At 33.8% G+C, this 72,089-nt stretch overlaps 3 protein-coding genes across 7 annotated transcripts; all 3 read right to left on the reverse strand.

Annotated features, from left to right (window-relative positions):
- Positions 1-3,972: 3,972 nt before the first annotated feature.
- On the reverse strand, positions 3,973-5,276 carry LOC128209821 (uncharacterized). The gene is made up of 2 exons (XM_052914054.1): positions 5,137-5,276; positions 3,973-4,970 (listed from the first exon to the last, which is right to left on the reverse strand). The coding sequence occupies exons 1-2, from the start codon at positions 5,260-5,262 to the stop codon at positions 4,071-4,073; spliced, it is 1,026 nt and encodes a 341-aa protein (XP_052770014.1). The 5' UTR covers positions 5,263-5,276; the 3' UTR covers positions 3,973-4,070.
- Positions 5,277-5,656: 380 nt separating this feature from the next.
- Positions 5,657-12,956, reverse strand: LOC128208669 (uncharacterized). The gene is made up of 6 exons (XM_052912217.1): positions 12,811-12,956; positions 11,795-11,877; positions 10,870-11,439; positions 9,743-9,901; positions 6,435-6,594; positions 5,657-6,198 (listed from the first exon to the last, which is right to left on the reverse strand). The coding sequence occupies exons 3-6, from the start codon at positions 11,407-11,409 to the stop codon at positions 5,657-5,659; spliced, it is 1,401 nt and encodes a 466-aa protein (XP_052768177.1). The 5' UTR covers positions 11,410-11,439; positions 11,795-11,877; positions 12,811-12,956.
- Positions 12,957-52,520: 39,564 nt separating this feature from the next.
- LOC128207635 (uncharacterized) lies at positions 52,521-62,993 on the reverse strand. Of its 5 annotated transcripts, none has more exons than XM_052910674.1 (7): positions 62,959-62,993; positions 62,239-62,388; positions 58,604-58,844; positions 56,493-57,038; positions 56,181-56,338; positions 54,950-55,866; positions 52,521-54,657 (listed from the first exon to the last, which is right to left on the reverse strand). In XM_052910674.1, the coding sequence occupies exons 3-6, from the start codon at positions 58,836-58,838 to the stop codon at positions 54,964-54,966; spliced, it is 1,842 nt and encodes a 613-aa protein (XP_052766634.1). In that variant the 5' UTR covers positions 58,839-58,844; positions 62,239-62,388; positions 62,959-62,993; the 3' UTR covers positions 52,521-54,657; positions 54,950-54,963. The 5 variants fall into 5 exon arrangements, with proteins under 5 accessions (XP_052766634.1, XP_052766633.1, XP_052766635.1 ...); XM_052910673.1 differs by lacking the exon at positions 62,959-62,993 and adding an exon at positions 62,679-62,908; XM_052910675.1 differs by lacking the exon at positions 62,959-62,993 and adding an exon at positions 62,523-62,540.
- Between the last annotated feature and the right edge of the window lie 9,096 nt (positions 62,994-72,089).

Consider the following 72,089-nt stretch of genomic DNA (forward strand, 5'->3'; position numbering starts at 1 on the left):
TGAAGTGTTTAAGTGCCTCACCAAATCACTTCATTCAATTATATTTAGATTTGTTTTTCTCTGCGGGGAAAATTTGAACTTAATATCAAGATCAATATATATTTAATTAATAGAACCGCAGTGTCATAGATTATTATTTTTTATCCGAGACTTATACACTTTTATTTATTAAACCTCTTGACTAAAATAGATACCAATATCAAATGGTGGCGTGTAATCAGATCGTATACCCTTTCATACTCAACCTTAACTGGGACAATTATATATATCTAGAATTAAGAATATAGGTTTTAATGGTTTCAATATATAAAACGCGCTTTAGAAATGTTATAAAGAGAGTCATTGAATAGAATAAATTTAACAAGGATTAATTTCGTTCTCATATTGATTACTGACATGGGTTGGTTTCAATATTAAACATTGAACATGTTTAACAGACCAACACAACTCTTTATCAATCTGCAATGACATTTAAGCGTTTTTATATTACTAATCTACATGATTCGAACAAAGAACAATATACATAATCAAACAAACAAACCGTAAACTGTAAACTAAATTAGAACAAACACTAAAAAACTGAACTTTATGTTCAATTTTGAATAATCATGTCCTTTTTTATACCATCATCGTCAAGAGATATAATCTTATTTTCGTGGTCAGTTATAGCAATGGAGTCCAAAGAATTGCATTAACTACTTGACCGAAGCGTTTGATCTAATGGCAACAATATTTTCGAAACGTCAATCTCTTTCTGCTGATTCGTTAAATTTAATTATGTGTAACCTTGTACTAAACCGCGCCGTCGTTGAGTGTTTCGTAAATCAAGTCATCTGCAGTTAGTGCAGTTTGTGAAATCGTTCCTTTCTCTTAAAACGCGAAGGACATAACTCTTGAATAGTGGAAGATAAAATTCGCTATTGAGTTGTTTCCCTTTGCTCGAATATATAATTATTTCCGTTACATAGAAAATGATAACGAGACTCACACAACTTATAGCTATCAGTAAATGAATGATCTTAAAAACAAGCGAGTGCCGCAACATCGCCTGACACAACCCCTATATGCTGGAGCGATGCCCGGTTTTCTTGGTCCTCGTCCATTCGGCACGACGGTTTAACTTGTTTGACATATTGCAAGTAAGTTTTCGATTATATTGCTTATCTTAAGTGATAGATCGCTTACCGGGTTAACTGTTTTTGAAACAATCGTGTTGCTACCGAAGTCAATTTCATATCAAAATAGGGAGCAAATGTCTTGTGGTATTTCAGCTTCCCCTTGTTGCGACTGAAATAAAAATGTGCTTTTATTTAATATTCGTATTTTCCTGCATATCAATTTTACATTCAACACGTTTAAAACACAAAAAGGGTTGTGCACGGTAGATTTGAACACCCGGTCGTAGCGTTACTCATCTAGTTAAGCTTGATTTCACGTTGGAGTCTGCTTCTTGTATCAAACATTCGAATATATGAGAGTCCACGAATCAATTTCTCGGACGGAAGACAAAACCTGTACTTCTTTGGTTCGGTGCGGACTTTTACCATTGAACTCGTGTCTCACTGACTGTCCCAATGCGGCAATCACATTATTAAATGATAATGGTATTTTGATGCGTGGTATTTGTATCTTTGTGACTCTCGTTTACATGCGATAGGGCTTTTATCTTGTGTCCCAGGAAAGGGTTTAAATTTTACTTTGCACTTCTTAGCTTTGCCCCAGTAGTTTTTTCATGTTATATATTCATTTGATAACGTTCTGATTTTTTATTCTGCTTAAATGATATCGAATACGGTAAGAAAAAGTCGTAAGGGGATGCCAAACGCTCATCTGTTTTTTTATATCACGAAGGGACGTAACTAAAAAGCTATTGAAGTCAGAGCTTTGTTTACGACGACGAGGTCGTTCCCAAACACACCAAGGGTAGAGGCAAACAGACGGTTCTCCAGTCTGGGATCGAACTCACGGCTCTTTGTGTAAGAAGATGACTTGATTTCATTGGCAACTCTCAACCCCTGATCATTGATGTAATAGCCCGGTTATATGCATTTGAAAAAGCATGAGAACCACAGTGACAAACAATGCAGCTAAAAACTTACTGTGATCTTGATCAGAAGCCAAAGCTAGACATCCAAGACAAACATACAAACAAGACAACAAACACTGTTGTCGTGAATAATAAAATACTAGGAGAGCAATAAACATTAAGTAACTTTTTAATTAATTGCAATATTACTTCATGGGCCATTGAAACTTTCATGTAGATATCAACATAATTGATGTTGTTGTTTTTTATTCAAAATAGAGCATAGAGCTAAAGGTAATGATCCATTACAAAATATATTATTTCATATGATTGATTTTAAATCGAATCATGTACATGTACTACGTAACCTATTGTCATACAAAAAGAGATCAGATTAGCATAATTCAGTAGATCTTTAGCAACAACAACAAAAACACGTTTGAACACTAGCATACCATTTTTACATTTATGATAAAATACTGCAATGTCAGCGCTCATATTCACTTACGGTTAGATTCGGACTCAGAAATAATTTAATTCAAGAAACTGTCATTAAAATCGTATTTTTTGCCAGACAAGAAACACCAAAAAAACAGAAATGATAACATAAGTAATATGTAACATATACAGCAATTGTAATCATCAATAAAAATAATATATATAGTTACTTTACAATAAAATCAAGATTTGTATCTATGACTCTTTCGTATCAAATGATTTGAACACATACAGTCTAACTGATCATAAGATCAATATTACAATATAGTTAGAGAAAATACATTTTAGGGCGATCAAGAAAAAATGTTTAATGTCGTAAAGAATATTAGAATAATGGTTAATGGAAACAGAAAAATGGAATATCATGTTATTTTCATTAAAGCCGATTTTACTCGTTTGTCATCAAAATTACAGTGTATGAGTGTAAGTTATTTCGGTTTACGATTCATATACGACTACCTTAATAATACAGTTATTTTAAGATGGTACAATGGTAGACATTTAATGATATAATGACATGCATTGCTTTAAGATTGCAGACAAACCTAGTAGCATCAAACTTACAACTACGAACGAATATACACTAACTAATTAAACAGTTTAATCAATAGCATTAAATAAATAAACAATACTTATTTATCAATACGAAAGCATTTGGGTTCATAATTATTACAGAGCTAAATCACTGTGACCTAGTAATCGCAATAAATACAAAAAGTTTAATAATGTCATATATTTCTTTATAATTGAGAAAATCCAGTTATTTAGATAAGTAGATCCATTAATTTAACCATGCTAGATATTCTTATCTTGCCAACGGGCGAAGATAAAATGCCCGTATGGAACTCCTTTTTATGGTCACAACATTGTAATTACCTCCCTTGTTAAAGACTGTCGTCAGTAGCATCAAGAAAATCTTGTCTTATGGTAATATTTAGAACGCTAATTAATTATTTCTCGCTTCAAATGTCACCATAAAACAGTTTTCAAGCACCATTCAAGAAGTAATGCTTCATTCTCCTTAGAACTATTTAAAAATACCGATTTGACTATTAACATTAACTGGATCATTGCGCGCATATCCATGACAACCACGTGCTATCGCATATCCATACGCAATTATTTTCACTAAGCACAAAGAGTTTCAGCAAAAAATACATTTTTACTTAATTTTGTTTAACTGAGGTGGGAGAAAAAGCATCTACCATAGCCGCTTGTGTAAGATAGGTTCATCCCGACCCACGAGCAGGGTGTTTTGCGGAAACTCGGTAAACCTCGTTTCCGCAAAACACACTACGCTCGGGTCGGAATGAACCTATCTTACATTCTCGGCCATGGAAAATACTTATAATCTTTTATCTGAAGTTAACAGCAATATGCAGTAAACATTAATAATAAATGTAAAATGAATAGTTGGTTGAACTAAATTATTCATCAAAATATGAACAACAGCAAGAGGAAGTTAGCATTCATCATTAAGTTTGCATCAACCATCAATTAACAAATGTTTAAACCATGTGTTACATTTCAAACTCTCGTCCAGATTTCATGGATTGTTTTCGCGATCTTCCGAATCTTCTCCAAAAAGAGAAAATGTTGCTTTATGATGTTCAGATAGAACAGCAAAGCCAAGGTGTAGAGGTGTTGCAATGTACTTCCGGCCTTCGGCTTTCTCAAAGGTCTCTCCCATAAACGTTCCGACTGCTTGAAGAGTTTGAGGTGATTCACTTCTATGTTTCTCTTTGAGGATCATGGCACCGCTATTACCTGGCTGCCAATTCCCCGAAGTATCGTTTATATATATGTGATTACTTCCACCTTCATGTAACAATCCGAGTTCTTGAATTTGCCCGATGCCTGGTTGAGACTCGGCGCCCCAAAAGTGTACTCTTTCGTACAAACTGTTAGCCAACTCTGTTTCTGTCAAGGGGACTGCGTAAAGTCGTTTCTCTTTTTCATCTCTGAACTTCTTATCACAATGACATTCTTTGCATGGATGTATTTTGGCAATGGCAACGTCCGCCTTAAGATCTCCCTTTGGCTTAGGACAGATATCTCCAACAGTTTCATTTTGCATCTTTAACGCTGTTGAGAATGTTTTTGATTTAGAGTCAGGATCCTCGGCTACGTGGTTTGAAAGGATTGCAACAAGTACGTTCGAATTGGAAACACTCATCTTTGCAAATCCGCTAAGTGTACCTATTCTGTCTTTAACATGAACTTTATCGCCACTTTTATACTTGTAATCGGCGTATTTGGTGACTGTTACAAATGCTATCCGATATTGTTTCTCAGAAAGCTTACAATCATTCAAAATGTTCTTTATTTTCCGCACATGAAGTTCTTTTTCTTCTTCTCTTCCCGTCTCAATTAAATTTATAATCATGTGGTCTGTTCTCGGTACACAATCAAACACAAACGGCAGTTCCTGAAATTTCTTCATTGCCTGAAAATTAGGATACACTAAATATTCAAATGTCAAGAACAATAAATTAAAATTTAAAACTGCACAATGAATCATGCAATATAACTATTAGATTATACTGTGCTTTCAGTTACTAAAAAAATTGTCAAGCGTATGTTTATGCCCAAAATGTACTTTGTACACATACTGGAGTAAAGTTAGATATGAGAATCCTTGTGCTGTCTTTATCATCAAGATCTCGCCCATACTTTTCCAGCCACGAGGGTATTTCTATCTTGAATCTTCTAAACAACGTCAATGCTTCTTTTATCATTTCTTGTTCTCTCCTATCTGGAAATTTAGTTTGTACAAATATATGCGAAATTACAAAAACACAATGGATTGTAATACTGTGTTAAATTTGAAAAGCAAGTTATAATAAGCATAAACCTTGTAACTTGATTTTGAGAAGCTACAGAATTTAATTTAAAAAAGGTATTTTCAATTTTAAAAGTCACAGCACTTTTATATATTGCATCGTACGATGCGAAAACAACAACAACAACAACAACTCAGTTTGTAGGTGAAGTGTTACGTGGACATGTATGTTAATAAACAATAGTTTAAACTGCCCTGCCAAATAAAACTAACAACACTATGTGTTTATATGTATGTAAAGTTCAGTGTACAAATGTCCACAATTGGGCTCAGTAATGTAAATATTATAATTAACTATCATAAAGTCGAATGTGAACGATACCTGTGACGTCTTTTTGCTCAAAATACAGATTCAGGTTTGCCTCGTAAATCTTAAAAATGAATCTTTCAAAAAGCTCGTCAACATCAGCTCTAAGAGTACTGATATTTGAACATCTTCGCAAAAAGCCCCAGCTCGTTTGATCTGTGCATGGTTCATCCAATGGATTCCTATCACTAACTACTGCAACGCATACATTTTTCCTTTTTCTTTCGTGGCCAGTGATCCGAGTGCATAAACTTTCAAGGTGTTCTTGATCAGACGACGAAACAATAAAAAAGACAAGCGAACCAACAGTACGTACGTCTGAAACAGCCTTTTGTTCTATACGACAGGAATTATCAAGCAATGTCTCGAGATATTCCCTTTTGGATGCAAAGAACGTAAATTTTCCATTGTAAACCTGTTCCGCGCAAGACCATTTTGCGAGTGCCATTTGAACTCTCCTCATGCAATATTCATATGCTTGCTGGTCTTCTGTGTGACATGTACAATGAAAAAGCAATTGTTCGCCTGAAAAATATCCTTTGGTGTTATTGATCTTCTAATAAATACAATAGTAGAATTAATTATAATGAAAGTCACTGCAAATAAAATCCATCCAGAAAGAAATGAGGTAACAGCACGTAAATTTGCATAAAAAAGAAAAAAAACGTTTTTAAAATAATTCGTCGATGTTGCTTTGCTCAAAAATGGATTTTTCTTTCAGACTAAATATACAAACTTAGGATCTAAATGTAACAGCTTACTTTCCCATTGCGTTTCTAAATTAATCGTAGCAGAGCTGGATCTTGACCTTAAGGAAGGATACCTTTTGAACCTTCCTACTTCTGATGTGAGTTTGCTTTGAGGCTGTACAATAAGTGAATATTCAATTCCACAGTTACAATTCAGCTTTCCTTTCTGAATCTGAAGATAATAAAATAACATGATTTATAACATATCATTATCGTTTAAACCACTACAAAAATAATTCGCAATATACTGAAACACACTACCGCACCGTTAATGATTAAACAAAATATTATCATTTTCAATACAAGTCAGGCAACAACCAGCGATCGACAGGTAATGTATACGCATTGGCTTAACTTTCTAAAACATGAATTTACCAATAATTCGAATATAAAGGAAGTTTCACTGAGTAATTTTCCATAGATGTAATAAACAGTTTAACCAATGTCAAATGCCTTTTGTAAACCAAACGAATGAAAAACTCCAAATGTCCATATCCAAAATTCAGCCATTGAATGAAGTATTTATTTGTTTACTTCAGGTTGTTGCCTGGCCATTTAATCCAAAAATATTATTATTCATTCGTTGTATGTTGAGAATGATTTATTAAACAGAAATATTATGCAAACATTTTGTTAGGGTTAGGGTAATCCTATCGTAAACTAATGATCAATGCCAATAAGAAACACAAATGGCAAATGCTAATAAGACACACACAATAATTTGGTTGATTTTCGTATCAATTAATTACATTTTTGACAAAAAATAATATTCAATTGAATGCTGTTTTTTCTTGTATTAACAATTTTAGGTATGTTAAGGAGTTTAGCAATTTAGAATTCAATCAGAGTTAAACATCTTAAAACGCCATCAAATTATTACGATACCTGTGTGAATTAAGTCCAAAGTCGTCTAATAAAGTTATTTACGCTTACAAGAACAGAAATTCGTCAACATGTATGCGTAAACACGATTCATTTGGACTCATGCAACATAAATTTATCGTCGATCTATGACGTTTACCACGCGCATGCGCGGTAATGTTGTTGTTGTTTTGTTTGCAAAGTTTTGGTGGCAGCATATGTGTAGAAAATTAAACAAAGGATGTAAATAGAGTGCACGGCTTTGGACTTCCAATTTATAGGTATCGTGATAGTTTTATGGTGTTTTTAAGGCACATGTGATGATTGAATGACGCTGTTGCGCTTTTTTTATCATTACAGTCTAAATATCTTGGGTGATATTTGCGGTAGCTCCATGTTTGCTTAAGATGGTGTACGCCTTTCAGCATTAACCGGGGCCAAACTGGAATTAAACTTCGGTTTATGCGTACACTTAAAGAGTCAAATAATTATCAAAGTTAAGCCTACGTGTATTGGGTTTTGAGGAGATTTGACATAGTTATGACTTCTGGAATATGGCCTGTTGCTAATTTTATAGAATAGATAATATAAAAAATGAAGTTCTAACTAATTAGTATTAGTTATAGTGACAACATGAATTCTTATAAACCTATTTACAATTTTAACTTATTTGTAGTTGATAATTGGGGTGGGCGGTGGATCGTGGCATAGCCACTCACCCTGCTCGCGTGGTAATATGCAGTGAAATGTTTTTTCAAGTAATATGGATTTGAATCAAAAAAGTTGTTTTAGTTCATATCAATACTAATTGTTTGCAGATTTTATATATATATTTAGCTATTTACAGATAACAACGGAATTTTGTCGTGAACGGTGTTGATATCATAAACAATTAACGATAGTCGATACTATTACATGAATGTGTCATATTACAGAATGCTTAAATTATTATTGAATAAAGCTTATGTATAATAGTTATTAATATAGATATTGCTGGTGATGCTGTACACCGAGAAAGCTGCATTAGATACTTAGGTGCCTTTCTTGACGAAACCTTATCCTTTAAGGAACACGCGAAGCGTAAATGCCGCACTGCAGTGTTGAACTTTTTCAGGGTGAAGTGTATACGAAAATATTTAACCAGAGCTGCAACCGAAATCCTTTTACTTTCACTTGTTATCTCTCATTTGGACTACTGTAACCTTATATTGTATGGTATTTCTGAGATAGAGTTAACCAAAATGCAGCGCATCCAAAATATGTGCGCAAAATTAATTCTTAACCGAGGCAATTATGACGGGGCCAAGCAAGCTCTCTTTGATCTGCACTGGCTGCCAATAAAGGCTAGAATCAACTTCAAGATATTGACAGTTATGTTCAACTGTGGCACTGGTAGGGCTCCTGCTTATTTGACTGAGTTATTGTCTGAGAGTGTAAGTCGTAGACGAGGATTAAGATCAGCTAGTGACCCTGGTATCAAGTATGATGTACCATTTAACAAGAGAACAAGGTTTAACGATAGAAGTTTTTGCACAATCGGACCAAAACTATGGAATAGTCTGCCACTGTATATCAAGCAGTCAGTGTCTATAGATGTGTTCAAGAAAAACCTCAAAACTCACTATTTTACACAGTTTATGACTTGTTTTAAAACCGACTCCGATAAGAAATGTCTGATATTATATTTGATTTTTTAGAGTCTTAGAGTTTGTTTATTTTTCATTTTTTTTCGGTTGCTTTGACCAATTATGTTTTTAATTCATGTACATATATTACTACTTTAGTCAATTGCATCTAATGAATGTTGCAAGTTTTAATATCTTATTGTTTAACTGCTTTATATTGTCTTATATCAAAATATGTTCAAATATTATGTTGGATATATAGAGTATGGATGTATTGTACAACGCCATTGAATATTATGTATAAAAATAGGCGTTTAATCAAATAAACACGTTTAACGTTTAATGTTTAATGTTTAGTTATGGAAAAGAAGGAAGATAAAGGAGTAGACCTCAGAGATAAAATTTGACATTTAAACAATTGTGTTTTTGGCCTGGTAACCAACTTATGTAATCATGTTTTCTTATCATTAAAAATATGTTAATACCGTAAAATAACAATAGACGTTTTCAGACAAAACAACATCAGCAATAAATTATTATTGCAACATTAAAGCCAATTTAGAATTAACAATTAGATAGTTTATAGGCGACAACAGCTTGTTGGGCGGAAACTAGTATTGAAGTATGAATACACTATCTACTAATAGCTCCTTTCTCCTCTCAATAGTTCGTGTTCGAATCATAATGAGGCTACTGCCAATTCTTCAAGAGCCCAGATACTTGTTTTCGATATGGAAGTCATAGATTTTTACCAACTTCGAACTTTGATTAAAGTACAAGTGCACATGAAGCATTTACAACAAGTCGAAGCATGGCATGCAGAGTCATACATACCATTTCGAGCCGTCTCAATGCGTCAATGGCCAAAGGGTCGTCAACTAGATACTTTCCATCCTTCAAAAGCCTGCGCAGACATCTGAACAAACAATGTAACTGCCTTTTGCTTATTTTAACGGCTACGGAATGTTGAACTTCACGCACAATCGTAATCGTCTGTTGAATAAACAGTGATAATTGGATATTAAGATATTTTCATTTGATAGATATTATAAAACAATGAAATAATTTGAAGATTCATACCTTAACTGAGACTGCTGACATATTAAAACGCTTTTCATTAGATATTTTGTGTGTCAGATCGAAGTAGATAACCGCCAATGAGCTTGCGCTCATAGTTTCTACATTGAGGAGAGTTAAAATTTTACAATACGGTGTAATGTTTCAGGCAACTATCAGACTTATCTTTCCAACTGTTATCAACAATAGTTTGATTTTGGCGGAATATATGAATTTGCTATTTAATATTTGTTTTGGACATTTTAAAAGATCGCAAAATCTACATTTAATGGAAATAATTTAGCCTTAAATAATTTAAAATGTATATAAGTTCTTCTTACCAGTACTTAGGGTACATTTAAAATCTATCAGGACAATTTATATTTTATTGATCAATGAGTGAGGTGCATTTTAACTAAAAGATGCACTATACTCCCTAATTAGAATTACAAAAATTAATAGGTTTGTTTTAATATACCAGAAAGGATGAAAAAATATCAAGAACAATAATTTTTATGAAAGAAACAGTGATTAATTTGAAAGAAATGTGCAGAAAACACGGTATTGCTACCTTATGTGACTAAAGTAGATCACAGTAAACATTTAAGCATTCACCAATTATTTATAAAAATGCGTTTTCAGCTATTAAATACACGATAACAATCTTGTTAGCAGTAATTAGTATTTTCCATAAATGCATAATTGAGTAAGTTGATAAGGTTTATCACTCAAAATTTGTATTCATTGATTTTGAATAAGAGTGTCACTTTTATGGCCAAACCGTCTATACGATTTATATCAGAGGCATTTTCAATATCGCACACATTTAATGGACAGAAATATAAATATAACAGCATTCTTACAGCAAACAAAGATACCCTGAAACATCTACGTGAAAGGATTACCTGACTCAGGATGTTGTTACTTCTAGTGACGTCGAATGAGAAATAGTCTTGACAATGTTTGCAGTTCCTAAGGATATGAAGAAGACTTAAGCAATCGGTGCCATCTGCCCTTTGAGTATTTTTATCTTTCCATGGCGGAATGAAACATTTTGCAATCGCAATTGCATTTGAGGACCATAATTTTGGATCGGTCGTTAGCCAGTTGGGTTTTCCTGATCGGTGACTTTTTACAATCTGAGTTTTGAAATACTCAATGGAGTTGCTACAATTTTGGCATGCTCTCCTTTGGCGTTCCGATGTATTATAGTCTCTACATAGAGTTTCATAACATAAAGTCTTTGTTGGACATTGACCTAAGTTCTGTGTCTCGCACGATACACACGGAGAACCTTTGTGTTCTGCTTCATTTAGCCACAGTAACCGTAATGTCTCGAATTTCCTTTTTACAATGTTGCAAATTGGTTCGTTTATAGTTTGCAGTGCAAGAAGCGCCTGTAGCGACCTTTGGTTTTCACGAAACTTCCTTCCAGGTCTCAGCATTTTCAGTAACAGATTAATGAAAATGGATTCCTGTAAACAAAATTTCTTAATTATGAGTTGTTCGATAAAAAGTAGCAATGTTGTCATAGCCTCGGTGCCTTCATCGTTTACTTCTTAGCAATCTTTCTTTTTCATAAGAATAAGAATACAAATTTTACATTGAATGTATTTGGAAAAGATATAATATAATATGATATGCAAATGAAGGGCCATGTTGGCCGTCTGTATTTGTTCTCGACTGGTGCAGTCCTTTTTATCTTTGTATGCTCAAAATAGCACATGCACTTTGCGCACTGCTGATATTGAAATAGGTTGGGGTAGGGGGAGGGAGGGTAAAATTGTGTGTAAGACGAGAAACATATTAAACGTATAAATAGAAACTTACCTAGATTATGTTGGAAATTCATGAAGTATAAAGCAGTGTTTACCAATCTAAACCTCGTATAAAACCACCTTCTTTCTTTTTGCCTATTGAATTAAATGTAATATAATTAGAGCAGTTGTTAACCACTTACAGTAATTGTATTATCAAAACAGAACAGAACATACAGTTTATTCGACTTATACTAGAGTACATCGTCGTACATATCTTGCCTGATGAGCGTGACATATCAAATAACAAAATACTTGTCATAAAAACTACGCAGTAAACATTTGTTATTATACATATGACACCTCAGGCAAACGGTTTAAAAAGCATCGATTGCATACTTGAGCTGATTCTACATTCAATGCTTTATGATTGTGCTGATTTGAATCAGGTGCAGGTATGTATTCAGGTATTGAAAAGCCAGCGATCCAAATTAAGATAAAACTATGTGCACAGCTTTTCAGATATGATGTATTTTTCCATTTATGTAAGCAAGTTACTCATCAATGGTGGCACATTAGTAGTAGTAGTAGTAGTAGTAGTAGTAGTAGTAGTAGTAGTAGTAGTAGTAGTAGTAGTAGTAGTAGTAGTAGTAGTAGTAGTAGTAGTAGTGGTGGTAGTGGTAGTGGTAGTGGTAGTGGTAGTAGTAGTAGTAGAAGTAGTAGTCAGCAGCAGCAGCAGTAGTAGTAGTAGTAGTAGTAATATCATCATTATAACGCTTATCGTTCAAACAATCAATCTTGATTTTTTTATTCATTTGTTTATTTATGTATTTGCAGCAATACACCAATCAATTCATTGGTATATATTTTCACTCAATTTTTTCATCTGACTACTGACAAAATAATAGATCTTCTGATTACATTATTGATTGATTGAGCGATTGTTTGCGCTTTTTAGAGATACAAATATGCCGACTGATTTATTTGATTGTTTTTACAAATCATATATTCAAATAGAAATATATATAAGTCTTTAGTTTAACTATTGGTAGTCAACTTTTGAATTATTCAACAAGGAAGTATACATACCTGAATAATAGCAGAGTGTTAAACTATATATCCCACACTCCAAAATGATAGCTTACAGTGTCACTGAGAGATAATAATGTAAAATAAAATCACGTATGAACCTTATAAGCAGAGTTTTGACTAGAGTTATTGGACAGGGTAGAAAAGTTCGATAAACCAGTGACAGCTTTACAAACATATGAAAGAGGATTGCTTTTAAAGTTATTAATACTGTGCGTGTGGTTATTAGGGTTATTGATTGACGATTGATTAGCGATACGGTCGGGCACTTCAGATATCTAAATATACCAAGGTCTCAACGATTGCGGGATTAATGTTCAGATGTTTTTAAAGTAGTCCTGATGTCGAGTGTAGCTAAGTGATGCCACTGTTAAAATAGGCTTGAATAATAACTAACAACTCTAGTTCGTATTCTGTATTATAGTGTACAGGTAAAGACACAGCCTGCCGATAGACAATACCAGCCATATGTACAATAAAATATATAAAAAATACAATGTAAAAACACAAAAGTCAAATTCTTGCTAAATGTGCTGGTGTGAGCTCTGCACTGTCAACACATCACACGTAAAAAGGATGTTGTGATCAAATGCAACAATTGTCACTTTGAACGTCAGTGTACACAAAGACTTCAAAGGACAGTTAACAGGTTCAATACAAAGAATTTAAACGTAAAACAATCGAATCATATATGGACGAATGGGCAAAGAAAAAAAAACAATCGGATATGAGCCACTAATAAATACACTGAATATTTTTTTAAATTATTAAAATAATATTTATATAGATGGCCAACTATATGTTTAAGATTCTCGAATGACATCAAAACGTCCATAACAGAAACGGTCAAATCCCACCCGGTTACACAAAGACATGTACGTTTAATTTCAGTTAAAAATCAAGCTCACTATATACCGGTGAATATTTCTTGATGTGACGACAGCCGAAATAAATCCTACACAGATGGTATATACCAGAAAACGTTCATGGATATTTTAGACACTTAATAAATTCAAATGGTTCTCAATAAAAGTCATGGAAACACTGACACAAATTTCTTTAAACGTGGGCTGTTAATGATAGATACACACTTTGAAGTTAAAATCCATACAACACTTCGTAACCCAAGGAAATCAACTTTTTCACTCTTGAACATCATCATCTAGCAAGTCTTTCAGAATATAAAGAATGCCTGCATCCTTATATGCAAGGCACAAAATAGTGATTATAGATTTGTTCAGATGCAGCAATGCGAAACTATTTTAAAAAATAGTTCATACTCTTTTCTTAACTTAAATAGATTGGCAACAGTCTTGTGGTCTGGAGCAAATATCAACATGTCTTCACTGTCTGTCGTCACTAAAATGTTAACGAGCACTCCTTTCAGTTTTTTGATGTAATCATCTCTTCCGGTTGTGGATGTTTAGTAAAACAAAGAGCTTGAGCTCCATTCTGCTTAAACCCAAAATCATGGGTATTTCTTCAATATGGTGTAAATCTCTTTCTACCACATCATCTCCATTTTCAGATGTGTTATCATCGTCATATTCACTTTGAACTTGTAATATGAACGAGTCCTAAAGAGTATCTTTTCAATATATATTAGTATCATCCGCCGGTAAATCTATTATACTTATATCTAACTACATTGACTGAATGGATACTTTCTGGAAACAAGTCATCTCTTATATAACTCTGAATAATTCAGCGGCTATTGGAAGAACTTAGTTTTATTTATATTGCAATAAAATGTACTTTCAAATGGTATGTTTTATAATTTATGATTCTAATACCGTAATAATATATAGTTCGTCTTTTGCATCCACATGAGTAATTGTTTCTGCTCGCAGTCAGGATGGTACCAATGTACAACAATATCCAAATCCATCGTCAATGGCATTGTGCACTATTTCCTATTGCGATTGTCTCAAGGGTCAGGGTCAGCTCGCGCATTCAGCAGTACAAGAGTATGCATCATATGCATCAAACACAGTCTCGTATGCATACAAGATCATGCTTTTGTCTTGCGACACTTTTATACGAAAGCGGGTACTTTTGCAGATAAGTGTTAAAATGTAGGTTGTTGTTGTTTTACCATGAACAAGCCCCTATAGCTCTTCTTTAGCTGTGTTCATGCTCAACGTTATACCACGAAAACTTTTTCACATAAAATTATTTGCACTTGACTGACAATTCATGGTAAGTTCTTGTGTATTGAGACGCTGAATGACTCCCAAGTACATCTTGAGTGTGAATATAAAAATACCATCATACTGACTATAAAGTCTGGCATATTTTAGACAAGTCTATCTAGAATCAATGTTTTAATGTAAATATCATGAATATAAACTTACTGAGTGAAACTGCATTTTTTCTTGAATAGCGAGTGAAAGAGGAACAATAACCATCCAGTGAATATGACAAAGTGTTATATTCGAATCATAGTGGTTTGTTCATTCATATGAGTTACCCTCTACAAACTTTAGGATTTGTGTTTGGTTTTTCATATATTAATATATGTTACCAATAGTTTCCATTGTATGGTATGCAAGTCGATCTTGGTATTTAGAGGTCCGCAAAATTCAAGCACACATCCTTGCATTATTTCGTTTTACATTGCGAAGTCTGTCTCATCATCATTGTGCTTTTGCATTAGTCTAGCTTTGTTGTTTTGCTTTTTAAATTATTTCTTCATGCATTTCAGTGATCTCACAATAACCAGAACTTTTATATCTCAATATGCAAGATATTCTATTCTGTTCATGTGGTGCTGCCCCTACACCGAGCCATGCCTGTTCATGCGTTTTCCAACCAGATTAACACCAGATTGTTCCATCTTCAACATCATTTACATCCCTTTAATCACTTTCCTGGATATCCATAATATTATTTTCCGATATGCTTACCTCTGATGCGATGAGTGTATATGTACAGTCTGGCGATGAGTGTACATGTACAGTCTGGCACACCCTATAGTGTTGAACTGCTTGACTGCGCTGGAATAATAAAAATCATTATATTTGTGTGTATTATTTTTAGGATTTATAGCCCACAACCAACGCAGTTGTTTACTCCATTCCGGTGCGCTGACAGTATAAATAAAGTACCTTCCTTTAAATGATTGAGCGGCTTCGTCCCAATATTGCACTATGAGTGTGTACACAGTAAATTTGGGAAAAGTGTTTGTAGGATTCCAAGACGTATATTCATGGTTATTTTTACAGAAGGCGTATATTCATTTCTTAAAGCAAAAATGCTTTGCCGTTTGTTTGGTTGCAGTATTTGAATTGATTAAACCTGCGGACTAAAAAAATACCAAAAATAGCGTGTGGCTGTATTCAGTTCGTATACCTTTTGTTACTCAACCTTGCAATTTGAAAATGGATTGTCTTTTTAACTTTTAACTTAAACATGGCGTGCAAGAGTATATTAAGTATAAACAAAAATTGTTAAACGTGCAATATAATATGAGATAAAACCTGATGACAGCAACGATAAATATCCTTTTCAGTTGTATATTCTTCAAAGACGGCAGCAAGGTAATTGATGTCGGCAAATGTAAACATTCAATTACGTCTTGTGTGTTATCGATCCTACTGATAAAACATATTTAAATAAGATTTGTTTTGTCACATTGATCACTTCCGATGGTTGGTTTACGCTAAGATAAAAAATCGCATGTTTACTGAATGATTCAACTCTACATCATTTGTTAATTACACATGTTTGTATTTAAATTGCGTTTAACCGAGATAAATCTACAAAAAAAAAACTCTTAAGGCAAACACTACAAAACTGATAAATAACGTTCATCTTTATTCCTGGGGTTAGCCCATCCACTTTGATATTCATCATCGTCAAATGTTAAAAAAAATTGTTTCGATTTGTTATATCATGTGTGTCAGTAAAATGCCGTTTTCTACTTGAGCGATGCCTGTCCCAAAGTCTTGGCTCTAAGGGAAGCAATACTCTAGAAACGAACGTCTTCCTGCTCTCCGGTAGGGACAGAACTCTTGAATGGTGCAAAAAGATTTTTTTTCCTTTCTATAAATACAAATGTTCGTTGTTCATTTAAAATACATGTTAACATCATACCACGCAGAAATATGCGCTAAGAACATTTATGATTCACGTATGCGGTGAGGAGATGAGGTGCTTCAAATGTCGTGACTATTGTTACATTTGTAGCAAAAGAATTTGTAACATTTGTTTGAACATCATATATTTTCCAACGACTGTGACGAAAGATATGATAAATTATATTAAGTCATTCTCGTTGGCACGATGTCGCGCGGGAGTGTGGTCTTGTGTTGTGGGGAAAACCGGAGTTCCGGGAGGAACCCACTCGTCCGGAAAACCAAACTCACATGCGCCGAGGCCGGGAATCGAACCCGGTTTGCCTTGATAAGAAGCGAGTGTGCTAACCACTGCGCAAATCGGACAATCTACATTTGTAACAAGACAGTTACGTTTTCACGTAGAATTACTTTGTCACGAGAGGTGTTGCATTTGACATTTGATTTTTACATTTCCATAAGGTAAAAGACATGGGTTCATTCACAGACGCTAACGGACATTCACAGACGCCTTACTTCTTTACTTTCAACGTTCTCAAAAAGGAAAGTGTGTGATCGAGTACTCTTAAACCAGCCCTTCGTTCAGTAAACATGTGTGCAGCGAACGTTTTCCGTTTGGTTCCCCGCTTGCATTGTATGCGCTGCGTTGCAACAGGGATACAAAACAAAAGATTTGCTTGCTTTTTGTAAACACTCGCCTTACTGAACACGCTGCAGTTTTAACCCCAGTGAACACTTGTTTCGCTGTCTGTTCCAAGGTAGTTGCCCCAACAATGTATTGACAAACACATTTGGATGGATGTGTAGCCTGTCTATATATGTCAACATTTGACGAAAAATATATTTAAGATACACAGTTAATACAACAATGGAATTGATAAAATGTATTTAGCTTGATCGTTTATCAGTATATAGCTAGACTATTTCAACTAGAAAATAATAGTTGATGCATTTCATTCCATCAAAATTGTTCCATGGGAAATAATTATGATTGAAAAAGTGCCCTATTTTGTGTGAAGTAACCACCGGATATACCAGGAACAGACAGCTGCTTGCTGATTTGGTAACAATCCACAGAACAACACGGCTTAAAGAAGTGTTTTATTTAAATGTTATTCTGCAAAGTAGGCATATTTTTGAAATAACAGATAATTTAACTAGCATTGAATATGAAGAAGAGTTTTTTTTTCCAAATATCCGCGTTACCGTATTGCAGAATTTGATGATGATGTGCCAACCAGTCAATCAAGTTTATGACGTCCCACTGTTTCAGTTAGTGATGTCAAATTTCTCCAGAATTTAGATACCACATAATAGAAAAAGAAGTAATAAATCTTTAAATTTATAGTTGAATGTATTAATTTAATACGAAATCGACAGTTGGCACTTTATGAAACAATTTAGTGAAATAAAGCATTTTTTCTTACATGAAGCCATTACAAAATGTAGTATAAACAATACATGTTTCGTGCCGTTTTATATAGGATTAGTTATTCACATATTATTTGTTTAGCAACACTTGTCAAATTGACCCTATCCGGCAGAACTACCGATGAGTTATGAACAGCTATTTCAGGATGAATGACGAAAAATTATTTTAATCACATTTTGTAAAAAATAAAAGATAACTACGATTGAACAGTTGTCAAAATCCAACTCGTCAGGTTTTAATATAGACTAAGTGATTATGCTGTATTTTATGACTGATATATTAATAAACTTATAACACTTTTGTCAGTATAAAGCTTGCAAATTCGGATAATTAATTTTAGATATTTATAAATCAGAAAACATTTTGTTGTGACCTTATAGCGGTTATGTTCAGATTCTCTTATTTTTATTTTTAAGAGACATTTATAATTTTAAAAATTGTTTAATGCTTTGTACACAAAAAGTTTCTACCTAAAAATTGGTGTTGTTACGCGTGAAATCGGTTTCTCTATTATAAAGAGCATATAACAAGTATTTTGCAGTATATTGTGTGTATCATAAAATGTATATATGCCCTATACTCTTCATAAAAGTATGTAAATAGTATAACCATAATATTATTAATTACATTGTTTACGATGGATACCAGTTTCATACCAGACATTTTAAAAGAGTAAAAGAAACCATTAACATTATGTAGGGACGTATATCATTTGTTTTATTCTGGACATAAATCAAAATGATATTGCAGCGTTATTTTAAGAGCGATAAACTGAAAGCGAAAAAGTCGATGGCGAAAAAACGACACAAATTAAATATTTGTGACGGATATACAATACCGCGTATTCGCCTTTTTGTCAAGGAGGGGAATAAAATACGTCGCATAGCCTCTCTGACATGTTTAACTTCGCTTATTGCGGCATAGAATTGGTAAAAATGAATGTATACCCCCTTTTACTTTACCCTCGAGTAAGAAGGTATTTGCGCCCGTGGAATCCCCAAAATAATTATTCTTTAGCAAAACTCTCATTTTCTGTAAAATATGTACTCCCCATATAAAATAATGACTCTCAACGAGTCGATAAAATAGTATCTCCGTTCGTTCAGAAGTAGTAGTGTAGCTTGATCAACTTGACAAAATCAATGCATGACTAATTTCTAACTGTTCTAACATTTGCTTAAACTCGTAATGTAAAAGCTTTAATGCAACACGTAACAAAAGATTTGGATTTCATAATGTTTTAAGTTTGAATCTATAGATGTATAAGGTATCTTTTTATTCATATCATAGCTCACTATATTAAAACAAATAAGCAAATTTTAAATGTAGTTCTCAGTGTACAAAATTGCATAATAATTATTCATTGTTTCAAAACAACATGTTGTTTTTGTCATGTATATATTGATTTGGGGAAAGAGAGAGAGGGATGGGGAAAATGCTAGGGGACGGGAGACAGGGAGATGAAAGGGGGAATGAAAGGGGGAGAGAGAGACATTGGACGGAAAGGAAGAGAGAGAGAGAGAGAGAGAGAGAGAGAGAGAGAGAGAGAGAGAGAGAGAGAGAGAGAGCCAAAGAGAAAGAGGGAGAGAGACAGAAAAGGACGGAATGATAGAGGGAGACATATAGAGTGGAAAGGAAGAAGGAGCAGGAGAGAGAGTAATTGAGAAGGAGATAGAGTGAAAGGGGAAGGAAGGGTCGGAGGGACGGACGGAGAGAGAACTATATAATGTGCATTGAGACTGTATACATTGGTACTCAACTATCAAATGTTCTATATTTGTTAATCAACTTTATCTTGAATATACTGCAAATTTCGCTACTTTATTGTTCGACTTATACATTCTGGTTTATGTTTTGCATTTAAGCACATATAAATCAATCACACAGCAACTACGTAATGAATTGCATTGAAACTTTTTGCAATCGAGTAGGATAACTCTTTCTTGCATATAACGCAAATTATTGCCCTATATATTTATATATATATAAGTTTTTGCATGTAAGCAGGCATAAGTCAATATTTCAGCAACTTATTGATGTATTGCAATGGAACTTTGAACAAGGCTTCTCCACCATCCATCATACTTAATTGATTAAGATAGATTACTATAGCATGCATAAAATGCAAATTATGGCTGTTAAATACTTTACTTAATATGTATCCTGGTTTAAGTTTTACATGTAATCGTATTTCACAATGTGTTGCTAACACTGCCACTGCTACTGCTACTACTGCTACTGCTACTGCAACTTATGTTGCAGGTCTAAACTCAAATATCGCAGTTTAGGATTTAGACTTATGACTGTGTTTTGTTTATCTGTTGTATTTCTTCAATAAAACATGCTATTTTCACAAAAATTGGCCTCTGGACACAGGAACAAATCTGAACAAACGCCCTAAAACCTATGACATATCAACGCACCTGCAAGACTTTTGTATATTCGATTCAAGCATTACAATTCCTCAATTTTTAGCACCGAGGTTGAAATACATGATGTTGTTTTATAAGACATGCCTCTGTTGTGCAATTTAACGAATTTGGCTTATGCATATATTCTTTGTGAAACAGATTTAAAAATGCAACTAGAATTGATCATTTTCCTCAGTGGTAGCAGTAAACTATTACATATTGGTACATAGACCGCCTTTTTATGTGAGCAACACATTTTAGACACATAATTTAGGCTAGTAAAACACATCGTCGTCTTAATATGAACTGGAATCTCTACAAGTACGATACATCCCGTAACTATTTTAGCGCCATGTTGTATGGCGCAGGGATCAGCATTGCAATTAAAGCGACCGTCGCCGATGAATAAAATACTGAATAAAATAAAATCATAGCCTTATGTACCTTAGAGATACGAAGATATAGGTATTCTTTGGATGTGCAAGTTATTTACACTTATAGCAGCAAGTGATTGATATATTTAGCACAAATTTGGTTGTAACACTCGTTACGTCCCCTTTTATCCAGCATAATTATTTCAAGATTCTTAATTTGAAGATCTTAATACTCATTTCTACAACAGTTATATGATAAGCAAAGCAATTTAGAGGATACAATAACAAGCGAACTCAATTTCGTTTCAAATATTTATTGGATGGGAATCTGTCAACTACATTGACTAAGAAGATAATTAATATGTACTCTAATTAAAATAAATCAAACAAAATGAAAAATAAGTAAACATAAAAACATCCGTCTCAAATTTCGTATGCTTTGCAATTTTTGAAGAAGACGATTCCTCGTGTTTAATTTTAGGTCTGGTCGACCAAACAGTTAAACTTTAATCAACTGGGAAGAAAGAAAGCTGGAATTATCTTAAGAATAAAATGTAAAGAAAATTGACGGCGACGGACTTCACAATAACTCAAATTGGACATTTCGTACTATATAAGCTCAACATTTGTAGAACAATTATGATATGATACAAAATTAGGCACTATATTTCATAAAATATGTATACTCGTATAAAACATGTATATCAATGACACGTACAATAAGTATTTTGTAAACATATATCAATAAACAAATAATAAATACACTCGAAAGGGTTTTTGTATCGAAAAGCAAATTTATTTTTGTTGTTTTTCGGTCGATTTGAAGTTATATTGTGAGTATCTTGTAGTTTGAAATCGTTTTACAATATAAATATTTTTGAATCACAAAACCTTTAGGTAGTCTCAATAGCTCACACTGGACATTTCGTGCCATATGAGGTCAACACATGTTGAACGTATATTAACAAGACACATAATATAAAACAAATATCACTATAATGTATAAAATGTATATAAGTAACTAAATTATCACTGTTACTTGCAGTAAATGTTTTGTAAGCATATCAAAGACATAAGCATACGCGTAAGTTAAAAAACAAAAGAAATTGGGGTATCGAAAAGCATTTTTGTCATTGTTCTTTCGTGACTTTGAAGTAACATTACTCAAATGCTTATAAGTAATAATGTTTTTATGTGTTAATTATAAATTGTTTTACGATATAAATATATGTAAACCTCAAAGCCTTTAGATAGCCACAACACTGTTGTACTTCGGTGGATTTGAAGTTATACGGTGTTTATCTAAAAGTTTGAAATCGTTTTACAATATATATGAATCATAAAACCTTTAGGTAGACACAATAGCTCACACTGGACACTCCGTGCTTTATGAGCTCAACCCATGTACAACAAACTGTATCCAACGTCAAATGAAAAGGCACATACTGTTAAAAGAGAATATGGCACTATAATGTAAAAAAAACGCATATATGAAACTAGTTTATCACTGTTACTTGCAGTCACTGTGTTGTAAACACATCATAAACAAATACACAAGTGTAAGTAAAAACAAAATACGAAAAATATGAGCTCAACACATATTCAACGAACTGTATTTAACGTAAACATTGTATTCATTAAATATAAATATCACATGATTATGCAACAGAATATGGCACTTAATTGTATGAATTATCTAAATATAACATGCACATGTACTCAATATTATGTAAACTCATCACAATAATAAATAAAAAAAATACACACACTATAAAAAATACAAGTCATGGCAACGGCATGTAATTATATTTATACTTTTCATCCGAGTTTTTGAAGAGGAATTTTTGATATCGGTATCAGTAATAATATGCTTATCTTTTAGATTGAAACATTTAACAATATGAACATTTTTAAACACTGGACACTTCGTACTATATCAGCTAAACACCTGTACAACAAGCTGTATCTAACGTCAAATAAAAAAAGCGCATAATGTAAAAACGGAAAGTAGCACTTTAATGTATAAAATGTATGTATGCAACTAGCATATCACTGACACTTGCAGTACATGTTTGGTAAACATATTATTAAAAATGACACAAGTGTAATAAAAAACAAAACATATTGTGGTATCGACAAGCATTTGTTTGTATTTTTCTTCCGTGACTTTGAAGTATCAGTACTCTTATCCGTATAATTAATAATGTTTTTTATGTTGTAATTTTAAATAATTTTACGATATGAATATATTTAAACCATAATGCATTTAGGTAGTCACAGCACTTCATACTTGATCAACTTGTCACATGTACACCAAACTGTATCTAACGTTTAAGATAAAAAGCACATAATGTATAACAGAAAAAAGCACTCTAATGTATAAAATGTATGTATGAAACTAGAAAATCACTGACACATGCAGTAAATGTTTTGTAAAAATACCATAAACAAATACACAAGTGTGATTGAAAACGAAACATATTTTGGCATCGACAAGCATTTGTTTTCATTGTCTTTTTCATTGAAAACGTTAAACAGTATGAATATGTATTACTTACATAACCAGATATTTATGATATGTACGACTTCATTTCTTTAAGTACAGAAGAAAACGAAATGGCATTTTCATGATTATGTTAAACATCTTAGAGAATTAGACATCAAACCCACGGAGGTAAGTCAGTATTATTTATAGCACATGAACTATACATTGCATATATAACATTGAATACGAAACACGTACGTCAGCTTATCAGTGCTACTGTCTGCATCAAGTGTAACCGGCAAACTTGTTTGCCAATTTACGCGAAGTTACTCAGAAGATTAAGAAAAAAGTATTGAGCGGCGGTGGTAAGTTAGAAGGTCAATATTAAATTTAATAATATACTCAGATAATAGTCATTTGAAAACGCTTCATTCGTTAAGAATTTATCGTCATAGTATTCTATTACTAAACATAACATGTAAAAAATGTATTAAGTTGACAGTAATAGTTTCTTAAATATATAAGTTAAAGGAATTTGAAATCATGAAATAAATTAGAATGTTCAATTACGAACATATTTGTTTCTTGAACCTATTTATAACTATTTATATATATATATATATATATATATATATATATATATATATATATATATATATATATATATATATATATATATATATATATATATATATATATATATATATATATATATATATATAATGGATAGAATATGATTGTAGCCCACGAGTACTATCCAGGAAAATAGAAAACTGATCTAAACATATTTGACACAAAAAAACAATCGCAAAGAAAATAACTTAAAGTGACACTCTTATTCAAAATCAATACCAACACATGTATAACAAACAACAATTTTGACTGATAAACCATTAACTTAACAATGCATTTATGGAAAATATTAATTTCGGATAAGAAGATGGTAACCGCCGAGTATTCAATAGCCAAAAGCGCAAACATATTCAATGATTCGTGAGTGCTTAAAGATTTTCTGTGATCTACAATAGTCTCATAAGGTAGAAATACCTAGTTTTATGCGCATTTCTTTCAAATTAAACTCGGTATCCTTCATAAGAACTATTGTTTTTGACATTTATTTATCTTTTTTTGGAATATTAAAACAATATTATTAAATGTGGAAAATCGTATTTGGGAATAAGAGTGCATCTTTAATAGAAAAAGAGTCAGACAATTGAAATGGGCGCTGATTCAATGCCCGAATTGGCCAGTTCCGAGAAAGTACTATTAGCCTGCCATAAGCCAATGATTACCCCGGAACCGGGTATATTGGTTGCAGATTAGGTTTTGGAATATGCTACCAGTAATAACCTGATGTGGTTTGCCAGTACTGTACCGGTACAATGTCACAGTGATAACACCGCTACCGGAAACGTACCTACGGTAATGGCATAATGATGTAAACGGCATTTGGCTGGAAGAGGGCCATTGTCGTTAAGCTGACTGGGTTACCTTCTCGCAGTCACAATGCTGTTCTTGTTTAATGAAACACTGCAACGATAAAAATATATAGGCATATTCCTATGAATGTTTAACTGATGCGTAATGTTTACTTCATGTTCACTTTCGTCTTGAGTCAAGACTCAATACTGCAAAACTTGATTTTACCTATAGAACTTCTATTTGTCAAGCAAATATATTGAAAATTGGTGTGTATGTCACAATCATAAACGCTGATTTTGTAAAAGACCACAAAGCAATTTTACCATATTTAGAAATCCACTTCACTAAGTTTAAGTGTAAGACATTAGTGTATGCGGACATTAACAATGAACAGAACTATTCACACCATTCCATTTAAAGATGTACTCTTACTCCAAAATACGATTTGAGTGTAGCTCTAACCTTTTAGTCCAAACATTTACATGGACATCGATTGTGAGTCTTCTTCACTACTTTCATCACTGTAAAGTGAAAATGTTGCGTCATAATCCTCCGAGAGATGACCAAAGCCACTCTGTAATGGGAACACAACATATTTTGCGCCATCGTCTTCGATGCTTTCTCCAATATATAATCCCAGTGCAATCAAATTTTGATCTTTTTCTTTCCGGTATCGTTCAGAAAGCACCATTGCGCCACTATCGCCCTTTTTCCAGTTAGTTTCGCTAGAAGCATGTGGTTCTTTTGCAATGTAAATGAGACTTGTGGCGTCTGGTCGTGAAATGCCGTATTCTTTTACTTGCGCCGTTCCTGGTCTAGACTTTGCACCCCAAATATGAACTCGTTCAAAACGTCGCTTTTTCTGTTCACCGGAGTCGGTTTGCAAAGGTACCGCGTTTAAGCGTTCGTTATCCTCATTTTTGAACTTCTTGTCACAGTGTTGTGATATTTCCTTTGATACGTCTGCAATAGATATATCAGAATAACGATCAAGATTTGAAGGCCGAGGCCAAATGTCCCCAACATTTTCTTTTTGTATCTTCAATGTTGAATCAAAATGTCTTGAAAGTGTATCCTCTGCAACGTGTCGAGCTAAAATTGCAACCATCTTCTCCGTTTGAAGCTGCGTCATCTTAGCGAATCCGCTCAGCGTACCAGTTCTGTTCTCTACTGATAGCTCGTTACCACTTTCATATTTGTACTTTGTGCATTTGTTGAAAGTAATAGTCTTGATTTTGAATAAGTCTGCCTTTATTTTGCATTCCTTTTTTACCGCATCAACTTGTTGAGTAGTTTCCTTTTTTGTTGAAGCTTTCAAAACTTTAACAGCGATTTGTTTTCCTTCCGGAACAATGTCAAACACAAACGGCATTTGTTCAAGCTTACGAAATACCTAGGTAAATATGTAAACAAACATTTATGTAAAACGAAGATCTAAAATGTATGACTAGATCGATTGTTATTTAGGTTCTATGCACTAACAGCAAATCATAAGATTGATTATTAAAACATTAATCATATAGAATATCATTAAACCAGAATCCTTATCATTATATATGTGTTATAAAAAGTAAAATCGTAATGGAGACTGACTCTATGAATCGGGATTGCAGAACATTGATAGTTTTGTAATTGGATTAATGTAGAGTAAAAGGAAAAATAATTTGCTTAACATTTAGATAACTCGAAATTAATAAGCCTGATAATATATTATTATTATTATTATTATTACAGGTTCCAATTCCTTGAGAATATATTCATCCTCGCAAATATCGATGACAGATTCTGCCCGGCGCTCAAGCCATTCCGGGAGAGGTACTTCAAACTTGGCGTGCAAGGCTGCCGCTTCCCCCAGGACTTCATCATTTTCCTTGTCTTGGTCTTTAAAAAATCGATTTCAATTTACAAAACAGACTATCAGCGTGATCTAAAATTTATAACTTCTACTTCAATGCGACACCTGTTTTAACTTGTTCACTCAAGAAGTTAAGTTTTGGGTATGATTTGAATTTCTAAAACTAGCAGCTACTTTTGTATTGCTCTCGTCCTATTCCTTTCCACATGAGCCAACTTAAATCCAGAGGTACATCTTTTCTCTTAGTTTTTACGCAATACATCATTCCAAACTCAAGGTACTGAACAAACACTATGTTTCTATTTATGCATCTGTTTATGACTTGCTATAAACCAATTTTTATTACAATGATGTATACTAAACAACTAAGGTTATTGAACAGGGACCGTTTGTGTAACAGTGACCTTGATCTTGATCCCACTTTATCCAAAAAGGTATTTGTTATGTACTTCTGCACATTGCCGTGACACACAGCAATATTAAAACGTATCGAGCATAAACCTATCTTTATGTTTTTTATTGCGAGCGACGTTGACATTAGATCCACTGATACAAAATGCGTTCATGATGTTCCTTCAGCATTTTATCCGAAACTGTCATTAATATCAATATGACTTGCTGTAAATGTTTTCCTTAGACATTATACATAACAAGTGAACGTGTTTACAGGTTTCTATCAATGAGGATTTTTCTTAACTAGATATATCTTCTGACTTATTATATGTACCATATTTCCTATAACGCTTTAAATCAATGTGTTTTATAAATGTTTCAGCATAACTTGGTATGAGCTTGCACGTTCATTACAAACGATACATTCCTTTTTTTCATTTGTATGTTTAAATAATCTGTACATGTTAAATAAATTCAAATTAAATCCAAAACACGTTAAAACGGTAGTATCACCTTATAGAAGCTACATCGTTCATGTTTAAAGTAATGTTAAATAGAAAACTAAAATTGAATTCACTTTTGCTTATGCAGAGTATAATGTAAATACCCTAGCCAGCAAACGAATAAAAAGAAAGAGATAAACTTACCTAAGCAATGTTTCTCTCTTGTTGACATAGAATCAAAATGTACTTTCAATACATTCTCATAGAACCTGAAAATATGTCTTTCCAACAGGTCATCAACGCAACATGCTATCTGATCTGTTTGTGAACATTGCTGCAAAAGACCCCATGTTGTTTCGACAACAATGGGTTTTTCTATATAACCATTTTCGTTCACAATTAAAACGCAAACCAATTTCTTTTCTTTTAGATCAGGTTCAAGGCTGGCACAAAACTCCTCAATCTTTCCGCACTCAGAGCTTGAAACGATTATTACAACTGGAGAATCACGACATCTGTGCTTTTGTATGTTCGAAAGGTTCATGCGTTCCATATGTTGTGCTGATTTAAACAATTCTTCCAAATAAAGGGCCTGGGTCGCATAAATTCCTATCTTGCCTTGGTATATTAAAAGTTTGTTTTTATCATGAGCATTGCATTTCGAAATGGCCGTTTGGACTCTTCTTGTGCAATATCTATAAGCTTGTTGATCTTGTGTCTCTATCCAACCACAGACGTATAATTCTTGTTCTGAAAATAGACACATTCTGGAAGATATATATAGTCGGTTTGCAAGAATCATTGTTCAATTTAACCACAGAATTGTACGAAACAAAATGTATATTACTATTAAATGATTGTATATGTATGACTTTCTATTTAAACAGAAGCTAGAATCAAGTTGATTATTTTGTTACTTCCGCAAAATTCGGACTTTTTCGCCTATTTGCTTTAAGCTCTCAAACATGCGACAAGGTTCGTTTTATCCGACCGGGCATCAATTTATTTGGTCCTTGATTTATCCAAGAATGGAATGCTTTTGATATCGGCATGTATGCTATCTATTTTGAGTTTGAAAATGGCTGTGTCAGGTCAAATGTCAAACGTTGAAATGCACTTATTTCTTTCAGCGATTCGCAAAGAACAGTATTCAATAATGTATATTTTCTGAAAAATACATACTTGGAAAAATATATATATAATTTGCTGTATGAATTATTTTACGTGTTACATACCGATACGTTTAGTCGTATTTTCGACTGCTGCACTTTTGGCCCTAGTGCGATATACATCTCCAGATTCTGCCGCTTGTGTCTTTGAATTAAAAGCATGCTTATTGGTGTCAATAACTAATTCGTCATTGTTGGTCTTACTTTCGACTGCTGGAGCACTTTTGGACCTTTTTCTGCCCTTTTCATCATCAACATCTACAATTTCTGTTTGCCGTTCGTAAAAAGCACATTTTTGGATTAAAAGTGCTTCAATTTCAATCTGAAAGTTTCAAAAGAAAATAACTGTTAGATTTGAGGCTTGAAATTCAGAAAATCATTTATATTTCCAAAAATGTCGGAAATAATTTGTAAAGATAAGACTCAAAATACGTAATAAAATCATTCATAGCATGAGGGTAAACTGATATAATGAAAAAATCAAGTATAAAAATAGCTATGTGCATCTAGTTGGGATCGAACTAAATGCCTCTCGATCTGCAGTCGGACACATATAAAATCTATGACCAGAAAAGACTAGTGCCGCTATATGCATATCGAATATATCGTTACTCTTTCCCTTTCCATTTTGAAATTTGTCCTCGAAAAGTTTGTTATGTTCTTAAATCACATATGATAGCTCAAAAATATTTTTGTGAATTCCTTAAAGGCAGGTAACTCTTTTGCGCAATCATATACATCTGTAAATATTTTCACATGCTCAGCAACTTATTTCATATGACATAGGATTACTAGTATATTATTATAGTATCTAACAATAGTGAATGACTGCAGTAAAATGTTAAAAATCTGTATAACTGATACTAATATAAGTTTGTTCTCAGGTAAAAACATTGATTTAAACAGTACAACCTCGACCAAAATGACTTGAACTATTCAAATAATGTATATACTCCGAAAGAGTGCCTATCTTCACAATTCTGCATATTTGAACAACTTAAACAAACTAAACCAATGAATTGAATTTGTGTACTATATAACATTTAAAAGTGTCTGGATTATCGGGCGTTTTCGAGTTTTATTTCAATATGTGTGACATGAATGTACACTGGATGGAATCGTTTGTAGCTACCAAGAACAAAACATAATGTTGAACTCAGTACGTTTTGTAACATTAAACTTTATTACCCAGAGATTTTGTGGACGTTTCGTACCAATGATACCAATGTATTTTGGACATTTCGCACAAAGATAACATGTTTTTCATTAGCATATACAATGGAACATTTCCTTAGCATTGAAAATAGTTTCCATACCATGAACATATTTCAATCTGCCACTCTAGGCAACATCTTGCCGAAAGTCCTTAAGTAGTACTTACAGTACATTCATTAATTGGCAATAGTTATTGTAATTATTGACGAATTTGTGCTTGCAATGTCAACGGTTTGATCGATGCGGTGGGCACAACATTTTATAATCCATGTGTTCTCTAGGCAAAATCTTGCCGAAATTCCTTTGTAGTACTTACAGTACATTCATTAAATGTGCAATAGTTATTGTAAAAATTGACGAATTTGTGCTAACAAGGTCAACGGTTTTATCGATGCGGTGGTCACAACATTTTATAATCCATGTGTTCTAACTGCCTTGTTTACTGTTCATTTTAGATCGTCGCAAATCAGGTTAGAAATATTGACTTTCTATGAAGACGATTTATATCACGTCGTGCTGGTCATTAAGCATGTGAGAGTACACGAGCATATATGAATACTAATTTATGTATTTGATAAAAATAAATATTGCCAAAACACGAAAAAAAATGACCAATTCAAATTCAGGTGAATTTAACATTACAAAGTAAAACTCACACGATATAAAAAAAAAAACATAAATAATAAATACGAATCAAGCATTAGCTAACACAAACAGCGATTACAATTGACAGTTTTGTGATCACGTGCTCATCTTGTCACCCTGAAAAGTGAGATAAGAGTGCCCTAATTGGCTATTGGAGAATCCTTGACACAGAGACAGGTACCAGAGTACTTCCAGAACCCAGACAAAGCAGACCGAAACTTATCCAAGACAAATCCAGTCAACATGGATGGTAAGTTTGGCTCTGTCGGTTTTAATACCCATTGTACCTAACATTAAATACAATAACAGAAGTGTAGAAAATGTTCACCAAGTGTGGAACTGTTTTGCGTACAGCGTATCGGAGTGATGCATACGGCTCCAAGATTAATAGGCGCCTGAGTGAAGACTAAGGGAGGCGATTTTGAAAATAATCACCTTCCGAAAACTAAGAATACTTAAAATGCTTTCTTTCAAATAAATTTACTAATCGTTTAAATGACCTTTATATAATTTTACAACCGAGATAATAACAGTATAAATGCACATAACACATGTCCGTCAGTATTTGAAAATAATTTCTAAGAGAACTAAAATCATGTGGATCTCAAATTTCTGTGATATTAATTTATTTACATTTCTGACACTTATGTCACTTATGCCAATTTTCGAAAGAAGTGGTGTTAGTTTTCCAAGTGCGGTGCTCTTTGTATCATACTTTGAGTGCACTTATGTATGTTTAACTTTCTTCAATTATTTCTGTTCGGGTATTATTATTTTATAAGTTTCCACCGTTTTATGCAGTGGTGAGCGTTAGTGTCCGTGGATAGTTCTAAGGGCTATAGTGTTTTCATTAATTAAGATCGTTTTTAGTACCATTAATTATGTGAAAAACTACCGAAACAAGCTCGGTAGCAAAAAGTTAAAACATAACAGATACAAGTTGTTGCCGCCTCATACATAGATTATATATTGTTCGTAGCGTTTTCGATTAATTTCCTTTTGATATCTCGAAGAAATTTGGACAACAAATGTGTGTTATTGTTGTCTAATTATAGTTTTCGTATGTTTTATCTCCTTGTTGATACAATGATGCATTCATTATGAGACTATATAAAGACATATTTCATGTCAGCGAGTTATGTCAAATGCATCACTGCTGACGAAAAAAAAATCGCAGATTTTTATATTTAAGTTCAAAAATTGATGTTTTATGCATTTTTCTTAAACCGTTAGCCATAAAATATTAATTTTCGAACGTGAATATGAACATCTGCGATCTCATCCTTTGTCAGCAATATTTTATCATTGGTTTGCAGATATTTACGCAAAAATTTGCTCTTTCCAAGACAAATAATAAAAAAGTTGTAAAAACGTATATCTGTGAGAGTGCAGCTTTAATAGTTTTCAAGTTATTGATGAATGTTGGGGCCAGTGTCAGGTATGCATATATATGGAAGGGTATTGAACAACAATTACATCTTGCTTTCTGACTTGTACATCTTGCCTTGTTACTTTTAAATCTCACGTAATTGGATCCTTTATTTGTTATTTGGGCAACTGTTATGCTAGCTTCGTGCAAGTCCCTTCTTTTATTTTGGTTGGTGTAAAGTGACATTCAACGTTTGTCTATGCATAAATGTGCATGCGTATGTTTTCTGAATTTCTTGTCAGTAATTTATTAATTTATTCATTAATGTCAGTTAAATATTCTTATTTTAGCTATCTTTTTACTCTAGTTACCTTTATAGTTTACTTCCTGACTAAATTTCTTCCATTACTGTGTTTTCCAATACTCAACATGCATGACGAATGTCAGCAAGCATCATGACGAATACTGCATGACCGAATATAGCAAACATGATGCAATACGTCATAACACGAGTGTTAATAGTATCACACCAGGTGGCTCTGCGCTAATACTGTCGATTATTTCCGTTTTCAAAAAAAAAAAAATTATATACCGGACAGTGACCGGCTGCTTGATACAATGTTCAGGAGTTACGTCCGGGAGTTTCCGTGCGGTTCCGTTTAACTTTCCGAGCTTGCACCCTCTGGTGTCAGAAGACGGGGCTGTGTTACATATTGCTTTCTGGCATGTTTCAAAGTGCTTGCTTACATATGCTCTTCAGTCATAAGGAGCATGTGATGTTTCTTAGTGATTTGTATACTACTAACAAAGCACCGTGCAACTTAAGTTAACAGATATCAAACATTCGGTATTTATGTTGAGAACAAACTGAATAGAATATGACATAAATCAACATGACCAGTAAAACAATGTACAAGTCAGAAAGCAAGATGTAAATGTCAGAAAGCGAAACGACCTGGAAAAATCCTTCATTTACAAAATAAGTTCATGTTTAGTTAAAAGTAAGAGTGTGTAATATGTTCGTAATTAACAGAAAACACACTTATAAAACATGGATCTAAAAGGGAAAACTCCTATTAACTGGAAAACTCCTGGCAGTTCTGGGTTTGACCTTATTAGAATAAGATTGCATAATAATTCTTAAAATAAGGTAATACAGGGGAGGTAACTCAAATATACAGTACATAATTGATTTAATGCGATTTTCTCTCTTCTGTTCTGCTCTAGCAGTGAAATTAGCTAAATGGTGAGTGAGTGAGTGAGTGAGTGAGTGAGTGAGTGAGTGAGTGAGTGAGTGAGTGAGTGAGTGAGTGAGTGAGTGAGTGAGTGAGTGAGTGAGTGAGTGAGTGAGTGAGTGAGTGAGTGAGTGAGTGAGTGAGTGAGTGAGTGAGTGAGTGAGTGAGTGAGTGAGTGAGTGAGTGAGTGAGTGAGTGAGTGAGTGAGTGAGTGAGTGAGTGAGTGAGTGAGTGAGTGAGTGAGTGAGTGAGTGAGTGAGTGAGTGAGTGAGTGAGTGAGTGAGTGAGTGAGTGAGTGAGTGAGTGAGTGAGTGAGTGAGTGAGTGAGTGAGTGAGTGAGTGAGTGAGTGAGTGAGTGAGTGAGTGAGTGAGTGAGTGAGTGAGTGAGTGAGTGAGTGAGTGAGTGAGTGAGTGAGTGAGTGAGTGAGTGAGTGAGTGAGTGAGTGAGTGAGTGAGTGAGTGAGTGAGTGAGTGAGTGAGTGAGTGAGTGAGTGAGTGAGTGAGTGAGTGAGTGAGTGAGTGAGTGAGTGAGTGAGTGAGTGAGTGAGTGAGTGAGTGAGTGAGTGAGTGAGTGAGTGAGTGAGTGAGTGAGTGAGTGAGTGAGTGAGTGAGTGAGTGAGTGAGTGAGTGAGTGAGTGAGTGAGTGAGTGAGTTTTGCAGGATTGCGGGCGAGCGAGTATCCAAAAGAAGGTGTCGGATGAGTCAACTATTGATTCACTTCCGGGAGATATTGAGGTCGGAGGGCTTTGAGTGAAGGTGTCGAGAGGAAACAACAATTCAGTCACGAGGTGTCGTTCATCTACAGGACATTACACCACAATAAATACTGGAAGCTTGCCAACGCAACAACGTTAGCAGTTAGAAAGGAAGGGGTCCATCGTCCTTATTGACAACCTTACAAATTATTAAACACCACAAACAAACAAGATATTTTCGGTATATTGTACTTAACCGTACCTTATACCGTCAAAGGGCTTATATGCAAAAGCATACATTACACCACCAAAGGGCTTATACGCAAAAGCATATATTATGCCACCAAAGGCCTTAGATTCAAAAGCATACATTATTTCACCAGAGGGTTTATTTACAAAAGTATACATTATACTACCAAAGGGCTTAAAGGCATACTATATGCCACCAAAGGGCTTATATGCAAAAGCATGCACATTCCACCAAAGGGCTTATATGCAAAAGCATACATTATAAAACCACAAGGCATATAAACAAAGGTATACACTATACCACCAAATGGCATATATACAAAGGTATACATTATACCACCAAAGGGCATATATACAAAGGTATACACTATACCACCAAAGGGCTTATATACAAAGGTATACATTATACCACCAAAGGGCATATATACAAAGGTATACATTATACCACCAAAGGGCATATATACAAAGGTATACACTATACCACCAAATGGCATATATACAAAGGTTTACACTATACCACCAAAGGGCTTATATACAAAGGTATACACTAAACCACCTAAGGGCTTATATACAAAGGTATACACTATACCACCAAAGGGCTTATATACAAAGGTATACATTATACCACTAAAGGGCTTATATACAAAGGTATATACTATACCACCAAAGGGCTTATATACAAAGGTATACACTATACCACCAAAGGGCTTATGTACAAAAGTATACATTATACCACCAAAGGGCATATATACAAAGGTATACATTATACCACCAAATGGCATATATACAAATGTATACATTATACCACCAAATGGCATATATACAAAGGTATACATTATACCACCAAATGGCATATATACAAAGGTATACACTATACCACCAAATGGCATATATACAAAGGTATACACTATACCACCAAATGGCATATATACAAAGGTATACACTATACCACCAAAGGGCATATATACAAAGGTATACACTATACCACCAAATCGCATATATACAAAGGTATACACTATACCACCAAATGGCATATATACAAAGGTATACACTATACCACCAAAGGGCTAATATACAAAGGTATACACTATACCACCAAATGGCATATATACAAAGGTATACATTATACCACCAGAGGGCTTAAAACTATACATTATGCAATAAAAGGGCTTATATATATAAGTATACAGTATACCACCAAAGGGCTAATATGCAAAAGCATACAGTATACCACAAAAGGTCTTATATTCAAAAGTTATAACATTTTACGGAAATAGATGTTGATCAATGATAAAGCTTTGTCTTTAAAACTTTAAAGATTTGTGTCCACCATCATGAATAAATATAATAATAATTATAAACTATTGTTTATAAACTTATTCTAGATAACATAATTATGATGCAAAGAATGTTTTTTGTATGAATGTTTAAAGATATAATCAGATATGTTATTATGTGCAAATAATAGTTATATAATAACTTCCTAGGTGAAACAACTAACTCAATTACCCGGTTCATATTCAGTTATCCGTCTTTCCTCCAAATAGATATGTTCTCATCGCACGAGCTTATGTTTATGATAATTATCAACCACTCTTTATGAGTACTCATAACTGAGTTTAGTGCAGATATCGAGTTTAATGATATGGCTGTTTTTGCAATAGAGTACATGCATTCATATCTAGTTATTAACTCATCTTCTATCTTGATGCATATTTTGTATGACATATATAAACTATTATTTATCTGAATGCTGGATGAGTTAAAAGGCTTTTTGTAAATTAAACGTGAATATTAAGACAAATAAAAATAATATATATTTATAACAAAAATTTAAAATTGAACTTTTCAAAAAAGAACATGTAGCAAAAATTAAAGTTAAGATTTATAAAGGTGATTTGATGGAAAAAATGGAAACATAACATAAGCAGAATATAGATCATAAATATATTTTACTTAAGTAATTAAAGAACCAGAAAGCTTCTTTTTATTCTAGCATTGCCGAGAAACTTTTTTGGCTTCTATTGTTAAAAGACTGAATTTATGAAAAAATATATGTGTGTTTCTTCTTGCCATTTTTTCTGCCCGCCTTATAGGTAGGTTACATAACGGACGCTAAACGTAGAATTATTTTGTTATGGTCTAAATATTGTGAACAATCAAAAGGTTATTAATTGATTTTGTTGTTATGCACCAGTCAATTGTAACCAAGGCCCGTCAGGTCCGGGGGTATACCTGGGATAGCCGGGAAAGAGGGCCGTGTTTTTACATTCCAGGTGGTCCGGTAGTGCCAGGTGACTAAAGTGGTTTTGCCTTTGCGCCAAATTTAGGGGAGAATAGGCCTTATCTAGAGTCCCTGGGATGCGGGGCATTTGGCGGTGATTTTACAATCAGTTCGTCCACGCAGGGCGGGGATTTAACCCGGGCTTGGCAGGACTGAAAGTTCCCGCTATTTCACGGACATGGTTACAATTGACTGGTGCATTACAAGATCCAGTATCAGAGTGTATTTCTACAAATGTCAATACGAAAATTATCAAAACGAATTTGCTAAAATTGAAAAAAAAACTCACAAAGGCTACAATTCATCAAGTTTAGAATACGTAAGTTATTCGGGCGAACAAAAAGTCCGACGTTAAAATTTGTTTTGTTCGATTTTAAGTGTATGTCATATCCTCTGCATGTGTGGCTATAGGTAAAAACATTTACGCGGTAACATTTGGCTTCACTTTTTTACTTGTGTGCTTCACATTTGTTTGTCCGTTTGATACTTGCGCCATGAACCAAGATCATAGTGTTGTTTTAAAATCACCCCGTTTGTTTCCCTTTACACTGTAATAAAAGTATTGCTTTCTAGTTCAATAGACATTTGGTTCTGTATTTTACGTTGATATTATAAATGGAAATGATATTCTTCACCACAGAAAATGGATATATACGGAATATGGGTAGCATTATTCGGACAGAGTATTTTTTGATCACATCATATCGAAGAAGAAATTTTATTCAAAAGAAATACACAGCACAACACATATTTAAAATAGGCCAATATAAACCGTGGTCAAATAAGTGAAATACAATGGCTGATATATACATATATGACGGAAAAAGATTTATAATTAGATTCTTAAATATCACAATGCTAACAGCTATATCTCTAAAATGCAATATAATTTTCTAAATAAAACTGTTATGAATTCTTTTTCTACTGTATATCTATGACCGATATAACTAACGCCTGTACAAACACATTCGCTTAAGAAAACATGAACCATGATCAAATTTATATGATAAAACTGTTTGTAAGCTAAATTATCTTTGAGTAACAGATTAAATAAATAAACAAACCATTCAACAACAACTTTGTCTTAATTCAATGTATCAGTCTGATAATAATAATATTACGTTTATAACTATATTCACACACGCGCACACGCACGCACACACACACACGCACAGACATATGTAACATTTCATTTGTCACTTGATTGTAAATAAACCTGTTTAAGATACTGGTAACATTATTTGGTCGAATTTTTAAATCAACAGGAACATTATGTATTCTATCATAATCCGTTCGAGGGGTAGGTTTATTTTAATGTCTTTGTGGGAAGATTAACACAATGTTCTTACTTTGACTTATCGATAACAAACTCAGATTGCAGTATTTCATTTCAGGAGTAGTCATAGGAAAAAAATATGTTCACAAGTGTCATGAAAACCGAATCTGCAAAAAATACAGGCGAAAACAATATCCCGCATAAAATTCAGAATCAAATTAATTACCCTATATTTTCATATATGATTTAGTTTCATTCAACATCATTTAAAGGTGACAGCAAAGAAAAAATAATTTCATAGGATAACTTATTCTCTTATTTATAAATGTATGTGGGTAAGTTGTCAATATTTAAAGAAAACTGACTATTACCTTTTTATCAATCTGCAATGACATTTTTTAAGCGTAAGAATATAGAAACTTCTGTCAATCTGTATAGCGTTTGAAAATGAATGGTTTGTGAATTAAAAAAACTTGCTCATCATGCCGGCTCTCCATGCTCTATTTTGGTTGTTTGTATTTCACCGCATTGTTTCTACTCATACTCTACATTTTATCGAGTTGTATCGAATACTCTATTTGTTTTAGAAACGGAACTTGTGTTGTTTAATGCTTAATACAAAGTTTCAACAATATATGGTGTTGGTTTATTCAATCAGTATAACTGTTGCTTTAAACTCGTTTCCATTGTTTAATTCTAAGTACTCATTTTTTGCAAATGTATTACGTTCAAACTGTGCCGGGAAATAATGTGCAAACATTTCAGCTTTCACCAGGTTATGTTTTCTCGATCTTTTTTAAGACGAAGATCAGCGTTGTTGTCCGCGGATGGGTTTCCTTAGTTATATAGGGATAACATTCATACCGTTTTCAGTACATCAACCGATACCAGCCGATACCACCTCATAAAGTTCAATTTTAATTACTTCGGTGTGTTTCTTAAATGATCACTGGCTATTTATTCTAAATATACGAGTCATACGTGTTAAAATGAACAAGGCTTGTAAGTCGTACGAAGCATGGTAGGGCGTAGAAATGGACCGAAGATCGCCGATTGTCGATTATTCGACAGGCATTCGTAACTCGGCGATCGGCGACCACATCGTTCCATAATCGAAAAATCGAAAAAAAAAATGGGCTTGAATCTAGTAAATTTCCAACTTTATAAAGCGTAGTAACTTAGAGCTAATCAAGCAACCGCTACTTTTGAGTTTAAACAACACTTTTCTTATGTTTTTTCTTTGCGTTCAAATAGCTTTATGATGGAAGACAGAGATCCCAATTTCAAAATATTTGATTACCCTTGCAATCGGCCAACCAGATGCTGGAAAAGTGCAAATTATCCAGCAAAATGGTTAGGATCATGCAAGCCCAGATTCATATGAAACTAGGCTTGATCGACCCTAGCTGTGCTCACATATTGAAATGAACGTCAAAATCAATCGATGTGAAAACAGAAAATATTTAAAGAATAAAAATATTTGCCATCAAATTCCGAAAATACGTGAGAAAATGTTTGCTATTATAATTTCCAATTACTCGTTTTTTTAATAGGTAATGCAATCCAAAAGCAATTTCTGATGTCTATTTTTTTGTTTCAATTTAATTTTCAAAACTGGTTCAAGTCATTGACAAATAACAAAACATATAGCGTAGCTGCAGTTACTCACAAAACGCCCGTGCGTACAGTTCGCCGCACAAGTCAGAAAAAATCTGGAACTAAATATGCAATAAAAACTGAAGGTTAGGGGGGGTGAAGCGTTCGCGGGCCGCCTATTTTGAATATGTGAGACAATAAAATCTATGAAAATCCTATTTTTCAGTAAGAGCTTCGTTTACCGCTTAGCTGAAGGAACGCATTTTTTTTATCGATGCAGTATACACAATTTTACAACCCTAGTGAGTAGTTTCCCTTATTGTCCAGTCGTGAATGAATCGTCGATAGATACTGAATATATCTGAACAAAGTCGGCAAGCTTTAAAATGTTAAACGCCAACTTTGAACTACACCATCTTCACATCTTCAAAGATAATCTTCAAACAGTTGACGATGCTGATAATCTAAACATCTTAACAGCAAAATGGGAACATTTCTATAAGTTTTCCTTCCAAATGAGGTACATTTTATTTAGGTTATTTGTGAAGCATAATTAAATGTGTAGTGTCCGTAGCATTTGATATTAGAGGACGATAAAGCACACATTTATGATAGAGGTTCATATTCATATTAATGATATATTTTGCTTTTAAAGATGTGCTGCTAGCTATTTATTTCATATATCAGAAGAAATATATTCTCTACAGATATTTACAAGACCCATTTCTCAATATTGTCGAATATCCTGGGGGTAAAACGTTAATGGCTGACTGCAGCTTGTGTTTATACTTATGAATACGACAGAAACAGTCCTTGACTTTTTTTGGAGTATACCTTCTGTAACTTTGCATTACAATGTAAAGGATCTTTTTATATACCCCCTCCCAAATTAAGTTCGTCGTCACTCGTATCATAATGAGTGGTCAAAAGTTAAGTAATGTGTATTACTTATTTGAAATTGCAACCACCCCTTCCACAACCCCTGTAAAAACTGCATTATTTTGAAAAAAATATGAACCTTTTGCAAGCCAAAAAATTTTAATGCAATCAATGAGATTGTTGTAAAAATTGTAGAATATTCGCGGGAATGTTCAGGAAAATGCAAGCCAACTACTTTTCAACCTATCCATGGCTGCGGTACTCATTGTCAAATGACGGCATATTCTGTGCTCCCTGCAGTATATTTGCTGACGTATAGATAATCGGAGTCGAGTACTCGTGAATGATGTATTCAAAGATCGGAGCAATGTTACAAAGGTATGAATGTCATTTGTCACATGTATCACGTTTCATCAAACATTTAAATAATAACGTTGAAATTAGTCGAACGCACTCTAAACGCGAAAGCTATACATGTAATTATGTTCATGGCACAAAACGAGCATTAAATACATATGCTGCTTCTCACCAAAATGGTTGTGGGTTAGAGTCATTGGTACTTTCTCTTGAAAATATTATAAATTATCAGTTTTCGTTAAATCGAGCAAAACCAAATGCCATTTTAAGGCAAGTATTCCCGTGCTATTTTCCATTTTCAAACAATTGCCTTTGTACAAATGACGGTGTGTGAGTCTTTGTGTGTATGTGTAATACCCACACAGTCAATGTTATTAAAGCGCGAGTTTGACATCTAAAATACTTTTAATCGATAGATTCAAATATCGCACATTATTTACTTCATATAATAATTCATTGTTAACAAGACAGTTTGGCTTGAAATTAGATTGGTTTACTTCATTTATCAGGTTGTTGGAAATCATGGCAAGTCTGACGCACAACGAAAAAGCTGCGAGGCATCTGACATTTTTGTAGCCATAATGCAGGGTGACTTTAATTTCAAAACTTTTTTTCCTTCATTGTCTATATGGTCAGCAACTCTCTTCTATTTCTATATCGTCAGGTAACTCGTCAGCACTTTAGCACGTTTGTTATTCCCACGTGGGCTATCACGTGGCGTTTTAAGCAGGGAAACTGTGTGATAATTGAGATCAATGAGACCATTGTTGCTTTCTAGGTCATTCCAGGTTTAAAAATGAGAATACATTTGTAATTCCTACGCGAGGATGGGTCTATATATCCAGGCTACCAGGTTACTGCTTATGTAGCAGTTAAAATTCAAACAGCAAACACAGTGTTCTTCAATAGCTCTATATTCAACATTATCGAATGTAGATATAATATCGGAGCGTCATGAAGATATAAATATAAACAACCATAAGATAATGAATAATAACATGTTAATAAGTTAACATCGTAAACAGTCTTATATCTTACACCAGGTTTGATTTAATCGTGTGCATTGGCAGACTAAATTAAATGGCTAAAGCATATAAAACACACATAATACAAGCGTTTAAAACAACAACAACAACACAGTACATTATAAAACAAATCATTGACATAGAACTTACTGATTTATGGAATCAAACACTCCTACTCCCTCATACTCCCATGGTGACTTCTGTTATCCATGCGTGTTATCATCTGTAACCAAACCCACATGAAATCTGCTGATGTCGTAAAAATACATGACAAAACTAAATAAATGCAGCTGAATAAAATAATGATCATTCCAGTCCATTGCTAACCCAAGACAAACACAAAAAACTACAAATGCAAATCAATACTAACCATCAAAACATCAGATTCCAAGTAAAACAATTAAGTTTTCTAAAACAAGGTAAAACAAACATCTCTGTAGACTTCAAATGTGCACGACAATCAATCAAGCTTGGATTTCCTGCTTCTTCTTTACCAAGGCAAGGCAGAGAAATCTGATTAACTTACTGCATTATCTCATAACAGGATTATCTCTCTTCGACTGTAAATTCACTTGGCTTCATCATTGTGTCACGTGATTGAATGATGCGCTTAGTAATTCTTTGTTTACGTTTCGATGTTCATTCATCTTTTGTTGCAGGAATACTACTTTAATGTTATCTTTATCTAAGTTCAACAGATTAAATTATTTAAATAGATATTGCGTTATGATTGCTTCTTGCTTTGTCAAATCTACCTCGGTTATTTGAAACATAGCTTGCAATTAATGTAGTCTGCACTTTCTCAAACTATATTTTGGTGGTAAATCGGCTGGCGACATTTGTTACTATTAATAGGAATTTTCTGTTGTAAGTGTCGAGTTTGTGGCTACACTGAACAGTGTTGAAAACAACCCTGTTCAAAAACGCATTCACAAGCATTAGGATGTGCATTTTAGTGCTGCTGGTTATGCCCGTGTTGACCGCTACTGTGGAGGGGTCATTCTCAACGATTAGGAGGTTAAAAACATACCTCCGATCAACAATGACAACAGAACGTGTGTCCGGTCTTGGACTTCTTAACGTTTACCGTGAACGGGAAATCCCGCATTCCGCCTATTTCACCCACAATTGTACGTATACTTCGAAGTGGCCTAGCTACGCCCCTGTATTATTTTTACAGGATGAGACATTGTTGACCATCGCTTTCGGTTGATAATCGCATAAACCTTGGAATAAATATTTTTAAAATTATTCAATGTGCCAGAAAAAAGCTGTTTTCCAACTGAAACATAAGAAATGAAAAATACATGAACACTTGATCCTCATTGATATATACATCAGTAAATGATGCGTTTGTGATACTCTCCGATTACAGGCGATACCCTGATCGATCGATTATCCGATGAATCGATTATGAAAATCTAAGCCGGTTTCCCATCACTAGTAGGACGACTCATGACTTCTTCAAATTTTTAAGTACCAGTATAGTTATAGGATGTTTGTAATGTACCATTGTGGACGTAGCGGGATATTACATTATTGTCTAGAAACATGGGTGATATTCGCGTATACTTTGATTTAAGATTAGGATAGTGTATGCATTTCGGCTTCAAACGAGTTTCAAATTGCTTTATACTTCGAAATATGTTTACATTTTTCCTGCGGAGCGCGGACAATTACAAGTTATACCCAAACTGATTGAGTTTGGTTAAGGATTGTCATATTAATGGCCTCTGGAATATAGTATTTCTTTTATCTTTATTTTAACTGATGATAGCTATAACAGCTATATGAGTGTGGCATAAATAAGCCTGCGCCTGTTGTAGTGAATCGATATTCCTGTAATATAGATTTAAATATAGAAAAAAATGTTTAATTTGTATGATAACATTACTTATATGTATTCTTTTATTCAAGTTTTGATATGATTTATTTTTATATCAATACCGATTGTTTGCTTATTTATTATAGGTATTCACAAATTACTCCTGAAAATGATCGTGAATGATTTTGATTGCATAAAAAAATAACACTTCAATTAAAACGATGTCTCGAAAGGAGTTATCAGCTTTCTTACAGTGATAATAGATTAAACTTTATCTGAATAAAATATGAAAAAGAAGATCTAAAAGACATAAAACATTAGACATTGTGGTTTGGCCCTTAAAATCAACTGATGTTATATTTTAAACCTACGAACCTGTACCTGTTACATTTAATGATCAAATGCCATTACTAAGTATTAAAGCATTAATACTCTTTTTACTGAAAACCCTATCTCATCGGTATAATTCGAGCTCGCTTTATAATAATAGTACGAGTTCATCCTCCACCAAGCTAGGTGTAAACAACATGAATGTTATATACTAGCTAAGTACCCGGATAAAAGTTAAAGTGGCAGAGCCATACACACCGTTTCGATCCGTCCCAATGTGTGAATGGCCAAAACGTCGTGGCTAAGGCACTTTCAATCCTCCAAAAGCATGTGCAGACATCTAAACAAACAATTTAACAGCTTTGTGTTTATTTTACGGACACGACATACTGAACTTTCCGTACAATCTTATTTGTCTGTTTGAATTAAAAATAAAATCATTCGCCATTGATATCTTTGGGAAAGTACAAAACCGTTGAATCGGAGTGTAGGCATGATTATACTACAGAAGAGTCACCTTCTGTTTTCCTGTAGAATGTTAAACCTATGTACTATCATTTTAAGTGGGTGCAAGGTTTTGTGGACCATTGGGAAACGTTTTCTGTGTCACTGTGCGCTTCCCGGCCAATGACGTCAGAAAGTCACTTCGGCTTATCGATAGCGGAGTCGGAAGCGTACACGATTACTTATCACGAAGGAAATTCGTCGTACGATTCTTACCAAGCCTTACCAAGTTGTTGTTTTTAATTTATTTTACTTTATTTTATTTCAAATTAAAAAATTGAAACGTTATCAGTTCATTTTTACTACAAAATATATGGAATATAAACAAAAAAGTGTACAAGCTAAACTATATTAGTGTTAATGCTTAAGGCTCTGCCTTTTGGATCGCCGAACGAATTCTGATTTAATCATTTAAAAAGATTCCGACCAATTGGACAGCTTTAGAGCCTTATAGTCATTACTTTGTTTAATATACTTAGTGGGAAAACGCACACACACCATTTCTTTTGGTTAATATTGCTGTATTTATAAATTAAATCGACAGTTGCGCTCAGCTAATGTCGACTAATTACACAAGATGATTTTGAGCTCAAAGAATCGGATGCTCAATAATATTTAGGATAGATACACTAACGAAATGTTTGAAATACCATGGTATGTATGATTAGACTATAATAAATATTTTGTGTTCAAGTTTATCTATTTGGCGTTTCATCGAGACTCATTTTCTTTTAAATTTGAATGCTTAACATTTAATTCAAAGCTATTGCAATTTTATTTCAGCATTAAATACATTCTTGATTCTTATTTTATTTTTGAATGAAACACACATGAATATGTGCAGTCTTAATGTTTTGACAGTATCGCATTTAAAATATGTTTAACGACATTATTTTCCTTAATAATACTGCAACATAAAATCGCTAAGTCAATAAGAGTAGTCATACATACAAATTTTGATATCGTGCATAAGTAATATAAGTTTCGTCAGTTGGTCTATTGTTCTATTAAAATATACAGTGCTGGCAGTCAATGTTCCCCGTATTAAGTGAATAAGAGTGGTATAAGTTACAGATATGTATAGGGTACGTTAGAAATATAATAGTTTCAACGAAAACTAATGGCATTTTATAAAAGATATTCCTGTTTAATCAATTACGTAATGCACGCTTCCAAAATAAACCACAGGGGCAAATTAGCCTTCGTGGATTTATTTTTCTCCCACCTCAGATAAGTAGATCCATTAATTTAACCATGATAGAAATTCTTATCTTGCCCACGGGCAAAGATAAAATGCCCGTATGGAACTTCTTTTAATGGTCACCACATTGTAATTACCCCTTGTTGAAGACTGTCGTCTGTAGCGCATCATGGAAATCTTGTCTGGTGGCAATATGCGGTAAACCTCGTTTCCGCAAAACACCCTACGCTCGGGTCGGAATGAACCTATCTTACACTCTCGACCATGGAAGATACTTATAATCTTGCCAACGGGCGAAGATAAAATGCCCGTATGAAACTTCTTTTATTGGTCACCACATTGTTATTACCTCCCTTGTTGAAGACTGTCGTCTGTAGCGATTCATGGAAACCTTGTCTTGTGGCAATACTTAGAACGCTAGTTAATTATTTCTCGCTTCAAAATTCACCAGAAAACAGTTTTCAAGCACCTTTCGAGAAATAATGCTTCACTCTTCTTAGAACTATTTAAAGACCGATCAGACCATTTACATACTCTGAATCACTGCGCGAATATCCATGACAACCACGAATTATCGCATATCCGTACGCAATTATTTTCACTAAGCACAAAAGAGTTCCAGCAAAAAAAGCAACACATTTTTACTTAATTTTGTTTAACTGAAGTGGGAGAAAAAGCATCTACCATAGCCGCTCGTGTAAGATAGGTTCATCCCGACCCTCGCGCAGGGTGTTTTGCGGACACTCGGTAAACCTCGTTTCCGCAAAACACCCTACACTCGAGTCGGAATGAACCTATCTTACACTCTCGGCCATGGAAGATACTTATAATCACCGGGGACATTGTCCCATCCACAAATGGTTGGCATATAAACGCAATATATTCTATATAAAAAGGTTTGTACCTGCTGACCATGTTCTTATGTCTTACTATGTTAAATATATTTTCATTTTTTTCTTTCACTGTTCTTTGTTGTCGGCATTAAGTACTAGGACAACGCATTTTTATTGAGTGGTTCAACAACTGATCCTATTATGATCATTGAAAGTAAAATGAAGGCAGGAGATGGTTAAAGTACAGGTTTACAATGCTTGATACACACATGAAGTACTAACGTAAGCTAGATTATAAGTATCTTCCATGGCCGAGAGTGTAAGATAGGTTCATTCTGACCCGAGCGTAGGGTGTTTTGCGGAAACGAGGTTTACCGAGTTTCCGCAAAACACCCTGCGCGAGGGTCGGGATGAACCTATCTTATACGAGCGGCTATGGTAGTTGCTTTTTCTCCCAACTCAGTTAAACAAAATTAAGTAAAAATGTATTTTTTGCTGGAACTCTTTTTGCTTAGTGAAAATAATTGCGTATGGATATGCGATAGCACGTGGTTGTCATGGATAAACGCGCAGTGATCCAGTTAATGTTAATAGTCAAATCGGTCTTTTTAAATAGTTCTAAGGAGAATGAAGAATTATTACTAGAATGGTGCCTGAAAACAGTTTTCTGGTGACATTTGAAGCGAGAAATAATTAATTAGCGTTCTAAATATTACCATAAGACAAGATTTCCTTGATGCTACTGACGACAGTCTTCAACAAGGGAGGTAATTACAATGTGGTAGAAGGGCTTCCATACGGGCATTTCATCGTTGCCCGTTGGCAAGATAAGAATATCTAGCATGGTTAAAATATTGGATCTACTTATCTGAGGTGGGAGAAAAGTTTATTCTTAATAGAAATATATGTACCATTGAAATAGACAATTTTGAGGTGGTGGTTAATTAGCGCGTACTCAGATTACATGCACTTCAATTCACAATATGTGTGTTTTATGAATAATCCGGAATTTATACATCTCCTTTCCAGAATGTATTACGAATAAGCAAGTCGCTTAAAATAGTGTATTTAAAAATTGTTTGTCTTTGATAAAACTGGGTTCAACGATTCCGGGCATCAGTTCCGATACCGGCTAATTTTATAGAAAAAATGGATGCTGCTTTAGAATAATGATTATTTACTTCCTTATATGTTTACATATTTGAATAGAGATAAAAAAAAACTATAAATTGTGAGATATCGAATAAATTTGCGAAAAAAATACAACAACATCATTTTATAACATAAATGATATCGAAGTGTTTTTATATTTTGGTGCTTTTCTTGAAGCAGATCATTTAAATCAATAACAATGACACGTTTGAAACAACACCAACCACGCGTTTACAGCCTGCTTCCAGGATGATTTAAAGTCATGTAATCAAAAAAATGGTTATTGATTTGTCTACGAAATAACAAAAGCTATAAAAACACGAAGCAATTCTAAACTTATCGTGGGTGCATTTCTTCTTTTTTTGGCAAAATTGAAGAAACTAGTTTAATTCTAACTAAAGTGATGAGCATTTCAAGCTCGTGGTTGTTGTGTTCCTTTAAAATTTATTTTAAAGACGATTTCGCTTATCCAATAATTTCAAATGCATTGACCGATAAACGTGACTTGTCATATTAGAAATTACTTTTGACATCTCATATTCCTTATCAGGCATGCAATTGAATAATATTTTATTAGCTTACTTAAGCTGATTTAACCTGCAACTATTTGCTTTATGCAGGTGCGGGTATTACGTTCCGAAATCCGAAAATACTAATGTTCATAAAATGCATAGCAATTTCAGGACTTCAAAGCATGCAGGAAATATCATTTATAGGTTATACCAATCTAAAAATATTGTATTATTATCGTAAACCAGACAGGCACCATATGACACAATGGCAATGAACCGAAATGACCGATTTGCAATAAATAACCAATTGACGAAGAAAGATGCTCTTAAAAAAATCATACAATGTTTGTATATTATCGAAATCAAACTTTTTGGAAATGATATCTGGCAGTAGTTATTAGATATTGACCATGTAATGTGATTATTAGTGACCCAATTTTGAAGATATAATCTTATTATTGATAATTAACGTGTTGTAACACTGATATAAGTCATTGTTCATCATTTCATCCACAAATTAATCAATAAAAATGCACTTTGATGTTTTTAATTTTTGTTTGTCGATCTAAAAGCTTTGCCGTATCGACTAATTATGGTAAATAGGTTGCTTAAAGTTTAAGCATGACTATTCGTAGGCTGCTAGATCGGAAATTATATTAACAAGATATAAAGCTTATGTCAAAAACAGCCATACATTATCCATGTAAAGATACACTACATCAAAAAGAATAATAAAGTGAGAACATAAAATAATTTTCAATCTCCTAAAATGATCGTGGATAGAAATAAAGGATCAACCATAACAGCAAAGTTATAATTAAGATATGTCCAACACAATATATTATTATAAGAACTCGGTGGGAAGGAGGAAAGAAACTATCCAAACCGGATTAAAACTAAAGTACAATGAGAAAATTGCCAAATAAAGAAGGGATGGATAATTGAATCTACGGCAATGAGAAAGAGTTCCCTCCCTTAATAATTAATAAATTTCTTCAAAATTTGTTCAGTTATACTACTCACCCTAGCGTCGATGTCGGTGTTGGTGTCGGCGTCGACGTCACACGTAGTTCCATACGGGCACTTTATCTTCGCCCGAAATATTGTCATTTTTTTGCATTTAGAAGAAATAAATCGGCCTTTCATATAATGGCAATTATGACCCTTTATTGTTCGACTTAAAACTTTACGTTAAGGACAACTCCTAGTCTCTAAGCTCCGAAGTTGAAATGTATGTTGTTGTTTTTTGACATGCCTTTGCTGTGTAAATATTCATAAGGATTGATAGTTCATGTTTTAAAGAATATGGCTGACGCTCATGTTCATGGTGATACACATTTAGAAATGAGGTTACAATGGAACATCTTCTTCAGTAATAGCAGATAACAGTTAAATATTGGAACATACGACTGTGAAAAATACATTTTAGACAAAGTATTTGGGATTGTTAAACACATGGGGTACTTCGATTTATAAGAACTGAAATGCCTACAAGTACGATATCTTAGAGAAACGAAGACATAGGGATTCTCCGGAAGTGCAAGTTATTTAGACTTGTAACAGCTAGTGATTGATATACTTAGCACAATTTTGGTTGTAACACACGACACACCCCCTTCCAACACAATTATCTCAAGATTCTTAATTTGAAGATCTTAATACTCATTTCAACTACAATTTTATGATAAGCAATTTAGAGGATACGAATACAAGCGACCTCAATTTCGTTTCAAACATTTATTAGAAATCTGTCAACTATATCAACTAAAAAGGTAAAAGAATTGTTCTCTGCTTAAAATAAAGCGCACAAAATGAAAAATAAGTAAACATAAAAACATCCATATCAAATAGCAAGTGCTTTGCAATTTTTGAAAAAAAATTGATTCCTCGTTTTTTATATTAGGCCTTGTAAAAATATTGTTCGCCAAACAGTTATACTTTTATTTAAACTCTTAATAAACTGTGAAGGAATAAAGTTGGAATTACCTTTTGAATAAAAAAGTAAAGAACTGTGACGGCGACGGACTACACAATAGCTCAAATTAGACATTTCGTACCGTTTAAGCTCAACATTTGTAAAACAAGTTTATGTTACGATACGTAATAAGGCACTATATTTAATTTAATATGTATATGACGGCGACGGACTTCACAATGGCTCAATTTGGACATTTCGTACCAATAATGCTCAACATTTGTATAACAATTTTATATAATAATACATAATAAGGCACTATAATTAATAAAATATGTATATAAAACATGTATATCAATGACACTTGCAATAAGTATGTTGTAAACATATCTCCATAAACAAATAAAAAACACACTCGAATGAGTTGTGGTATCGAAAAGCAATTTATTTTTATTGTTCTTGCGTGGATTTGAAGTTATATTGTGTTTATCTTGAAGTATGAAATCGTTTTACAATATGAATATTTTTAATCACAAAATCTTTAGTTAGTTTGAATAGCTTACACTGGACACTTCGTGCTATATGAGCTTAACACATGTACAACAAACTGTATCAAACTTCAAATGTAAAAATAAAACATTATGAAACTAGTGTATCACTGACACTCTTGCTTTAACTGTTTTGTTAACATATCATAAACAAAAAAACATAAGCGTTATTTAAAACAAAATAAATGGTTCTTCCGTGATTTTGAAGTATATTTACTCTAATCAGAATAAGTAATAATGTGGGGGGGGGGTTATGATGTAATTTTAAATTTTATCACAATATAAACATATTTAAACCACAAAGCCTTTCGATGGCCACAACACTTCGAAATATATGAGCTCAGCACATGAACAACAACTCTATTTAACGTAAACATTTTGTTCCAACAAACTGTATTTATCGTAAACATCTGGTTCAACAAACTGTATTTATCGTGAATATTTGATTCAACAAACTGTATTTAACGTAAACATTTGGTTCAACAATTATAAATATCACATATTATGTAATGGAATATGGCACTTAATTTTATAAAATATTGATAAACCCCGGCATGCGTTGCTCCATACTGCATTTATCTTTATTAATGTAAAATATATGTAATTCATACTTACCTTTGTCTATTCATGGAAAGATATTTTGAAGTTTTCAAACCTTGGCATTTTAGGCCAGTGCTTAGCGCCATCCTGATATTACAGACGGGCTAGCCCTGTGTCCATCATGCCAAGATCATTAATAGTCACTAAGTGTTGTTAGTAATATTATCCTGGATAAAGTCCATTTTTTCAAGCATTGTTCATGCAAAATATTTAATAAGTACCAAGTTATTCAGTAAATTATTGATGTACAGGTTTAACATTATTTGCATAACATGTACTGATTTCAAACCTGTTGTTTTATGGCACTAACACAGCAAAACGTAATAACTCTTGTCGGGAATTTCACAAAGTTCACATATTTTCTTTGTAATTCAGCGTGTACACCGCCATTTTACCTTTGAATCTTGGGTAATCCTGAGATAGTTTTTGACCTTTCAAGATTTCAAAACTTGACAAGTTATTCTTACTTGAGCGTTTGAATCATGTCGTTCCACAAGGTGATAATGTATCTTAGTTAATAATCCATTATTCACATGAAATGCACTGATAATTTATTGTTGTAATCCAGTGTGATGCTTTAAATCCTTTTTCGGAAACTTCACGGTCATTTGACAGTTCGTCCGCCATCTTGAATATTTTACAATGGCTGTCAGCCAATCGGGTCATTTGACCCGATTCTGGGTCATTTTCGGTCGGGTCAATTTGGGTCAGGTCATTTTTGACCGAGATTTTCGGGTCATTTAACCATAGGAGTATATAAGGCCGTGAATTTTCAGTCTCAGGACAGTCGAATTTGGATCATTGAACAAGCTGCCTGCATATTATTCTTAAAAGGTTAAAATCAACCTGAATATTTAAATAGACAATAAATAAGTAAATAAACTACTTACAAGTAATAAATTAACAGGCATCGATTTTATATTGAGTTTGTAAACAACTTTATACTGATAATAATATTTTACTGTCTTACTTCGACGTGTTGTGCCAACGTTCATATAAGCCAACGCGTTTTGCTGTGTACGGTGCCGCTGATTACTACCGTATATTATATATGATGTTTGATGTCTTGATGCATATATTTATTTGCTCCAAAAATAAAACGTAAAACGTTCATTGCGTCGTCATTTTGGCTAGGTCGTAACAATTATTGCTTCAAATACTTGGTCACCCTAAAAGGGACAGTTGATAGCGTTGACGGACCACGGGGCTAGGTCGTAACATTTATTGCTTCAAATACTTGGTCACCCTAAAAGGGACAGTTGATAGCGTCGACGGACCACGGGGCTAGGTCGTAACAATATGTTTGTAAAATATTCATATCACAGACACTTATAGTTAGTATTTTGTAAACAAATCACAATAATAAAACAATAAATATACACACTACAAAAGAAAACTAGTCATGGCATGGGCATGTACTTATATAAAATACTATTTATCCGTGTTATGAAGAAGAACTTCTGACATAAATATTAGTAATAATATGTTTATCTTTTAGATTGAAAACGTTTAACAATACGAGTATCTTTTACTCACATAGCCTGATATGACAATATGTTAGATTTCATTTCTTTGAAGACAAACATACTAAATGTCTTTTTTCAAGATAATGTTAATCAATTTAAAACAACATGAACTATACATTGCATATATAACATTGAATAAAAAACAAGTACGTTGGCCTATCAATGCTATTGTCTGTATCACGTGTAACTGGACATCTTGTTTGCGAATTCCCGCTAAGTTATTAGGGTGATTAACAACATCATTTTGAGCAGCGGTGGTCAGTGAGAAGGTTAATATCAAATTTGATAATCTTCTTAGATAATAGTCATTTGGAAGCTAACGTATTATTTGTTAAGAATGCATCGTCATATAATTCTATTTCTAAACATGATTTGTAAAAAATGGCACAAGATCAACATAAACACTAAACAAACCAGAAACATGAAACAACGTAAAAAAACTCCTTAAACAACACAGTAAATATATTGTATATCAACAATTAGGGATGTTAATCAAGGATTGTTAAGTACCGCACAGAAACGGTCAGTAAAATGTTAACTCACTTGGGTCTAAACTAAGTCTGCATTAATTTGAGGAAACTTTAAAATAAAACAAATAAGAATAAACTAACAGGTAAACCCCAAGTACTTCTATGATTAGAAATCCCAAGTTGACAGTAATAATTTCTTAAATATATAAGTAAAAGGAATAGAAATAAACAACAATAATTGAAATGTTAAACAGTTAATATTTAATAACCTCACTTTTATTGTTACTTGAACCTATTCACAAATTTTAAACACATTGAGCAACTATACGATATTCGAAAAGTATTAAAAATACTAGTAAATAAGTTTACATCACATCACATCACTATTCGAAAATCAATTCTACAATACCGTGTAAACAAAAAGCAGCAATTGGGTGAAATGACATGTATAAGTAATTTCAAAATTTGAAAGTGATTAAAAGCCTTTCGAATAAATTGCTTTTCACAAAAATTAAGCTTCAGCATTATGCTTGTATTAAAACTGGTAAAATATCATACATTGGTTATCAAACAAGTCTAACGACTCGTTCAAAGACGATTTAGAATAGATATATATGATTTATAGAAAATGACTGTGACCCGCGTGTACTATCAAATGGCATTTGTTTAAGCTTACGAAATACCTAAAATAAATGAATCTATAAATAATGGATCAATTATGTTAATCGAAGTTCTAAAACGTATGCCGACATCGATTGTTATATAGGTTATATGCACTTTGAAGAAATCATAAGGTTGATTTTCGAAACAAACACCGTATCAAATATAAATAAACAAGCAGTCTTATCATTTTAAAAAATATATCATAAAAGTGTAATCGTGATGGGGACTGATGCTTTGAATCGGGATTGCAGAACATTAACAGTTGTGTTATAGAGTTGATGAAGAGTAAATGCAAATAGCATTTGCTCAACATGAAGAACACTCGTCTGCATTCATACACCTGATTATCTCGGAAAATAGCAGAATTATCAAAACATATTTGACAAAAACAATCGCATAGAGATTCAACAGCAATAGCAAATTAACAATATATAACAGTATTCTTGCGCAGTTACTATAAAGCTTTTGTGTTAGAAAGCTTATGTTCAGTAAAATTTTCTGTGTTGCTAAAAAGACAATCCGAACATTCTTTGAAACCGTTCGTATACAGTTACTACTTGCAGCAAAAGATGTTCCAAGTTTACTGAAAAATCTTATCTGAAAACAGTCAGGCAGTTGAAATATTGGACTGCAATGAGTCAACAATTACCACAGTACCGGGCTAGTTGGTTATCGGCAAGGATTTGGAATAGGCTTCGTTAATGACCCGATGATATTTGCTGGTATTGGGACGGCACAATAAGCCAGTGATACCATCAGTACCGGAAAAGTACCTACGGTAATGGCATGATGATGTGAACGGCATATGGAACAGGGCCATTGTCGTTGTGCTGACTGGGTTATCTTTTTCATTTCTGTCCTTGTTTTTTAAAACACAGCAACGCTAAAACACATAGGTGCATGTCATTTATACACGAGATAAAGGCATATTCAAATGAAAGTTTAACTGCGTTATGTATACTTGGCTAATTTTAACATTTTTGGTGTGTCAAGAATACTAAATACTGCAATACTTTTTACTACAACTTCTATTAGATGAGCAATGATATAAAACATGGTGTATATGTCAACATCATAAACGCTGATTTTGTAAAACAAATATTAGTGAATACAGCTACGCTAATAAAAACCATGAGCAAAACAATTTCATTTAAACTTCTACTTCAAACACTTACATGAAAATAAATTGTTAATCGTCTTCTTCTTCATTACTTTCATCTTTGTAAAGTTTAAATCGTGCGTCATAATCCTTCGAGAGATGATCAAAGCCACTCTGTAATGAGAACACAACATATTTTGTGCCATCGTCTTCGATGCTTTGTCCAATAAATAATCCAATTGCAATCAAATGTTGATCTTTTTCTCTTCGGTATCTTTCAGAAAGCACCATTGCACCACTATCGCCCTCTTTCCAGTAAGTTTCGATAGAAGCATGTGGTTCTTTTGCAATGTAAATGAGACCTGTGGCGTCTGGTCGTGGAATGCCGTATTCTTTCACTTGCGCCGTTCCTGGTTTAGACTTTGCACCCCAAATATGAACTCGTTCAAAACGGCTCTTTTTTTGTTCACCGGAGTCGGTTTGCAAAGGAACCGCGATGAAGCGTTCGTTATCCTCATTTTTGAACTTCTTGTCACAGTGTTGCGATATTTCCTTTGATATATCTGCAATAGATATATCAGAAAAACCCTCAAGATTTGTAGCTCTCGGCCGAATTTCCCCTACAGTTTCTTTTTGTATCTTCAAGGTTGTATCAAAATGTTTTGATTTTTTATCATCCGCAACGTGTCCAGCTAAAATTGCAACCATCTTCTCCGTTTCAAGCTGCTTCATCTTAGCGAATCCGCTCAGCGTACCAGTTCTGTTCTCTACTGTAAGCTCATTACCACTTTCGTATTTGTACTTTGTGCATTTGTTGAAAGTAATCATCTTGATTTTGAATAAGTCTGCCTTTATTTTACATTCCCGTTTTACCGCATCAACTTGTTGAGTAGTTTCCTTTTCTGTTTTAGCTTTCAAAACTTTAACAGCAATGTGTTTTGCTTCCGGAACAATGTCGAACACAAACGGCATTTGATCAAGCTTACGAAATACCTAAAACAATTAAACATATAAATAATGGATCAATTATGTTAATCGAAGTTCTAAAAAGTATGCCGACATCGATTGTTATATAGGTTATATGCACTTAAAAGAAATCATAAGGTTGATTTTCAAAAAAATCACCGTATTAAATTTAAATAAATCAGCAGTCTAATCATTTTAAATTTATCAGAAAAGTATTATCGTGATGGAGATTGATGCTTTGAATCGGGATTGCAGAGTCGAGTAAATGCAAATATCATTTGCTCAGCATAAAGAACACTCGTCGGCACCTAAATACACCTGATTAACTAGCTTTTCCTTACAGGGTCCAATTCGTTGAGAAGATATTTATCATCGCAGATATCGCAGATATCGGTAACAGATTGTGCCTGGGGCTCCAGCCATTCCGGAAGAGGTATTTCAAACTTGGCGTGCAGGGCTACCGCTTCCCGTAGGATTTCATCATTTTCCTTGGCTTGTTCTTTAAAAAATAATTTACAATTTACAAAACAGACAGTCAACGCGCATATACCATTGAATCTTTGAATTATTAATGATTGAGATACTAAATTTGTGTTCATGTTTGATCATACAGAGTATACTGTAAGTGCTCTAACAAAACGAATGAAACTTACCTAAACAATGCTCCTCTCCTTTTGACATAGAATAAAAATGTGATTTCAGTACATCCTCATAGAACCTGAAAATGAGTCTTTCCAACAAGTCATCAACGCAACAAGATATCTGATCAGTGTCTGAACACTGTTGACAAAAACCAAACTTTCTTTTGTGAACAACGGGTTTTTCGATATGACCATTTTCGGTTACAATTAAAGCGCAAACCAGTTTATTTTCTTGATCACGTCTAATGTTGGCGCAAAAGTCCTCAATCTTCTCTTGCTCAGAGCTTGAAACGATCAATACAACTGGACAATCACAACTTCCGTGCTTTTGTATGTCCGAAATGGTCGTGTGTTTAAAGACAGATGCTGTTTTAAACAATCCTTTCAAAAAACAGCGCTTGGACGCATAAACTTCAATCTTGCCTTGATATATTGAAGGTTTGTTTTGATCATGAGCATTCTCACTGCATTTTGAAATGGCCGTTTGGGTTCTTCTCGAGCAATATCTATAAGCTCTTTGATCTCGTGTATCAATCCAATCAACGAAATACAATTTTTCTGAAAATAAAACATATTCTTGTGAAAAGATCCTTCTTAGCATTGTACATCTTAAGAATAAAAGCAGTTCTGTCAGCTTGAATTAATCTATACATAGACATTAATGGCATTTAATTTTTCAAGAACCGTTGATATATCTGTCAATAATGTGTATAATTAATACTGTTTACATATAAATACCACTAAACTGCACTGAAGTTCAACGGATATGAAAACCTACGTAATCGATAAACGCTTTTTTGAAAGCTAACTATCCAATATGGAATAAGCAATTTATGTCCCCTGGTATAAATGCAAGTATATTTGACGTAACAACGGATCCAAAGTGGTCAAAGGTGAGCTTTTGTGATCGTCTCCTGTACGTTTGTCGTCGTCGTCCATCGTTCACAATTATTTCGGTATTACTCTAGCGTCCCCATTTCTGCACCACTCTTATTCAAACTTGAACACGATGTATATGTTCCCAAGATCTCTATCAGGTTCGACCATGAGCAAATATCAGTAGTTATGCACCTTCGAGTTAAGAAGCGGAATGTCTTGTTCAGTAAGTATCTTAGATTGATATTTTTATACCCGGTATTTCAATTCAGCAGTGGAGTGGGCTCGAAGTATTGATATATCAATTTTAACCACAGAATGTAAGAATTGAAACGTATATTTCCATAAACCCATGTTTTATTGATGTGCTGTTTGAAAAGCTCAAAATATATCTTGAGTTTTTAATTACTTCCGCATGTATTCAAACATTTTTTACCCATTTCCGTCAAATGCACGGACATGCACTCAGGCTAGTTATCATATTGACTTGCTCGTGACTAAATTTAGACTGCAATATTTTTGTATAAGCATGTATGGTTGTCATATAAACGACATATTTCTTGCGATCCTCATGGATATCGATCAGGTTGATTGTCCTTATAAAATCATAGTGTGAATACTGCTCGTGTGAGATCAAAACTTATAATAATAATAATAATACTAATAATAATAATAATAATAATTGAAAGTTTATTTTTCCTAAAATCATCTAACCATTCACCAGTTTCAGAGTATTGTCTTTATAAAAACAACACATTCCGATATAGTTTAGTCCTTAGGAAATATCTTGAAATTTTAAATAAAAAAGATATATTGAAAAGGTTAAGTTTCATCTGAAGAAATACAACTTGCTCAAAATGAATTCATGAAATAGAGATATATCAACAAATTAGGTCTAACATGAATCTTGAGAACTCAAAACCAGATTGAACCAGATTGAATTTCCAACGAAACATTGTTTTTGTCAGATGCAGGTCAAGCTAAGATTTATAGAAATTCCTTACGAATACACCATATATGTAGATGCCATAGCCAGCGTTGCATATACCAAGTGACCGATCAAATGCCCATATGGCCCCTTTACTTCATATAAACATTGTGTTTTCAAACTTACATGGAACTTATAAAAAGACATTATTATTACTATACCCGAGGTTTTGCAAGGCATCGTATTCCTGGGCTTTTCAACATACTTGCAAGGTTTTGTTGTTAAATAGCCTTTTTAACTATTTATATGATTTACATACCGATTTGTTCGACTGATGAAGCGCTTTTGGGCTTAATTCGGTTTAAATCAGTGGATTTTGGACTAGGCACCGGCGAACTAAGATCACAATTACTGTTAAATGCGAGAATGTCCGTAAGAGTATCGAAACGTTTGGACGCTGGAGCACTTTTGACCCTTTTTGTATTTGCTTCTGCATATTGCGCCCTAGTTGCAAATGGATCAAAAACCCATTTGTTCCCTTTCAATAAGTCCATTTCCACCTGAAAGTGACAAAAGGACTAACAAAGGTTGTATAAAATATTCTGGTGATCTTCGACATTGTTATCTGATTCGCTGAAAGGCCTTTAGGTTGACAGGAGCAAGTACTCAGTATGACATCAAAACGACATCGTGTGTACTTTTAGTACTTCATTGATATGTGTAGTATTGATGTGTCCCGGCAGGACAGTGTTGTTTAAGTTATCAAATAGAACAACTTTTAAGGTTGAATATATTATAGATATAAGTACAGAATTTACCTGAAAAGCATACGTATTGACATCTTATATTGAAAGTGATTTAATTCTATACATACAATATTCCATTTAGAGTGGGCAGATATTCTAGGGCTAAAAGTACTATTATATGTCTTTTCGAAAAACGCAATTCAAACAAATTTTAACTCATCCGGTAATTAGAAGCATATAGTGAACCTTTAGTCAACAAATACATGCTTTAAGATTTTGGGCCATGAATCAAAGCTTCCTTCGATATGTTTGTGTGAAATTTGTGTTCGTCATCACTGAGGATGTATTGCAACGTAACATCCATTTCATCATGGTAAATTTTGTGTACTCGCGTGATGTCAGCCATTTTGTTATTTTGTGTAATTTCCATTGTTTTATCTGTAACTGTATCAGTCATGTATGAGTTGCTAATTTGCTTACAACTCGTTACTTGCAGCAGTAGCGTACTTTTTCATAAAGTTCTGAAAACGTTCCTTTTTTCAGCGGTTACATGACTGACACTCTTTTTTTACCCTGCCATCAGTTTTTGGTTGGCACCGCCAACGTTTTGGGTGGCATTGCCATCAATTTTTGGTTGGTACCGCCAACGTTTTGGGTGGCATTACTTATATATATCCTCAAAGAACATTCAACTAGCGCGAATATATGGTAAGCTCCCTACAATATTCATAAAAATGGTGGTTCAGCTGTTTTGTAAGAAAAAAATCAGAAAAAGAAGTATTTAAGCCTTAAAGAACGCCGGTTTTGCAAATATAATGTCAGGATGGTACCCCATAGGACAAAGTAATCCATGAAAGAAGTGCAACCGAAATGCCACTTTGCTGTAGTTTGAAAATATGACATTTATATCTAATCCGGCCGAAAGTTTCAGAAATGTCACAAAAGACTGCCCTTACACCTTTTGGAAGGAAAGGAACACCGAAAGGTGTAAGTTATTTGATTGTAAAAAATAAGTAATTCTTATGCAAGGAACGTATGCAAGAGCGTTGCTTACAACGCAAAGCATGGCCGAAAATTTCCTACGTCTTTAAGTTCCGTTATAATGTGTCACACGTTATTTGCTAGTTTTAAAAGAAGGCTTACTTTACCAGTGCGGAGAAAATAGCTAAAATGGCTACGAAGGGAAGGAGCATTTTCGGTACTATTTTCTTTAAGTACGTTAAGTACTGTTCAAAGAATCAGCTCCTGTGGCTTTGCCGGCCTAAAGAACATTAATTGAATCAATGGCATCTAGTAACAATATATCGAAGTCAATCAAAGTTTGCCTATCCGATTCAGAACATTAACTTTGGCGGTATTACCATCTGGTACATTCAATGGAGAATGAGACTTGCAACAAGTTGTCAAGAAGATTGACTTGCTTGAATTTGATTTAAACATTTTGACACCATGTATAAGTGGGGGAGCTCCTTAAAGAGGGAGGAAGGGTTAACGAAGGATGTTCAGGTCTCACAAAGCTCTTCAGCAAATTTCTCATAATGAGGATGCAGTTTTGGTAAGGTGAGTCGTGTGATTCCGATGTTTATTGTTTATGCACCAAAAAATGTCAGAACTAGTTTGTTTTGAACGGTTTAACAACACCACATTTAAAAACATAATCATGGGATTTGACCATACATTTGTTTATAAGTGTTTGAGTAGATTCAGGGAAATGAGTTGAATCAGCTCCGAAAGAATGAACTGTTGTATTTTTTATTTGATTTTTATGCGAAAAGAAACAAAAATAATTGTCTGAGTGTTAAAATAGTTGTATCCCAGGTTTCGCGTTGCTCAAAAGCCCTTCGGTTATTTCCCAACCAAAGAACTTTTTAAGATATTTGATACTATAATTTACCCTATTTTATGTTACGGTTCTCAAATTTGGGGATATGAGTTTAGTCCAAGTATTGAGTCTGTACATAATGACTTTTGCAGGAAGCTCCTTTGGGTAAATAAGACTACGAACACTTGCATGGTTCTTGGAGAGTGTCGTAGATTACCATTGTGTACATCATATTTTTCTAATTGCATGAGATATTTTTGTAAATTATTAAGAATGAGCAATACTAGATATCCAAAACAATGTTATTTAATGCTGAAATCCCTTGATGAAGTTGGACGAACTTGCTGGGTAACAAATATTAAAAACATGTTGTTTACATATGGATTTGGATATATTTGGATAAATAACTCAAGATGTTGGAAGTGTTTACGTTTTTCTAACAATCTTTAAACAGAGAATTATTGATTGTTATAACCAAAAAATGGTTTGAATCTGTAAACAATTTTAGTCGCTGTTCCCGTTACGAAAACTTTAAAATACAGTTGAATGTTGAAAGATACCTATCAGTAGCTGCCATTTAAGCACAAGATAGCACTTTCAAAATTTCGATGTTCAAACCATAAATTGAGAATAGAAACTGGTAGACATTTAAACATACAAAAAGATGATCGTATATGTACTTTTTTCTATGATAACGAGGATTTATCTGTCTTAGATTGTGAATAGCATGCATTTATTTTGTATGTAGAAAGTATGACAATATAAGAAGACAATATCTGTTTAATTAGTTCTCTGTTGGTAAAGTTTTAAATGAATTTTATGAAAACAACTAATTATGAGACTCTAAGTAAGTTGTCTTTCTATGTATATCATCTTCTTTTAGAAATTAAAAAACATACTCATGTTTGGATATATGCGTAAATTCCTTTTCTTGACACAACTCAACTATTATTTGTTTCATTATGTATGTCACGTATTTTGGGCCGGTGGCGTTTGATTACATATACAAAAATGATACCAGATGTCATAAAATAGATATAAATATGTTTTTTTCCTCTCCCAATCTAGGCAGAAGCTCTCTTGACCCTCGGCTAAGTTTTCACTTTTATCTATGTGCCCTTCACCCATTCGCATTGTGCAAATAAAATTTGCAACCCTCACATATTTGCCTGCACATATTTGGTCAAAAGGAAAAAATTGATAACATAAAAGTATAGAGCTATATAAAAAGTAACCTAGAAGTGCATTATAAGTATATACAGTGTGCAAGTTCAAGCTAAAAAAATTACCACTTATCGATATGAGTTGAAGTGGTAAAGAAAATGATATATTAAAAACAATTATTATTCTAGTATTTCAGTTACAAGGTTACTTTAAGTACTGTACCTGTCAAGTTCTCGAAGAATAAAAACCACATGAGATCACAAATTGGAACGTTTTATTGCTCAGAAGACTGCGGATGCCTTTAAACAACACGTCCCGTTGCCTTTAACTCACATGGCCAAAAACAGACGTTTCAGTCGGTCTCTTTATATCCTGAAATAATACCATTTGTCCAAGATTGATACAACGTAAACTTTCATCAAGCGGGTAACCAACATTTCAAAAGACACTTTTATTCAAAATCAATACATATACATGTAAAACAAACATAATTTTAAGTATTAAACCTTCAACTTTCTACATAATGCAAAATGGAAAGTATCAATTACTGATCACAAGATTTAAACCATATATTTTATAGAAGAAAACGCAAAACTATTAAATGATTGGCGAGTGGTAAAAGTTTTACTACGATCTACTATTAATTCATAAGGTAGAAATACCGTATTAACTATACGTTTCTTTCAAATTAATCACAGTGTCCTTCATAAGAACCATTGTTGTTTTTTTACATTTATTAATCCTTTTTTTGTTTATTGAAACATGTGTATTTATTGTTATAAATCTTATTCTGAGTAAGAGTGCATCTTTAAAGAATAAAACTATCTCCATTAAAAAAAATTGTCACGTTCCTTGTAAAGCAAAGAGACTTCAGTTTGAAATCAATTTATAAACTGCCATTCGAAACCTATGAATGTTCTACATGCATCAGCATAACCTGACCTAAAATAAACTTTAATCATCCTTAATCGGATCCGTCTACACCCTATCCAGTTTACCCAGACATTTAGAACATTTTTGCTAATCAAAGAAGATCTAGATTTCACAATGTGTCTACAAGTTAAAGGGCACCGGCTCTTCAAACACCTGCTAATAACAAGCCGCTTTTTGGCTGTTCTGTCTATAGCCACTTGTTTTGTTTTTTTCATACTGAATCCGACACTTCTTAAACATCTAGACATCAACAGAAATAAAGGACAAGCAGAATATTATGTACGCATGACAGTGTTATTATATGCGTTAGCATAACCTTTCCTAAATTAAACTGTCAAGTATCCTTATCCGGATCCGCCTACACTCTATGCAGTATCTACAGACACTGAGAACGTTTTCTCAATGGTTTGCTAGCAGAAGAAGATCTCAACTGTATAGGTTTTTTTCAAGCGACCCCGGGGACCCGGACACCCCACTGATAGCATACAGCTTTCTGGTAAGGCTGTTCTGTTTGGAGACAAAAGTACCGCCTTGATACTGAATGCGACACTTCTGACACATCTAGAACTCTGCAGAAAGAAATCGACAATAAGCGTTGCAACATATTATCAAGTTCCAATGTGTTGGAAGACACGATGCAGAACTTTCAAGATACCAGAGCCCTAATTTAGCCCCTTCATGGGTTCTTTTTTGTTTTAACATTATAGCTGATTCTTTTTTCCTTATTTTGCGATTTCAATTGATTTTTTTTTCATTGTTTAAGATAAATAAAGTAGTTGAGGAACTTAAAATGGTGATTTTTGACTGAGTTAATTGAATCAAATAAAAGAGTCCCTGGAACTTGAACAGTTAAACTTGATGAAGGCAAATAAAAGACGACAAAGAACTGGATGCATACAGCTAGACAAAAGTATTTTGGATGCCTTTGAGCATATCAGATTATTAGATTGATATCCAATTTTCTAGCAACCTCCAATCAGAGTGAGGGTCACTTGTGGCAGATTTTTATGAACTTGCAACATGTTTGCAAGATGCCCGATGGACAGCCGCAAATATCTGTCAGACACGTAGATACGGCCAATTTGAGATTACACAGATCGATGCCTAACCCCTTCACCCTCTATACCATTTCAGTTTTTATTTCAAATTCGGGGTTTAGAATGACAAAAACTACGACCTGTCAAAATTTCATTACGCTACTTCATATTTACGTACAGTCAGCTACGCACCTGTCTGCAGATAAACTACTCAATACTAGTGATATCAAAAGCAGGGTCGCGTAACGTAGAAGGAAAAGGAGGAGGACTGACCAAGTTAAGTTCTCTGCTAAAGCTTTTTCGCGTATCAACCATTGTATAACATTTCGTTCCGAGCTGTGGAGCGGCACCGGCATCGGAAGAAAGGATACAATATTTTCAAGTGCAATAACTTCAAGATGCAGACTAGCTTGCAAAAAGATATTTCATATACATTGAAGAGGCTGACAGCCTGAAAAAACAACACAGGCCAGCGGCAAACTGCATGGTGGAGAGGCATCCATGACGATTTTTCATCAGACCTAAATCTGGTGATAACGGAATCTTGACTGTACCTCTCAAGAAATATCGGATTCTTGCAACACAATGCGGCGTACAGAGGGCAACGCTGAAGTATGTCATCTGCACAACAGCAATCAGACTACCATATTCATCGCGCTTCCCCTTCCAAAAATAATGGTTAAATATTCAATGTTCCCTTCAGTCACCGGCTAAGAATTTCAATTGTGTTTTTTCTGCTCGGATTAAACTGACAAAGAGACAAACCTACAAATGCCTTTTTATCCTTGCAAACAAAGGCTATACTTCTAGATAGCGTTCCGGCATTATAAGATGATTAATTAATATAGTAATTATGCAGAATTAGCAGCAGAATACCACTTCAACGACTCTTGATCTCAGACAACTCCTCTACCTACATTGCCGCTGCCAGAATTATAAGACGACTGTTTCAACCAACAGAAGCGCTTTGAAAAGAATTCGTCATTATACAGGACGTTATACCACGATGAAACTAGAAGTTTGTCATTGTAGCAATATAACAGTTTCAAAGAAATGGAAGAGTGACAAGTTGATTAATCATCAAGCTGAAACCTGGACCTAGGATGCGGAGAAGATTTCTACGGCCCGGCGGATGTCGTAAATTGGACGTCAACAACGGAGTGTCGCTCCTAATAATGTTACACGCCAAGCGCTTAAGATTGTCGCACTTAGACAGATGACGTCTGTGACATCAACCAAGCGTTGGAATTCCTTGTTATTCTTATAAATATACATGGTGTTATCACTTTGAAATGATTTAAAAGTTAACTTTGGAGTTAATACGTTTTCAGTTTTTCCTTGTCAATAAATTCCCCAGAACATATTATTCCGTTATTTTGAATGCAAACTCCCGGATGTATGGTAATCAAACTTGACATGATGGTTGGACCTGACCAGTAAACGACCCCTATTGATTTTAGGGGTCATCGGGTCAAAGGTAAAGGTCACAGTGAACTTGCACGTGAAATGATTGTTCTACAGGTAACTCGTCAAGGCTTGCACCCATGGCCCTCAATTTAGACTTGGAGGTTGGGCCTGACCAGTTGATGACCCCATTTGATTTAAGGTGGCATCGCGTCAAAGGTCAACATCACAGAGACCTTGAAGACAAAAAGCTAGTTTGTGTGATACCTCGACAATGCATACACGCATGTTCCCTCAAACTCGACATATAGCTTGGGGTGACAAGTAGAAGACCCATATGGATTTTAAGTTCATAGAGTCAAAGGTCAAGATCAAAATTATCTGCAAAGATCAATCATAATCTGAACATATTAAAAAAAGTGTACCTACTATCCTCACACTTTGAATGGTCATTATCTTAAAGCTGCACTCTCGCAGATATACCATTTTAAGAACTTTTTTAGTTTTTGTTTTGGAAAGAGCAATTCTTTTGCGTAAATATCTGCAGACCAATGATATAAGATTGCTGACAAAAATCCGATCGTAGATTTTCATATTTCCGTTTGAAAATTAATGTTTTATGGCTTGAACCGTTACTTACGGCTTAAGAAAAATGCCCAAAAAATGAATTTTTGAAGTATAAAATTCTGAGGTCATAGTTTTGTCAGCGTTTTATATGTATGCAATGTGCTATTTGTGGAGTTTTGTGCTGTTTTTCCATGTTTCTTGTGTGTGATTTTTTGTTTTTTTGTTCTATGTCTTTGGCATTTACCCAGTGACATTAAACCGGGTTAATGTTTAAACTTTTTGCTACTGAGCTTGTTTCTGTATTTTTTTTCGCAGAAATATTTATATCGCTGGTTGTCATGGATTTTCGCAAAAATTGGCTCTTTCAGTGATTTTAAATTGTCAAAACATTCAATCTGTGAGAGTGCAGCTTTAAGACTGCATCAAAGGCATCCAATGTCAATGATAAATCAACTGTCATTTTAGTCCATGCATATTCCATTTCGATGGTCCAAAATTTCCTGACATGACGCAGAGTTGAGCGGGCATAATATTTTACAAACATATATTGTTTCTTTACCGGTTTGATACGTGCACCATTAACCAAATTCGTATTTTTTGTATAATCATAGCCCGTTTTTCTCCGAGTGCATTATTGTAGTGTAATAATAATATTGCTTTCTATTTCGATAGTTGATTTTTTTCTGTATTTAACATTGATATGAGAAAGGGAAATGATATTCGTTCTGCATCACAGGGGATACATTTCGATGAACTTCTCAATACTTATATGAACGAACTTTAAATATTCTGATTGAGAAGCATTATTCGTACAAAGCATTCATTTGATCACATAACTTATGTTAACAAGAATATCATGTATTCCATCAAACTACGGTACAGGGTTTTTTAGGAATAATTTCGCAATGTTCTTACTAAGACTTCTCGGTGACCAACGCAGTGATACCTTCAAATAGGACTTGAACGTAATTCAGAACAAGTTTGCTCCCACTGAGAAAATCAATACATAATACCTCCGCAAACAGATTGTGGAAAAAAATATATATATATCGATCAGAATGTATTAAAAGGCAGAACATGATCATTTTGAGTTTAAATAAATTAATATTGGAAATATCAAATATCTTTTGAATCTATATCAACCCCATACAAAATGCATTCAATATGCGTTCATGTATTGTGAAAGAATACAAGCTTACAATTTTACTCTTTTACTACTATACAAATCCAAAATGCTGGGCTAGATACAAATAGTATATACACAAGTAAGATATTAGTGAATAAATAGAAAATTACTGCGCATTTTCTTTGTCATGTAAGTTAGCATTTTATTGGTTCTTTTCAGTATTGTTAATGAATAGTTTCAATCAAATCATGACTGCTATTGTCATGTTTCGGATTAGTATTTTATAATGTCAAAACACACGCATTAAAATTTTCGATTTTAGCTTTTGATACCATTTATTTAGATTAAAATGTCAAACATTTAAATAAATCTTCAGTGAGTGCCTTATCGCTTCATTTGAAAAGAGGATATTTGTTTTATTTTGGTGTAAGATTAAAAAAATCCCCGATGAATCACAAAAAGCAAGATACAATTTTCAGTGAACACAAATGAAATAAACTTTGATCTTAAACATAATTTCGTCAAATTTTCTGATTCTTTCATGGTTTAACATATGAAAAAATAATGTTCTTTCCGAAATTTGCGTACCAGACATAATGTCGTATCTTCGTTTTGGTGTCATCACTTTAAATAAATTATACCCGTCAAAGTGAACGCAACATGTCTTTTATCAAGCAATTCGGGAACCAAAATTCTTAAAGCTGCACTCTCACAGATTGACCGTTTTGACAACTTTTTTAATTTTTGTCTTGGAACGAGCCAGTTTTTGCGAAACCAGTTAAATGAGACGGGTGATAAAAATTAGATCGCAGAAGGTTAACTTTTTATGTGTCATGCATTTTTCTTAAACGGTTTAAGCCATAAAACATTAATTTTCGAACGGAAATATGAAAAAATTCGATCTGATTTTTGTCAGCAATCTTGCATCATTAGTTTGCAGATTTCACGCAAAAATTTGCACTTTCCAAGACAAAAAAAGTAAAAATGGTATATCTGTGAGAGTGCAGCTTTAAGAGGAGTGAATATATCAAAATACATTCTTTCAATGCTGTAAAAATAACATGACATATTATCGTTAATCATAGATTGAATAATGGATTTTGTTGATTTTAGTAAGATAGTATTTCATTTCACGAGTGGTCCTATAAAAAACTATTTTTACGAGTAGCGTTGCCTCGTGAATTCCGAATCTCCAAACATACATTCGAGGCGAATACAATCACTCGGATAGAATGCAGTTCGCAATACTTATAATTCTATGGTAATCAAATTGGACAATTATAATTATGATTTGATTTTATTTAACATCGTTCTGTACAGTACTAAGGTATATTTGGATAAGAAACCAGCTAGAAAAAGAATATAGATTCTCAGATGGTTCTTTTCGAAGCACAAATTAAAATTCACATCTTACTGAAAATTAAACAATAACATGATCCACACTTGACTAAGGTAGAAACCTTAATCACTAGTATTATTATAAAAATACCACGTTCATTCAACTGAATTGAATTTCTAATTGCGAATTTAAACGCAATGTTTAGGAGTTATAAGTATAAACATGTTTAAGGTTCATTATGATAAGATTTGAAAACCTGAGGACAGTTTCATATGCACTCGCAAGGTTAGTGATATTGAAAACAAACAAAAAAAAACACTTGTGCGTTAAGTGAGCAATTTACCGCGCTGAGGTAAGAGATTAAAATAGATGTATCTATTCTCCAATCGATAACATGTATGGGTTGGTTTTCAATATTTATTACTGTGCATTTTTAACTGATTTAAACTCTTGATCAGTCTGCAATAATATCATTAATCATTTTAACGATTTACATGATTCAAATCACGATAAATCTTCCCTCCTTTAAAGCATTGGACAACATTGAGCACAATGAGTAATAAATTTTAAACTAAAAACAACAAACGCTACAAAACTGATAAAATAGTTTTTGTTGATTCTTCAGATAAGAAAATCAACTTATATTCACAACATCGTCAATATATTTTGTACTCTTCTCGAGATCAGTTAAATCATCAGAGTCAATTGAATGCCGTCAACTCTTTTTCCGACACCTGGCAAAGCTATGTTCCAATGCTTTGCTCTAAGGGCAATAGTCTCGGAATTAACGCCTTTTGGCTCTTCTCGGTTTCGGATGGTTTTAAAATTGCTCGCAGATTCATCGTTTTGTTTGCGTCTTAAGGTAGTATTTCTAGACTGTTTATACTTGGTTCCCCGGTGAACTTCGATACTAAATGTGTTTTGTGCTTCGATGATCTTGTGATTTGTATGCATACCTGCTTGTAAAATAAAGAAAGAACAAATGTATAAGTGAAGTTTTTATAACATTTTGTTTATTTCCAATCGCGAAGGACAGTTGTTTCCCGTTGTTCAGATCCATTCCTCAATACATAAAATTTAAGAACGAGACCATCGTAACTCGTACCTATTCGCAAATATTTACACCTCAACTTCCATTCCTTAAATGAACCGCCTTTCGGCAATTGCGTTCATCAATCGATGAACGCAACATTTTCGGATATGTTCGGATCGTAATTCAATGCATAACAATATACATGAAGGTGATTGACCTTGTTATTGGTTGTTTTGTGTCTGCAGGTCCCGTAAAATATAGATCAACATTTTTAAAAGCGTTAGTTTATTATATTTTAAATATATTGGTACCAGAAGTGTTTCAATTTTACGCTTTTAAGTGATTTCAAGTGGTTGATTTTTTCCCGCATTATTGTGACGTCATTTGAAAAAAAATTGTTTTCGGTTATAGTCGGGTCGTTCTATTTACAGAATGCGTAAGAACGGATTACTGAAAGGTTTTCTTAAATGAAATGAAGTTTTTTTTAACAATTCTTGAATGAAATAATGAACTATTGGTGTAAATATAAGGAATGAATTGCCGGGTTGATGTCATTATCGGGGATATGAACGCAATTGGGTCGGTCAAAGTACGCGTGGAGTCCTTTGGATTCCACACACATTGACCAACCCAATTGCGTTCATACCCCGATAATGACATCAACCCCGCAATTCATTCCTTAAATGAATAACATAACTCGGAAGTCTTTGGGCGCATGGATCCTTCACCCCATCATATGTGATATTGTATCCAAAAGAGAAAGCAAATGCCACACCAGCGTTCCCTACCGCCAGATCCACTCAAGTTCTTTCTTCATTCGGCACCACGCATTTGAAACCAAACCAGGACACAGATCAAAAGTTTTAATCTGTGTTGGGCCTTAATCTTGATGTCTGGCTACTTGATTTGACGTGATTATAGATGTGACTATACAAGGCGTATGTACAGAAAAAAAATGTGTGTCAATTTATAAAACAGCCTTATCAAATTATAAGAATACAGTCCTTACACTACTGTTAGCGTTTTGATATTGTGAATCCATGACTACCTGCTGAATGATTAAAATTGTGGGACCATCACAAGACCGCAAGTTATGAGTGTATATTTATATCTTGTAATCTGTAACCACTATGCAAATCCTAAATGCTATGCTAAATGCAAATGGTTTACATGCAAGTATGAGATGAGTGCATAAATAGAAATCTACTGCGCATTTTCTTTGTCAGGTTAGCTAGCATTTATCGGTACTTTAATTTGGACCCATCGAGTTTATACCCAGGCGCTGATTTAAAACATCTACATTGCCGTCCTGCTTACGTAAACAATTGTATGTGCCCAACTACAATACCTATTTATTCCTAAGAAATAATAAGGTTGTACGTGGATAGTGTTGCTCTCACAATTAGTGTTGTCAGTGAATAGTTTCAGTCAAATCATGACTGCTACTATCATGTTTCGGATGTGTGTTTTTACTGTCGAAAGAACATCTTCCGAAATACATTTCTATCAAATGTTGATATAGTTCATTAAGATTTAAATGATTACAACTCTTCCATGGGTTCCATCAAAACAGCTTCCCTTAACGCTTCCTCAAAAAAGGCTGTTTGTTGATTTTAGTAAGACAAAAAGAAGAAGACAAATATTTGGACGAGTAATCATCAAGGAAATTTACATTGGTGCAGATTGCTCTTTTTAAAGCTTAAATTCAATTCGAACTGTTACTGTAAGTAATACCATATCCTGATCCACAATCAGAATTAAGAATAAACCATAATAACTAGTATAATTTCATAGATATATAATCTTTTATTCCTTAAATAGACCATTTAACTGTGAGCTATAACACAACGTGTAGGAGCACTTTTAGTATAAATATTTAAATCGTTTATTTAATAATGATTAGAAACCTGATGTCAGTTTGACATGCACTTAAAAGCGGCCGCAAGGCTATTGATATTGAAAACAAACCTTATACGTCAAGTGTCTGATTAATCGTACTATTGATTATACAGTACTTTTAATAAGATAATGAGTGTTCTCCTACTGATAAAATATATGGATTTGGTTTTCAATACTTGAAGATTGCGCATGTTTTACTGATTTAAACTATTTTTCAATCTTCAATGAAACCATTAATCAAATAAAATATTTACATCATCCGATAAATCTAGATTCAAGACATTGGAAAAAACAAAAAAGCAAACAATTTATATTTACAACATCGTCTAATTTTTTTTTACTATTTTCGAGGTCAGTTATATCATTACAGTCAATTGAATGCCGTCCACTTCTTGTCTGATGCCTGACAAAGCTATGTTCGAATACCTTGCTCTTAGGGCAGCGTACCTATTCGCAAATGAATTATATTCCTCGAAAGCCATGGGTGCATGAGTCCATCACCCCATCCGGTGTGCTATTGGATCCAAAAGAGAAAGCGAATGCCACACCAGCGTTCAATGTCATCAGGTTCTATCAGGGTCTTTTTCAATTCGGCACCTTGGTTTTCGGTTTTGAAACCCAACCAGGACACAGATCAAAAGTTTTAATCTGTGTTGACCTTATTCTTGATGTCTGGCTACTTGATTTGACGTGATTATAGATGTGACTATACAAGGCGTATGTACATAAAAACGT

This window comes from Mya arenaria, chromosome 11 (genome assembly GCF_026914265.1).
Source record: "Mya arenaria isolate MELC-2E11 chromosome 11, ASM2691426v1".
NCBI lineage: Eukaryota > Metazoa > Mollusca > Bivalvia > Myida > Myidae > Mya > Mya arenaria.

Coding starts and splice junctions, on each gene's coding strand:
- LOC128209821 (XM_052914054.1), bottom strand. CDS start 5,262: ATGATAAAAGAAGCATTGACGTTGTTTAGAAGATTCAAGATAGAAATA. Junction 4,971..5,136: donor TCATATCTAACTTTACTCCA/GTATGTGTACAA, acceptor CCTAATTTTCAG/GCAATGAAGAAATTTCAGGA.
- LOC128208669 (XM_052912217.1), bottom strand. CDS start 11,409: ATGCTGAGACCTGGAAGGAAGTTTCGTGAAAACCAAAGGTCGCTACAG. Junction 9,902..10,869: donor GTAACAACATCCTGAGTCAG/GTAATCCTTTCA, acceptor TTTATTCAACAG/ACGATTACGATTGTGCGTGA. Junction 6,199..6,434: donor TTTAGAAACGCAATGGGAAA/GTAAGCTGTTAC, acceptor GATATTTTTCAG/GCGAACAATTGCTTTTTCAT.
- LOC128207635 (XM_052910674.1), bottom strand. CDS start 58,838: ATGGACTTATTGAAAGGGAACAAATGGGTTTTTGATCCATTTGCAACT. Junction 57,039..58,603: donor TTCATCAGTCGAACAAATCG/GTATGTAAATCA, acceptor TTTTATTTTCAG/AAAAATTGTATTTCGTTGAT. Junction 55,867..56,180: donor TTCTCAACGAATTGGACCCT/GTAAGGAAAAGC, acceptor TAATTGTTTTAG/GTATTTCGTAAGCTTGATCA.